This window comes from Sinocyclocheilus grahami, unplaced genomic scaffold, assembly GCF_001515645.1.
Source record: "Sinocyclocheilus grahami isolate Dianchi unplaced genomic scaffold, SAMN03320097.WGS_v1.1 scaffold810.1, whole genome shotgun sequence".
Classification (NCBI taxonomy): Eukaryota; Metazoa; Chordata; class Actinopteri; order Cypriniformes; family Cyprinidae; genus Sinocyclocheilus; species Sinocyclocheilus grahami.
In genome coordinates this window covers 185,376-257,464 of record NW_015505989.1, presented here as the reverse complement: position 1 = coordinate 257,464, position 72,089 = coordinate 185,376, and the positions used below count along the sequence as shown (strand labels likewise).

General features: G+C 37.3%; 5 protein-coding genes across 6 annotated transcripts in view; 2 read left to right on the top strand and 3 right to left on the bottom strand.

The window, feature by feature from the left end:
• LOC107562169 (cysteine protease ATG4A-like) overlaps positions 1-10,453 on the top strand; it is an 11,470-nt gene extending 1,017 nt beyond the window's left edge. The window contains exons 3-13 of one of the 2 annotated variants that reach the window (XM_016246755.1): positions 1,210-1,281; positions 1,387-1,485; positions 1,716-1,817; positions 2,781-2,853; positions 4,150-4,229; positions 6,468-6,679; positions 6,783-6,861; positions 7,041-7,186; positions 8,345-8,401; positions 8,502-8,613; positions 9,726-10,453. In XM_016246755.1, the coding sequence (XP_016102241.1) occupies positions 1,210-1,281; positions 1,387-1,485; positions 1,716-1,817; positions 2,781-2,853; positions 4,150-4,229; positions 6,468-6,679; positions 6,783-6,861; positions 7,041-7,186; positions 8,345-8,401; positions 8,502-8,613; positions 9,726-9,790 (1,097 nt within the window). In that variant the 3' untranslated portion in view covers positions 9,791-10,453. Of the gene's footprint in view, positions 1-1,209; positions 1,282-1,386; positions 1,486-1,715; positions 1,818-2,140; positions 2,236-2,465; positions 2,568-2,780; positions 2,854-4,149; positions 4,230-6,467; positions 6,680-6,782; positions 6,862-7,040; positions 7,187-8,344; positions 8,402-8,501; positions 8,614-9,725 lie in introns of those variants that run through there. The other variant, XM_016246754.1, reaches the window with a different exon arrangement.
• A 2,958-nt stretch (positions 10,454-13,411) lies between these two features.
• On the bottom strand, positions 13,412-17,661 carry LOC107562168 (insulin receptor substrate 2-A-like). Its single transcript, XM_016246753.1, has one exon. It carries the CDS (start codon positions 17,381-17,383, stop codon positions 14,162-14,164), a length of 3,222 nt encoding a protein of 1,073 aa, XP_016102239.1. The 5' UTR covers positions 17,384-17,661; the 3' UTR covers positions 13,412-14,161.
• Positions 17,662-26,864: 9,203 nt separating this feature from the next.
• Positions 26,865-31,569, bottom strand: LOC107562167 (NHS-like protein 2). Its single transcript, XM_016246752.1, has 4 exons — positions 31,477-31,569; positions 27,893-29,854; positions 27,639-27,777; positions 26,865-27,569 (listed from the first exon to the last, which is right to left on the bottom strand). Exons 2-4 carry the CDS (start codon positions 29,781-29,783, stop codon positions 27,302-27,304), a joined length of 2,298 nt encoding a protein of 765 aa, XP_016102238.1. The 5' UTR covers positions 29,784-29,854; positions 31,477-31,569; the 3' UTR covers positions 26,865-27,301.
• A 6,277-nt stretch (positions 31,570-37,846) lies between these two features.
• Positions 37,847-39,804, top strand: LOC107562164 (G-protein coupled receptor 12-like). Its single transcript, XM_016246748.1, has 2 exons — positions 37,847-38,079; positions 38,791-39,804. Exon 2 carries the CDS (start codon positions 38,814-38,816, stop codon positions 39,792-39,794), a length of 981 nt encoding a protein of 326 aa, XP_016102234.1. The 5' UTR covers positions 37,847-38,079; positions 38,791-38,813; the 3' UTR covers positions 39,795-39,804.
• A 10,133-nt stretch (positions 39,805-49,937) lies between these two features.
• Positions 49,938-69,442, bottom strand: LOC107562158 (wiskott-Aldrich syndrome protein family member 3-like). The gene is made up of 10 exons (XM_016246743.1): positions 69,292-69,442; positions 66,865-67,018; positions 64,449-64,566; positions 62,118-62,293; positions 60,101-60,355; positions 59,164-59,281; positions 56,833-57,008; positions 54,816-55,070; positions 52,177-52,556; positions 49,938-50,893 (listed from the first exon to the last, which is right to left on the bottom strand). Exons 1-10 carry the CDS (start codon positions 69,440-69,442, stop codon positions 50,736-50,738), a joined length of 1,941 nt encoding a protein of 646 aa, XP_016102229.1. The 3' UTR covers positions 49,938-50,735.
• Between the last annotated feature and the right edge of the window lie 2,647 nt (positions 69,443-72,089).

Sequence of the window (72,089 nt, the reverse complement as noted above, 5' to 3'; positions counted from 1 at the left end):
TCTAATGCCATGGAGAAAGTTTGAGCAAAACAGGCTAACTGTTCTGTGTTTGTCTGCACAGACGAGCACAGAACACTGTTTAGAGTCCCAGCCTCAGAGGAGACACGAGAGCAGTGCATTTATTGATTTATTTACTGTATATTGCTGCTGCCACACAGATCTAAAATAAACATATGATTTATTTCCCAGCTGTTTACCTTCACAGACATAACCCACTGTTTTAGTAACTCATGTGTGCTTTTAACGTAAACTTGTGTGTGACTGAGAACTTAGTTTAGTGCTCACATGCTGTGACAGCTGCTTTCTGTGCGTGTGCTTCGGATGTGTGCGCTCAGAAAACCGTATATCTGAAGTTTAAACTCGTATGGTTTAAAATGCATGATTTCAGTGCGATAAACATGATAATCAGAACCACAACAGATGTTTTTAGCAGGTCCGAGCTGTAATGGCTCAGCTCTATTCTGGAAAAGGGGGCGGGGAGCAGCAGCTCATTTGCATTTAAAGACACAGGCCAAAAAACAGCGTGTTTCTGCTTCCACTCAAAATAGGCATTTTCAAAATTATATAATGTAGTATTTTGAGCTGAAACTTCACAGACACATTCTGGGGACACCAGAGACTTGTATTACATATTGTAAAAAGGGGCATAATATGTCACCTTTAAAACAAGTAAGACAGGCCACATATCCATAATGTAGTGGCATTTTGCTTTCAGAATTAATTAGCTATATCAACACATTCACTCTTATTAAATTGCATTTTGCCTAATTACATCTGTATCGGCATCAGCCATCAAACGCCTTATCAGTTAACCACTTAAGATATTAAATCTGGGTTTCACTCATCCTTGTTACAGTGTAATTATACAATTATATACAAGTACTATTAATGAACAAAATATAGTTACCATAGGGTTCGGATTAGTTGCTTCTAACTATGCATCATTTACTGTTATAACACTTTCTTCTGCTCACCAAGGCTGCATTTATTTGATCAAAATACAGTAAATACATGTGAAATATTTTTACAATTTGAAAACAATCATTTTCTGTTTGAATATACTGTATGATATATATTCCTGTGATCAAAGCTGAATTTTCAGCATCATTACTCCAGTCTTCAGTGTCACATGATCTTCAGAAATCATCCTAATATGCTGATTTGCTGCTCAAGAAACATTACTGATTATTATCAACGATCATCTTCCAGAGAAATCGGAGCTGCTCTCGGATGTGCGGTCACGACTGTGGTTCACATATAGGAAAAAGTTTTCTCCCATAGGTAAGTGGCAGGGAAACTAGTCTAACTAAATGGAGTGGAGCTGACTTCTGTCTTGATTAGAGGATGCTTAGTGTGCTGAGGAGGGTGTGTGTCTGTGGTTTGCAGGAGGAACAGGCCCTTCATCAGACGCGGGCTGGGGCTGCATGCTCCGCTGTGGACAGATGATCCTCGCGCAGGCTTTGGTCTGCAGGCACCTCGGTCGAGGTAAGCAAACGTGGAAGCTTCTTACCGATAACAAGTGTGTAGAATAGATGCTACCATACTACTCATACTATACTACACTGAATTCACAGTATTTCTGTATTTTTGCTAAATGTACCAGTGTGATTTTTGATCTAGAAATTATATCTAAACCAAGGAGTAGGGTGAAAACTAGAGTCCAGTGAATTTGGACTGCAGACCTTTAAAGTGCTCTACTTTACTCTGTGTTCTAGATTGGAGATGGGATCCAGAGAAGTGTCAGCCCAAAGAGTATCATCGCATCTTGCACTGCTTTTTAGACAAGAAGGATAGCTGCTACTCTATCCATCAGATGGGTAAGGCATATAATGTGTATTTGTGTGTGTGTGACCGTTATTATTGGCCCAGCCCTCTCAATGTTCATTGCATATGTTTTGTTTTTTAAAAACCATTAGTTCACAGCAAGTGCACGTCATTGCATTGTCTATCTGAAAGTCTCTGTGTGTGTGTGGGTACTGTACATCGCAGTGGTACTGCAGTCACGAGTATTGTGTGCCCTGTTTGTGTAGCTCAGATGGCAGGGAAACTAGTCTAACTAAATGGAGTGGAGCTGACTTCTGTCTTGATTAGAGGATGCTTAGTGTGCTGAGGAGGGTGTGTGTCTGTGGTTTGCAGGAGGAACAGGCCCTTCATCAGACGCGGGCTGGGGCTGCATGCTCCGCTGTGGACAGATGATCCTCGCGCAGGCTTTGGTCTGCAGGCACCTCGGTCGAGGTAAGCAAACGTGGAAGCTTCTTACCGATAACAAGTGTGTAGAATAGATGCTACCATACTACTCATACTATACTACACTGAATTCACAGTATTTCTGTATTTTTGCTAAATGTACCAGTGTGATTTTTGATCTAGAAATTATATCTAAACCAAGGAGTAGGGTGAAAACTAGAGTCCAGTGAATTTGGACTGCAGACCTTTAAAGTGCTCTACTTTACTGTGTGTTCTAGATTGGAGATGGGATCCAGAGAAGTGTCAGCCCAAAGAGTATCATCGCATCTTGCACTGCTTTTTAGACAAGAAGGATAGCTGCTACTCTATCCATCAGATGGGTAAGGCATATAATGTGTATTTGTGTGTGTGTGACCGTTATTATTGGCCCAGCCCTCTCAATGTTCATTGCATATGTTTTGTTTTTTAAAAACCATTAGTTCACAGCAAGTGCACGTCATTGCATTGTCTATCTGAAAGTCTCTGTGTGTGTGTGGGTACTGTACATCGCAGTGGTACTGCAGTCACGAGTATTGTGTGCCCTGTTTGTGTAGCTCAGATGGGCGTTGGAGAGGGCAAGTCTGTTGGCGAATGGTATGGACCGAACACAGTGGCGCAAGTACTCAAGCAAGTGTCATTTTTCTTTAAGATTGATATCTTTAAAATAATATTTTGTTGTTGGACACATTTGTCTCTTGTAGTTGTTTTAAAAATTCCACCCTTTCAAATCTGATGGTCTGTCTTAAAAAAAACAACAAAAAAAACAGGAGTATACAATATGCTAAAAGTTTTATTTTAAATTAATTCAATTTTCTGCAGTTTCTTTTCAGCTTTATTTTTTAAAGGAATAGTTCACCCAAAAATGAAATTTGCTGAAAGTTTACTCACCCTCAGGCCATCCAAGATGTGAACAGATTTGGAGAAATGTAGCATTGCATCAGTGTCTCGGCAATGGATGCTCTGCAGTGAATGGGTGCCGTCAGAATGAGAGTCCAAACAGCTGATAAAAACACCACAATAATCCACAAGTAATCCACACCACTTGATGCGTCTTTTATCCATAATACTGCTGTCACTTGTTGTTGACTCACATCAAAATCTACCCACATATTTGTTTAGAGCTGTTTTAGACTGTTTTCACTTATAAACGGTGCTTGGTCGGTGCAAATTTATCTCCTGATTCAGACCAGACAACTTTTTAATGTATTTTATTTTAGCCCGAAGCAACAGTTTGATTTTTTAAACGTCTTAATGATATTTGTTTCTAACAAACACGCAGCTTTTGGCTTCACAAGATGTTAACTGATGGACTGGAGTGGTATGGATTACTTGTGGATTATTGTGATGTTTTTATCAGCTGTTTGGACTCTCATTCTGACGGCACCCATTCACTGCAGAGCATCCATTGCTGAGACACTGATGCAATGCTACATTTCTACAAATCTGTTCCCATGAAGAAACATTTGGATGGCCTGAGGGTTAGTAAATTTTTGGCTGAACTACTTCTTTAACAGAAAAAAGGATGAGAGGATGTTGATTGTAATTGTCAAGCTTGTGCCATAAAATAGTACATATAATTTGTGCTCTTTACACTCCAGTTCTTCTGAAGACAATCAAGAGCTTTGTGTGAGAAACAGAGAAATTTAAGTCAGTATTCTTTTGATTCTTTCACACCTTGAGAAGCGCCGTTTTAAATTAGTAGTTCCCAGAAAAGCGTTAATCTGTCATCGTTACTCACCCTCCGAACCATACAACTTGTGGAGCACAAAAGAAGATGTTTTGAAGAAGATCACACAGCTGTATTCCATATAATGAAAGCATGTAGTCACAAGGGGTTGTCAAGCCCAGAAACCACCAATTAAATCTCATAGTTTGAACACGACATTTTGGTTGAACTAACAGCAAATGTCCGTTGTCTTGCAGGAAACTTGCTCTGTTTGATGACTGGAATACTATGACTGTGTATGTGTCAATGGACAACACCGTTGTTATTGAAGACATCAGTAAGTGTCTTTTTCTGATTAGTCATTTCAAGTCACATTTATTTATATAGTGCTTTATACAATACTGATTGTTTCAAAGCAGCTTCACAGTAATAAAATTCATCAATTATGAAACAACTTCAGTTGAGCTATAAATAGGGTTTCTGCAGCTTTTATGATGGTAAACGTAATGTAGTAAATTTTGAGGAATAAATTGAGTTGAACACAATACGTCAATATGGTCTCAAAATGTAAATGTTTTGCTTTAGCAACTTCCAACAGATCTAACTTTTTAATTAATTTTACAAAGGCTTAAATAGCTCTACTCCAAAAATATGGAAATAACTTTTACTGTACCTGCTGGTTACACTGCAAAAAAGTGATTTTATTCCTTGTTTTTGTTTTGTTTTCATTGCCAATGTCTAAAGATTCTTCAATCAAGATACATTTACTTGAAAAGCAAAATGACTTAAGGCATAAGAACAAATTTCTGGCAATGGGCTCAGAAAAATCTTCTTAATTCAAAGGGAAAACGAGTTTTCATTCTGTATTGACAGATATTTGTTCTTGTTTTTTGCATAAACTCACTTAATTTTGCTAAAATTTTTAAGAAAACAAGACTTCGTATGTTCTATTTGCATCTCAAGTAAATGTATGTTGATTTAAGGATGTTAGATATTTGTATTGGAAAACAAAACAAAAATACTAAGGAAGATATTCATTTCTTTTTTAAGTGCATGCAACATTTAGTGGCATGACTTTATGAATGTAAGACTTTCTGCTTTAAATTAAGACTTTTTTAGGCCTTAATTTGTGGAAGGATGTATAGGACCCTGTATAAAGCAGCTCTACAATAGTGTCATTATTCATCTCAAGTCAGTTCAATGTTGATTCACTTTAGTTTAATAACAGAGTCAGTGTTGCGAAGTTTAGCAATTATGAAAAGAGTTCAAATAGTGTCACATTCAGTCCAACTTTTGTTCTTGTCCGATAGTGTCAGAGCAATTAAAGGGATAGTTCACCCAAAAATGAAAATGTGATGTTTATCTGCTTACCCGCAGGGCATCCAAGATGTAGGTGACTTTGTATCTTCAGTAGAACACAAACGAAGATTTTTAACTCAAACCGTTGCAGTCTGTCAGTCATATAATGGCAGTCAATGAGCTCCACGACTTTGAGAGTAAAAAAAACATACACAGACAAAACTAAATTAAACCCGGTGGCTCGTGACAATACATTGAGGTCTTAAGACACGAAACGATCGGTCTGTGCAAGAAACTGAACAGTATTTATATCATTTGTTACCTCTGATCCACCGCAATGTACAACTGTCCTGAGCGCGTTCAAAACATCCGGTGCGTGAGGTCAAATAAATACAGTCGGGCAAAAAAATCCACGTTGTCTGATGATATATCAAAATCATCTTCCATTGTGATGACCTGTAAATATCTTTAGATCATCGCAGTGCCAGTGAACACGTCCGCAATCTGCAGAGCACTGTGTAAATAAGTGACGTATACGCGCGACAGATCGCTTCTGCACATGCGTCTACTATCATAGATATGTATAGATGCCCTATTCGACCGCTCCAGATACGTTGACGCATCCGCCATTTTGGAAGTTATCGCGGCCCATAGAAATAGTCACTAATGAGGCATCTACGAACATATCTCGGCCCATAGAAACAGTCACTAATGCGGCATCTACTTGTATATATTTATGTCTACTATGCCAGAGCACGTACACGCGTTACGTGCCGGATGTTTTTGGACATTGCAGTGAATCGTGCAATGAATCATTTCTTGTCTTAAGACCTCAGTGTATCGTCACGAGCCGCAGGGTTTAATTTGGTTTTGTTTGTGTATGTTTTTTTACTCTCAAAAAGCCGTGGAGCCCATTCACTTCCATTATATGACTGACAGACTGCAACGGTTTGAGTTAAAAATCTTTGTTTGTGTTCTACTGAAGAAACAAAGTCACCTACATCTTGGATGCCCTGTGGGTAAGCAGATAAACATAACATTTTCATTTTTGGGTGAACTATCCCTTTAAGCCAATAATATTACTGAACATTAAGTGTCTTTTAAACCTCAACTAAGCAAGCCAAATGCAACAGTGGCAAGGAACACGTAAATGGAGAAAAAAACTCAAGTTCTCCTCTGTCCTGACTTCATTAGAGCTGAAGGAAGTTTAAACAGGATGAATATTATTTCTCACTTCCAACCTTCTTGATGTTCTCGCCTCTTTCCTCTGGACCAGAGAAACAGTGTAAGCAGCCAGGCCGGGAAAGCAGGTCCAGGGCTGGCCCCTGTGGCCGCGGAGAAGTGCCAGCGTCAGGCCAGAGCTGTTCAGAGGCTCAGGGAATGACACTTCAGTCCCAAAGGCCCTTGGACTGGAGGCCCCTGCTGCTGGTCATTCCTCTTCGAATGGGCATTAACAGCATCAACCCCGTGTACATTCAGGCCTTCAAAGTACGACACTTTTCTTTGACTGAAGAGTCTATTATCTTTCTTACTTAGGTAGTTTTTCATGTATCATACACACACACACATACGTTTCATCTTCTTTTACTAGGAGTGTTTTAAGATGCCTCAGTCATGTGGTGTTTTGGGAGGAAAGCCCAACCTGGCCTATTATTTCATTGGATTTATCGGTGAGTTTTCTCAGTCTAATTTGTTGGCGCTTACAGAGTTTGGGGTAATAAAATGACATGCTCAATACATATGCATGATCCAACATGTTCCCCACTGAAAATGAATTGATCGAAGGAATCAGCGCAATGCTTTATCCTGGAAATGTGTTCTCAAGGCATTCTCATTTTTGCTTTTTCAGATGATGAGTTGATCTATTTGGACCCTCACACTACGCAGCAGGCCGTGGACACTGAATCAGGCAGTGCTGTGGACGACCAGAGCTATCACTGTCAGAGGACCCCACACCGCATGAAAATCACTAGCCTGGATCCGTCTGTTGCACTGGTGAGAGCTCAAACCACGTCACTGCCAAAAGAGAAGTTCATTCGGCACTGGCGCGCTATTTTAAATCACTTGACAGCACTAGAATATACACTGCCTAGCCAAAAAAAAAGTCACCATCTGGATTTAAATAAGCAAATATTTTTGCTTAAGGTTTTAGGATTGAATCATTATTGCAGTTATTAATATGTCCATGAAACAATTTTTTTAAAGGGGTGGTTCATTGCGATTTCACTTTTTTAACGTTAGAACGTTAGTTAGTGTCTAATGTTGCTGTTTGAGCATAAACAATATCTGCAAAGTTACGAAGCTGAAAGTTCAATGCAAACGGAGATATCGTCTTTTAAAATTCTGGCAGTTTAATGCCCACAAAAACGGCTGGTAGGAATACAACGAGGTACTTCCCGGGTTCGTGACATCACAAACCCAGATAAACCCCGCCCTCGGGAAAAGGCAGCAAAGGGGGCGAGGCCATGCTGCGCTGCTTTAGAGAAGAGGAAGAGAAAACTAGAAGTGCACGTAAAAATCTATTCATATATGAATCGCGATTCTGTCTTCTAACGATTCTAATGGATTCACAAGTTTCAAAATCAGAGGTGAGGGGCGGGACGATTAGACGTGCACTAGAGGCGGATCAGCCAATCACAACACACTGGGCTAGCTAACCAATCAGAGCCCATCGCCTATTTCTGAGGGAGGGGCTTCATAAAAGAAGGAAATGGTCAGCGTGTTTCTGAGAGAAGGGACAGAGCGGTGTGGAATAAAAGTTAGACTGCACCCCATAAACACAATCAAGCCTAGAAAACAACCACTGAACCACCCCTTTAACTCTAAGGGGCTGTTCACACAGAATGCGTTTTTTTTCCCATTCCAGTGCGCTACTTTTCCATTGTTTTTCTATGTAAACACGCACTAGATGAATGTGTATGACCGTTGTGCTCATGTCTTTTGCAGCGTCTCACACATTAGCGCCGCGTTTTTAAGACAGTGTGTCAAGTTAAAAGAATTTTAACTTTTACACACAGTGCCGTTCATCAATGTCAGTTCCAAAACAGTGGACCAATCAGAAGAGCCCGGAGGCGGGGCAAGCGTTGCAAGCTTTTGTTTACAGTAACAAGGGTTTCATTTCATGGATCAGTAAAGGTGAATGTTTGTCCCTAGGGCTTTTTCTGCAAGAGTGAGGAGGACTTTGACAGCTGGTGTGATCTGGTTCAGCAGGTTAGACTCTGGCATGCATGCAGAACCGATCAAGAACGTGATTTACCAGCTTGCTTTCCTTAGTTTTAACTTGCTCTCATTATTTCGCTCTGACTTTAAGGAGCTCCTCAAGAAAAGAAATTTGCGGATGTTCGAGCTGGTAGAGAAACACCCCTCTCATTGGCCTCCGTTCGTTCCTCCCACCAAACCAGAGGTGCAGACCACAGGAGCAGGTACTGCAGGATAAGAGCCGTAGCGTTGAGTGCTAGAATTTTGAATAACACTTTCTATGAAGCCTGTATTTATAATGCATTATCTGGATATTCTTAATGCATGCATAATACCTTATTTAAAAAACCCTAATGATGTGTTGTATCATCTTATGAATAATCGCAAAGACAGTTATAACACATTACAATAAGAGTACAACGATGAACACATTATATACAAGTTACAATGGATTATAGTTCCCATAGTTATAATGTAGACAAGCCTCATATCTTGAAGTGTCACATCATTTTACCTTAAAGGAATAGTTCACCCAAAAATGAAGAATTGCTGAAAATGTGCTCACCCTGAGGCCATCCAAGACATAGATTTCATCAGATTTGTAGAAATGTAGCATTGCATCAGTGTCTCAGCAATGGATGCTCTGCAGTGAATGGGTGCCGTCAGAATGAGAGTCCAAACAGCTGATAAAAACATCACAATAATCCACAGCACTCCAGTCCATCAGTTAACATCTGGAGAAGACAAAAGCTGCCTGTTTGTAAGAAACAAATCCAGCATTAAGATGTTTTTAACTTCAAACCGTTGCTAAAATATGAGTCCATAATCCATAATAACATTTCCTCCAGTGAAAAAGTCCATCTCCTGTTTTGGCTTATAAAAGGTTCTCGATCTGTGCAGATTTCTCTCCTGATTCAGACCAAACTACTTTTTCACTGGCAGAAGCGTTATTATGGAGGGAGGACTCGTATTTTAGCAATGGTTTGACAACATCTTAATGATTCATTTGTTTCTTACAAACAGTTTTACAAGATGTTAATTGTTGGACTGGAGTGGTGTGGATTACTAGTGATAATTTACAAGAATATTGTATTCACTTTACACAGTAAAACACACTTGTGAAATGCAGTGAGATACTAATATGAGATTTATAATGTATCATAACTGTCATTACGATTATTCATGAGATGATACAACATATTATAAGGGATTTTCTAAGGCATCATGTGTGCATTATAGTGCATAATACATAACAAATACAGGCTAAGGTTACAAGATAACTGTATTTGTTTCATAACCTAAAAATCCTTTCTACCTTCTGTGCTCGTTCTTCTAGAGTTCATCGAGTCCCCAGACAAACTTTTTGAGTCAGAAGAGGAGTTTGAGATCCTAAATGTGTGATCAGTCCACTGATGATGGGATGTCAGTAGCCTTCCTCTGCTCCACACTGCACAAGTGCCTCCGATCAACACCAAGCTCGTTCTGTGGTGAACAGGAAAATAACAAGCCAAGGATCCCGTAGCAACTTAGTGTGAGGCTTAGCCTCATTCAGAGGTCGTGTAAGAGACCGTGTTTTTAACTATGGAAACAAACCGAGAACTTGAGTTTGCATGAACTTCATCGTACTGTATCATGGAGAGGTGAAGGCTTTCATGAGGATGATATCTTTACAACCTCAACACGCTCTACCTCCTGACTGCAGGAGATGGATAGTATGCAGACATCTTTAATTCAGTGTTATTCAAGGGAAAAAAAGACAACCGTATTGGTTAAAAAAAAGTGCCTCTCTTTTTGACATATTTATGTTTCTGACTGGTAAAGGTGATGTTTCCTTTCCTTATTACAGTGGGTTAATTATTTCACCCACTCCTGCACATCTGTAAATATGGCTTCAAATGATATTTAAATAAGTTTAGCGCGTTTATGATTGGTCCTATCACTTTTTTAAAAAGAAATAAACTGTAAAGCTACCTAACTACAAGTTCCTATCATTTATTGGTGAATATGGTCCCTTTCATGTCTACACTGTCTTCGTTTGTTTATAAAAGATGACAAATCTGAACATGACTCTCCTTTGGTTTATGTGTGAAATTGTTATGTAATATTAATATGTAACTTATTCAAAGAAAAGATAAATTGCCTAAAAAAACAATCCAAAAAATTGAGTAACTAAAGAAATACAGATATATACACTGCCGTTCATAACTTTTGTGTCAGTAAGATTTTAGATTTTTTTTTTATTCAGCATGGATGCCTTAAATTTGGGGAAAAAAAAAAAAAGTTTATAATGTTACAAAAGATTTAGTTTCATCGAAGAATCCTGAAAAAAATGTATCACGGTTTCCACAAAAATATTGTGCAGCACAACTGTTTTCAACATTGATAATAATCAGAAATGTGGCTTGAGCAGCAAATCAGCATATTATACTGATTTCTGAAGATCATGTGACACTGAAGACTGGAGTTATGATGCTGAAAATACAGTTTTGATCACAGAAATAAATTACATTTGAACATATATTCAAATATAAAAGTTATTTTAATTTGTAATAATATTTTACAAAAATGCTACTGTATTTTTAATTAAATAAAGCTTTGGTGAGCATAAGAAACTTACCGACCTCAAACATTTGAACGGTAGTGCATCTTTGTGTTTTAGCTATCTAGCTTTTTTATTAATAATAATTTAGGAAATTAAACTCGATTTACTAATAGATTATATATAATATTTTTATGGACATGGTTTTTGAATAGGCGGGATGTACAGTATATATATCCCATCAATGGACAATTGTTACTTAACTGTAAATACACTCTTTTTGGCCAGCAGAGTGCAGCAGCTATCAACTAAGGTACAGGGCAAGTAAGTGGAAAAACTGGGGTCTTAACATGTCCACAGCAATGTTGCATCATACTAGACATGAGAAATCACAAGCACATGACTCGGTCAGGGATACCTTGGCACTTTTTTATTGCAATAGCTCTATTACAAGCAAAACCCAATCTAATAAATATACACGGAAAAAAAAAATATATATATAAAAATGTAGAAGTGACCAAATAATAACAAACAAAAAAATCTCAAACATCCTCATCCTTGAAACCAAGCGAGGTGCCGTGTAGCGTGTTGACGAGAGAAGGGATATCAAAAATTACAATATTTACAAAAGGAAGACGGCGCTGATAATGGTCTGCTTCAGTCATTATTATCAACATGTTTCAACCCAATCACAAGCTTTCAGCGTTAAGTGAGTACTGACCAAATGAACAGCAAGTTGTTGACACAGACTTTGCCCATCTCAGATACTTCTCTTTTTCTTTTTTTAGTCCAGCTCTTCCTTTCAGTCATTTTAAAAGGCAAACAACTCGACACAATTCCAAACAATATCAGTATCCCCAAAATATAACCTCAGTAGAGCCCCTAGTATAAAAAAAACACAAGTTTGATCATGGTAGTTGTCACGGTAGTTATTGTGTAGTAGAAAAATCCCCAAGAAACGGTATACTACTGTTTTTTCATTTCACATTTTACAGTAAAGCAACGCAATATCATGACACAATAGCATGACAAAAGCTAGTCAAAGAAAGAGAGCGGCCGCAAGCGGGCCGCTACCAAAACCAATGGGAAAAAGTCACCGAAGTATGGTTTCGTCTCAACATAATCTGGACTACTACTGTAAAGCGTACACATCTTACTACACAGCTTTCAACCACAACCTCAACCCAAAATCTCTTCATATAAAGCTTCCAGGTACAAGCAAAAAAAAAAGAGACTAGTAACTCTTAGTTAAAAAAGGCTCAAGAGATATGTGGGGAAAACAGGTTGTCTGAAGTTGTATATACACTGAACTCCCCCTCTCAGCAAGCACTATATTCGTATGAATACGCTCACCAGCAAACGGTGAACGCCACTACACTGGATTCAATAAATAAACACAGACGATCAATAAATTAACAAAAACAACAAACAGGATGTACCACGTGGGGAATGCAAAGTAGCACGACGTTATCCTTCAGTACTGTGGCAGTTTGTAAGACTAGTAGTGAAGTGCACATACATAACCACAAGAAGTAGTAAACATCGTCGTTTTGTGGCCAGTGGCTACATCGAGGCTCAAAATCACTCCCAGTCTATGTAAACAAGGCTATTTTAAATGAGGACAGAAAAGCCGTGGTCATGGAAATGATAGTGTTTTGCATCTCGAGTCGGAAATACTTGATATCACACTAATACAGGCGAGGCAGAAAGGATTTTGTGAGCGTTTTCCCAATGGCGTGAACAGGAGGTAGCATCCAGTTGACTCAAAAACACTGTCTCGGATAAAAGGTGCTCTCGTACTAGTTTTGAAGCATATCGTACTTTTGATTTTGCTCGATGTTGCATCATTTCTAAGATGCTCTCGCAGGGGGATGTTTTCATGCACCGAAAACACCAAGTGAGATGATTTCATGACTGTACACTAGCAAAAGTGTGTTCCTTACGAAAATTGCAATAATATGCTTTTTTGCTTCACAAATTTGTTCACAAATTAGTGTTCCTAAATTCTTAAATGCAAAAACCTGGGCTGTTATTGATGTTTATAGGTTATTTAATTCCAGCACATATATACCTCTCATCTCTTATGATATATAATCTCTTAACCATAACCATAACTCAAAAACATAACCTTTAACCTTTTCTTATATTCACTGCAAAAAATGATTTTCTTAGTATTTTTGTCGTTTTCTATAAAAGACGTCTAAACATTCTTAAATCAAGATAAATTTAATTGAAATTTAAAAGAAAATGACTTTTCAGAAAAAAATATTTAAATACTGTTCGTTTTTGCTTGAAACAAGAAAAAATATCTGCCAATGGGGCAAGAAAAATAATCTTGTTTTCCCTTTGAATTAAGATCATTTTTCTTACCCCACTGGTAGATGTTTTCTTGTTTTAGGCAAAAACAAACAACATTTTGATAAATCTTTCAGAAAACAAGACTAAAAATACCAAGTAAGAAAATAATTTTTTGTAGTGTTGGTATGGAATTCTATTTGTGGTTCATTATCAACAGAACATGCAATATAAGTGTGAGTGCGAGTCTCTTCATAGCTTTTATAAATACTGTAAGAAAAATAATTTAAGCTTGCATATATGACAAAGTTCTTATTGAAATCTATGTAGGTGAGCAAGAAAAAACTTTTGTAGGACTTCGAAAGCAAGAATGAATCTGTGATAGACCAGAAATCAGCATTCACAGAAACAAACAGCATTTTAAGTAATCTCGGTGAAAGGTTTTACTTGACTGTTAAAACTGTGAAAGCAAGGTTTTTTAGGCAGCATGCAAGTGGATTCCTTTAATATCATATTTGCACATCACAACTCTGTGTTTGCACAGTCACTCTGTGCACATGAAGTGCTCTTTTCCCAGTGCTATTCAAAGTGCAAAACCAAATTTCAAATCACGTTCAATCAGTTCAAAAAAATCAGTACGAAAAAAAGACAATTTTTGAAAAACATGTTTCATAGTTTCTCTTCTCACTATAACAACAGCATGCCAGTATCAAGTTGACAGGACAATTCTGCTCCGTCGTTTCTCCTCAGGACCGTGGGAAAGACTCATTTGATTAAAAAAACAGGTGCAATTCACAACTGCATCTTAACAAATAGGCTGTTTAAGTTACTTTACATCACATCACATAATCTGTTCAATAACCGTCTCAGTTGTTTGCATTTGTACACGACAAACAGAGAAATTAATGTTGACGCAGCATGCAGCTTTTAGAGGGCTACTAGCTGTCACTGATTTTGTTGCATAAGGGGAGACAGAGATGCAACCAACCTTTTGAGGCAGTGGCATGTCCTCCCGAAACGGAGAACTCTATACCAGCGTAAGCATCGCTCTCTTGGAGGTTACTATGAGCTGGGTGTGGCGGGGGAGTGTTGCGTGTGACCCTGGGCACTTCTCTCAGGTCCAGAGCGATGTAGTTGAGGTAGCTGGATGAGGTGTTCTGAGGCGTCCCTCCGCTAGCGGTGCTTGTCGCTAGGGCTGCCGAGTCGGGAGAGGCATCCGAGTGTGACCACATGCTATCGAAGGAGCTGGAGTTTTGCCATCTGCTAGCTTCGGGGAGATTCTGATTGGCTGAGGGCCTGATTCCGCAACCACCAACAAAAGAAGCAGGCGAGGGGGTGAACGTCTCTGAACTGTGTCGTCTCCTTCCCTGCGGGTCCGCCCTGATGACCTTGGGCTCTGTATGACCGAACGGCAGATGCTCGGAAATACAAAGGCGCTGCATTGTTCTCAACGGACCATCTCCGCATTCGTCGTGCATCTTTTCACGATCTAAATTAGTTGGCGCCTGCCCGTAAGAGCACCCTAAGGGACGGGCGTAGTTGGGCGGGTTCCACGGTGCTACGAGAGAGTGTCGAGGAGGGTGGTCCTTCAGGAGGCTGTCCATGTTTAGGCCCAAGTAGTCATGGTCTGGTGAGGAGCAACAGTGCCGATAGCAGGGCTGAGAAGGTGGCGGAGTGGAGGGCGAATTTACGGATGATGGAGAAGCAGCGACGTGAGAGGGACGGGACCCAAAGTTCATGTGAATGTACTCTCCGGGACTAGGTGGGCTTAAGGGCTCAGCTGGGGACATGGGAATGTATTCCATCTTTTCGCACTTTTCTCGTGACGGGGCTTTGTAGGAGCGCGGGAGTGAGAAGTAAGAGGTCTTTGGACCTTCAGGCGAGGCCTGCGAAAAGCCTTCAGCCACGGTAAGTTGGGACATGTCCATGTAGTCGTCATACTCCACCTGCTCTCTACCAGAGAGGCTGTCGCCTGGGAGCATCATCATGTAGCCATATCGGTCCGCTTGCTGCGAGGAACAGGGGTGAATGTCCAGGGTAGCAGGGTGGTTTGCTCGGGGTTGCATAGGGATGTAATCTGCATTCGGAGAGGGAGCAATGCTGTAGATCATGGGCATGTAGCCATCATCTTTTGGCAGTTTCTTTTGACACTCAGAGCTGAGCAAGGGAGGCTTGTTTGGGTGATGTAATTCAGAGTAAGACTTATAGGCTGACTTCAGCAGGCACGAGCAAACCTGGTGTCGTTTCGACTCCACCGGGCTCGATTCGTCTAAAGAAGATGAGGTTTGCGTAGCTTTCTGCTGTGTCATACTCAAACAGCCGCCAAGCTTTGGCTTGGACGAATGTGCTAGTTTGAGGAAAGTCCTTTCCATGTAACTGCTCTCCTCCTCGAAAGTCCTCGCCCCATCTCTGTGCCAATCCATGGTCATGTATTCAGTCAGCCGATAGTCCTCTCGAACGGGCGGAGTGCTGCCGTGGGATTCGGGTGTGGTACAACTTGCATGAAAGTACCTGAAGTCACACGGACTGGGACAGAACTCATCGGACGAGTTGAAGCCTCCGTCACTAGGGGAGCCACAAATGGAGGAGCTAGAGGGGCGAGTGTGCGTGTCTGAGGCTGAGCCGTGCCCGCTGCTGCTGGACACGCTGATGGGGCTGGTGGCAGACAGGAAATGAGACACGGGAAGCGAAGCAGACCGGGTGTGCTGGCTCGAACCTGGTGAGGCGTGGGCGCAGCAGCTGCCGCTTTCTTCTCTGCCCATGCTGAGAACGGGGGTATTTAGGTGCACCAGGCTGCCTGTCCCAGAGCTGAGGGGGCGGTCCTGAGTGCCTTCACCCTCACTGGAGGTCCGGTAGCGCTGGCCCCGCCCTCTATTTTTCCCTGTAGGTGGCGTGCCCGTCACTGAATCTGTTCTGGAGGGGCGCTGCAGCCCAGTTTGGCTTGGGGGAAGGTTGCCGAGATGTCGGCGAGTAGTGATAAACGGTATGGGATTCGAGCCGGAGGACTGGCTTTTGCTCCGTGGCCTAAAGTCAGGAAAGGCCTTTAAAGCCTTCATTGTGTCGAGAATGGTCTCGTGCATGTTCTGCGCCACCACCGAGTCCTCGACTTGCACCCAGATTTCACCGGGACCGATGGAAGAAGAGCGCCCCACCTCGATAAAGAAGAAGCTCTCAGAGTGGCCACAGCGGCGAATGCTCATTAGCGGCAGGTTGACGGCAGGCGTCTCCGAGTTCAGCTTCACCAGGTGAATAGTCTTGGAGGAAAGGCACAGACGGTAGACGCCCATTAAATTCCTAGTCTGACCCAAGCCTTTAGGTTTGACGTTCACCTGCCACACCTCCTTGAAAATAGTACCCGGCGAAATCGTCCCGTAACCATCATCAAGCTCATCGTTGTCTAGCTGCCCCTTTTTTCCCTCCGTCATAAGTTCGGTGAGGGCCAAGTACCACTCCTCTTGCTCCTGTTCGCTCTCCGCCACCACTGCAAAATACTCATCTTTAGTATAAAGGGCAATGAGGTATTTGTTCTTAGCATCAGCCCTCTTGTTCACCGTAAAACACAGGGACAGATAAATCACCCTCTTGGCAGGGCACGCAACACCGGAGGCAGCAGCTTTGAGGGCGTTTCGAAATTTCTTCTCGCTGTCGTAATACTCCAACCGACTGGGCCCGAGGTTGCTGGGGCCCCTCAGTACGAAGAACCTCTTGTGGCCGTGCTTCAGTTTTCTGAGATAGCCACATTTCCATATGTCCCTGTCCACACCGCCGGAGCAGGCGGCGGCGGCGGCCAGGGCAGCAGCAGTGGTGTCGGCGCCGAGTACGCGGCAGAAGGCAGAGTCGTGCACTTTATACTGGAGGGGTGGCAGGTTCTTCCTCAATACAGCATCCTGAGGTTTCTCATCCGGGAACAGATGATGCACTTTAAAGTGGTAAGGCGGATGGTACCTCCTCTGAGGCTGAGAATGAGAGGAGGCCTTTAAGTGCATGGGCAAACGGGAGCCGCTGTTATTGATTGAGGTGGAGGAGGAGGAGGATGGAGGCTCCCCGGCAGCACAAGAGACGTGGCTGTTGGTCGCGGACGTTTTCATGACAGCGCGACGCGGTTGTGCCTCCAGTGTCAACATGACGCCGTGATTCGGTAAACGCGGTCGATCTTCCATGGGACAATGCGATGAAAGGTCACTTTACCTCCGCTTTACACTGATGCACGGCCCATTTTGTTGGCTGCGGGTTCGTAGCTCAGATACAATTACGCGTTCGAGTAATCCGTGCTGCTTTCCGATGTGTCCCCCTGGTGATTATTCAGCACGACGAGACGTTGCATCTTCGCAGAGCCTCCATCATCGCTCGCTGCCATTATAAATCTTTATTTGCCCGCTTCACTCATGGTGGCTACACATCACTACAGCCCAGCGAAAACATCACGTGACGAGCACGTCAGCGCACTGCGCGGGGTGAACGGGGTCAGCAGACGCCTCTCATTGGTCCGCTCGCGAAAAAAAGCTGTGATGGACAGTCCTCTAAACCAATCAGAGCCGTCAATCCAGCAACGGCGTCTTTCGATTGGAGGGGAGATCTGCCGTCTGCTGCCTCTGTGTGCAGACTCTGCTGCTGTAGTAAATATCTTTGTAATGAGAATAAGGATGAGCACCACAAACGGTTCATTTTACGTAAAAATATAGTGTTACATCTTTTTAATATCGAAATGGATATTAACGACAGTGCCTCGCGATAATCCATCAGTCAAAAGTTTGGTGACTCCTACTCCTTCTTTATAATTTATCTTATTATAACGCAATTCACATCATTTTAGAATAATAGCAAAGTGAATGATAATAGCATACAAGTACAGAAACCATGATAAACTAATAATATAAATATAAAACGTAAAAACATGGTTTCACACTTTCAGAGCATAACAGCCAGTGTTGTTCAGGTAAAGTGGGCCACATTAAACCTTCAATAATTCTACTCACATTTATTAAATAAACAGGGATTTGCTGATTATTTTATAATTGACATGCATAACTGACTTTTTAGAAATGAGTGTGCAATCAGGAGATTCAAGTCAGAGATGGAAGAAAGCCGAGAGAGAGAGCAGAGAATAAAGCTTAAAATATGGCCACAGTTATAGTTCATTTAAAGTGTTTAGAGAAAACAGACAGAAAAAAGGGTTACAGTATTACAGTTTAAAAGTCCCTCCTGCTCAGTTTTTTGTTAGCCTATTAGTTGTTGCATGTGTTATAGTCACATTTTAATATGTTGTAGAGTTCAATATTCTGTTCAATTTAATCAAATTGAATGCATGTTCTATCAGTTGTTTTGAGTAATCCTATGAATTGTACTCATAGCCTCAGCTATAGGCTCTGCTTTTGGGTTTGTTAATTATGTTGTTGAATATGTCTGTTTGATAATATGTTAATAAACATAAATAAATAGATACATGTGTTTTTATCATTTCTAATTAAGATACAGGATACTTTTTCATAAATCAGTTGACCCACTTTACCTGCTAAAATACATTTATCTGGAGTGCATGATCTCAAATCATGCTTAATGGTATATACCTTCCAAATAACATATATGAACTGGATTCAGCTGAAAATATTACAGCTGGACCTTAAAGATAGCAAAGGCAATAAAGAAAAGAAAAACATCTGGGTATCTAAATTGCAAGTTTAACAAAAAGTGGCCAACTTGATTTATAATCTCAGTATTATTTTGATTTACACTGTTTTTATGCATAAGGAACATGTTTATTGAATCACAAATTGAAGCTCTTGTTTCATCTTTGTGAGGATGAAGAAAGTCGTTTCTGTCCTTCGTTTAGTTTGTAATGTTTCTATACCATGTCTGACAATATGATTTCAAATGATCAATATCTCTCCATGCAATATTTCAATATCTCTCCATGCATGTTTCCACTTTTTTTGTCCTAATAATAAATATTAATCCTACATGTTGTATCTGAATTTGCTGCCTCTGTCGTCAGGAATGTTAGATCCAGCTGTGCTGCCACTCTCTCTTCATCAAATTGTGGGTCTTGATAAGAAATCAAAATAGTCAACACCTTGTTAATTCTTCTATCAGCCCAAGAAGCAGGGGAAGATGCAGGAGACGAATTAAGGGTAAAAATTAGCAGGGTTTATTGAATAATCTTTTTTGCATTGTTATCAACATTGCACATAATAATCAGACTACAGTTACTTTTTTATTAATATCATGATTGCTTAATATTCATAAAATGGCAGAAAATTATTCACAAAAATATTGTTTCTCCCTAATTCTTTTTTTAAAATCTTTTAAATGATCCTTTAAAAAAAAAAAAAAGCCTATTTATGCTTTTTAAGTCCACCAGTTTTGTGGAATTGCACATACAGAGCGGCCGCTAGTCAGATGGCTATGATTTTTGTAAATTTTATTTTACAATGATTTCTTTCTTTCAATGAAACATTTTAATTAAAAGAAAGTTCCTTCACAAACCCTGATGAAATGCGATGTTTAATGCACTTCATGTTGTTGATAACAAAGAAAGGAATACATTTTCTTTGAATTTTTATTTCAGTATGGTACAAAATTGCTCTATTCAAATCACTGATAAATGAGTTAAGTCAAAAGTAACCTAAAAACGAATAAAAGATTATTCCGTTTATATTACCCAAAACGTGTAATGTAAAAGATTATGTTACTAACTACACTTTTCATAATGTAATATGCATTCAGTAATGGACTACAATTTGTAAGTTTGGAGAAGCCTATAGAGGAAAAAGGTGGACAGCCAGGAAGATTATTTAATTTTTTTCTCTTTCAAAAACAGTAGCTTTCCAAAAAACTGTTTAGCATTTTATGTAATTTCTATGATTTTTTTAATCATTTATAGAACAGTTCAGTGCAACACAAAAATGCAGACAAAAATGGGTTTTGGTTTGGTTTTTTAATTGGGGCTAAAAATGAATTTCAAATACATTGTCATCGCACAACACTACCTCTTCTTGTCTAGCTGTACCTCTTTCTTCCGCGTGCATGTGCATCTGCACATAACCAAAAAAAGGTAGAATCTGTGTTTTCATTGTTATACTGTAGGGGGCGCTAGTACACATTTTCTGTACATAATTTCCAAAAAACACAAGTGAAGAAGAAACCGAAACAACAGATGCTTCCACATGTATTCTAACACAATCATCAGACATAAAACAGCATCAAAACTGTGTAACGTTATGGAATAAAATGTCGACCAATGAAGTGGTACTAATGACTGTTAAGCTTTGGGGTGCTGATCGACTCCATCTACGTTTTGATTATATCATTCTGAATCCAATTCATAGTCTTTTTTTCAGGTTTTTGTTCAAATTGTTGTTCATTTCTTTATGTTTTATGAAACTTACCACATTCAAGTGTTTAAAAAAGAATGCATGAAGCTAGAATAAAATGTTTTTGTTTACAAGCAGATACCCTGTTCTTTCTTTTGATGTTTTGTATGTTTAGATATTCATAACAAAATATATTCAAATTAATACCTAAATAGGGACATAGTAGTATACTTAAAGTATGATGTAAAGTGCACTTAAAGAAAACTTACGAGTATACTTGCAGTATAAAACTACTAAACTAGTAGTTTACTGAGACTATACTTTAAAGTGTACTACAGGTATTTAATTAGTAAACTATCAGTATACCTATAAGTTCACTTTTAGTATAGTTGCAGTACAAGCTAAAAACATTGATGTAAACTAGTTGTGTACTCAAAGTTTACTACTGTTATACTTAAAGTATACTTAAAAGTATACTTTTATATACTAGAAAGTGGGCCAATTTAGTCCCAAGGAGTATTGAAATAGTACACTTACAAGTATACTACTAGTACACTGATATTTGTATACTTACTACATAAAGTATACTTAAAAATATACTTGAACTTTACTTAAGTATAAGTAATAAAATACACTTTTATTATTAGGGTTCACAGTCCTGTCACTAACAGTAAAAAATGAAGACGAATTCTGCACAGCTCTGAAAACAACAAAAAAGCACCATAAAAGTAGTCCATGAAATGTAAGACTGAAATGTAAGTGTTATTTGCTGAAAATCTTCCTCTCCATTAAAACTCATTCAAGCGTTTGCATCTATTGCCCACAGAAATGCTAAACAGCATTTGTTCCCAAGTCTCTTACAAACAAATGCAATAAATGTAATTTGAACATGGAGTACATGACATTTGCAATCTAGGTCAGAGGAGGCGATTTTCTGTAAAACATCTTAATGACATTAAGCTATAGTATTCTTTAAAATGATGACAGAATTGTCTTTTTGGGTGAACTATCCTTTTAAATAACTTCTCAAATTATACAACCAAACACATTTGCAGTTGTAGATAATTGTAAAATACATTTTGAATCATAAGAATCATACCGTCTTCACCTAAAGCTCAGTTTTTCCACAAAGTTCGGCCTTATAGCCCTCTTTCAGCTCCAGAAGTATCTTAACAGTGCTGTCACTGCCATGTATTCGATACGCTGTGGACAGCAGAGGACACACAGTATGAAAATGCACCGCAAATGAACAAAGAACAACAGCAATTAAACTAATTTAACAGTGTACACATTGCTTGCAAAAGCTGTGTAGAGCAGTTCATTTTTCAAAAATGTTTGATGCAGCCAATACATACACACTATGATGTAATATTTTCCAGTACGCTGGTTGTGGTTGCAGTTATGTCAAATATCAATGACTTGGGTTTAATTGGTTATGAAGCTATAACGTATTATAAGAGGTATTGTATCTGCTGGACAAAATTTGACAATGCATTAACATTACAAATGTATTTTCAGGATTAGCTCACTACTTCCACTTCATGCATCAATGGTTGTCACCACAAAGGGGCCTTACAATTTGCATGTCAGCAAACTTTAGGGGGCAGATTATATACATTAAAAAAATACTTTTATTCAGCAAGGATGCATTAAATTGTTTCAAAGTGACAGCTAAGACATCTATACATTTCAGTTGATTTCTATTTCAAATAAATGAGCTTTCTATACATCAAAGAATCCTGAAAGAATCCTTTCATGGTTTCCACAAAAATATGAAGCAGCACAACTGTTTTCAACATCGATAATAATAAATCTTGAGCAGCAAATCAACATATTAGAATGATTTCTGAAGATCACGTGACACTGAAGACTGGAGTAATGATGCTGAAAATTCAGCTTTGATCACAGAAATAAATTACATTTTACAATATATTACCATAGAAAACATAATATTTCACTGTTTTTACTGTATTTTTGCTATAAAAAAAATGCAGCCTTGCTGAGTAGAAGAAACTTCTTTAAAACATTTAAAAAATCTTAATGACTTCAAATGTTTGAATGGTAGAGTATATTTATAATTTAGGTTTTATTGGAATTTAATCAATTAGGCCTTACTTATATGGCCCTATATATATTAAATATACTATTAAAAGAATTCAGATTTAAGCCTAATCTGAAATATTTAAAAGAAAATGTTAATATTGAGACATTTGGCTAGAAATTAAAGGCAGGGTAAGTGACTTGATTCAAAAACATTATGCTGGTCGAAAGTCTCTTCAAGTCTCATCCTGATAGCAATTATCACTAAATGTATTTATATGTATTTATGTCGTCTGTGGAAGGCGTAGGACCATAAAATGTTTGTCCAAACATATTCTTCGGTCCGAGGGCTACGATAGGCTGTCCTACCTGCCTGTCAGTGTATGTATTTGCATACATCATCAGCAAGTTCCGTTACTCTACTGCAGAGCGAGCGAGAATGGAAGGCGTTATTATTGTCATATTATGCGCTTTGTACTGTAATGTTTTGAGACATGAGGTAATCTGACAGCGTTGCATTCAATCCTCCACCAACGCCGTCTCTCATCGTGTCGCTGGTTAGCCTCTGATCTGCCTGTGTTTTGGAGGAGGCGTGGCTTTGGAGAGTGATTTGCAGGGAGGGTGAGATCTTATGCTTTCAAAGCTAGCGTGCTAGTGCTAACCTCTCCGAAATCACCTACCCTACCTTTAATAATATATACACAGAAATAGCATTTAGCTGTATGGTTATTAGTGCTATTCCACGTATTACAAAAACGATTACCACAGAATACAAAACAAAAATAAATCAACTGCCAGTTAAAAAAACAAGAGCACAGAAGACAGGAACACAGATAGATAGATAGATAGATAGATAGATAGACACCAGTGTTTTTCCTGTTTTGTTTTGTTTTTGCCGCATACTGTAATTACAGTGTGTGAATCAGTTTAGAAAATGTTGGTGTATTGGGGCAATTTTTGGTAATTTTCCGGGTTGAAAAGTTTATCATTATCACTGAATTACTGAACAAAGCTGTGTAATTGCCGGTGTTGTGCCCAATTTTGACCCCCTGCCAAATTATTACCCCCCTCGTTCAAGTCGCTACCTGATTGCCTAATCCTAACCCCACCCCCAAACCTACCAATATTTAGGGGTAATAATCTGGCGGGGGGTTAGAATTGGGCACAACACCGGTATGCACATGAACAAGGTCAAAAGAAGTCTGCTTTGGACTAATTATGAAGTTCAGGCGGAAATGACGCAATTACTCCGCATACTAATAGGGATGACGTTGTTTTTTTTAGGTTAATCTGGAAGTTAGCATCACCTTGGTTCCCTCGACAAAAACCCAACAGGATTTTTATATTGGCTTTTTATTGCAGAAAATAACCAATGACCAAAAGTTTATATTCTTACATGATGATATTCTTCACCAAAAAACAAAACAAAACAAAAAACTATTTTTATGAATTTTGATGTTTACTGCCCTCTAAGAAATAGCCCAATTAAACAAAACAAACAAACAAACAAAAAAACACATTGACTTAAGTACAAGAGAACCCACTCCTACAACTATTGCTATTAGCAGATCTTTACTAAATATACCCTAAAAGAGAGGAGGCTCTAGAACACTTTTTACTTTGCAGTTCAGAACTTTTCAGGACAGTTTAGAAATATTTTTTCTTTTTACAATTAAGTTCCACTATTAAAACATTATCTACAATAACAGTGATCTATAATCCCTACATTTGCCCAGTGAAAGTGATGGGAAATGGCGAGCAGAGGAGAAGGCATGGTGCCGGTGAAGGTAAGGTAGTCCCATGTGTTCTCTAGCTCATGGTTTATGCAAGCCCAGGAGAACAGAGCCTTATTCCAGTTCTCGCTAAGCAAGGACACAGCGTCACAGTATCTGGGGTTCAACTGACCTAAAAACGCTGAAGCTTGGGTGAAGTAACCCATAAAGCCCTTCAAGGCCATGGAGGTTTGGCAGTCTTCATCCAAAATGACATAGTTGAAAGTGGTACCCAGCGACAGTGAGGGGTCTCGGTTGACCCTCTCCACTGCTAACTGAGCTGCAAGTCTGGGCATGGACTTTGCAAAAGGGGGGTTGTAAGACCAAGGCCCTACCACCCTGACCCTGAAGACAGAGGCCCTAGACATGCATGGCAGACTGAGGGTGAGCAGAAGAAACCAGAGGAGCCAGGTTCCATGTGGCAAACTAGGTGTCAGGAAAATCATGCCATTGGCCAATTGCAAACACGGTGGATGAAAGTGGCATTTGCTGTTCCACCATTTGAAGAATCAAAGTGACTTTACCCTTGTTCAGTTGTCCTGTGGAATAGAGCCAAGTGCGTGCTCACTGGATTTATTCTAAAGATCACATTATTTCTAGTCCCATTAGAGAATATTGGACAAAATCTTCAGTTCAGCTTAATTTCAGTTTAAACCTCAGAACCACCTGTGATACAAGATGATGGTTTAACAAGTAACACTTTCCCAACTTAAAAAAAGAAAAGAAAATGTATGCATTAGGAGTTGGAAAGGTGCTTGAATGAACATGCATTCAAAAGCTATATGGTATGTTTCTGAGAGGACAACAAAGGCCAATGAATGAAAAGACATGGTAACACTTTACAGTAAGGTCCCATTAATTAATGCATTAACTAACATTATATAATACATTTGTTACAGTATTTTGCAATCTTTGTTTATATCTTATTTTGTTCATGTTAGTTAATCAAAATGCAACTGTTCATTGTTAGCTGATTTTAGCTAAGGTCTATTTAATACTTTAAACTTTTGATTTTAATAACGCAATAGTAAATATTGAAATCAACATTAAGATTAAGAAATGCATTAGAAGTATTTTACATCTTTAGTTTATGTTAACTAATGTAGTTAACTAATGTTAACAAATGGAACCTTATTGTAAAGTGTTGTCAAGTATACCACTTCATATAATTTGAATATGTGTATTAATATGTGTATGGTCTCATATAGTACATTCAGCTGTATGTGTCTATTGTTATTATTATAGTTAATACATTCAGCTGTATGTCTGTCTATATACTGAGGTTAAGAGCACAGCATTTTGTGACATCGTTATGCAAGCAGCATCTTTTGTTCAGCATGGGTTGCCTAACAGAAGTACCAAGTTACAATATCAACTAGTGCTGGCAAATCAATTAATCGCGATTAATCGCATCGGTCACACTTTATTTTAAGGTCCAATTCTCCCTGTTAACAAACCATTAACTATGAAGTCCTAATTTGCTGCTTATTAATAGTTGTTAAGTTTAGGTATTGGGTAGATGTAGAATATTAGTTAACAGCCAATATGTTATAGGCATGCTAATAAGCAACTAGTTAATAGTGAGAATTGGTCCCTAAACTAAAATGTTACAATCGCATCCAAAATAAAAGTTTGTCTTGTGATATGTGTGTGTGTACTGTGTATATTTATATGTATATATAAATATACACACATACATGTATATATTTAAGAAATATTTAAATGTGTTTATATATTCATTTTTACATATGATTTATGTTATATATAAATATAAATATATATTGCATATATTTCTTAAATATATACATGTATGTGTGAGTGTATTTATAAATACATATAAATATACACAGTGCACACACATATATTATGGAAAGACAAACTTTTATTTTGGATGCGATTAATCGCGATTCACTAATATCAACACAACATCATTATGAATTAAAACGGAATTGATTGCTTGAGCAGAACTTCATAATGCAATATCAAATGCTTGCATGCTATATATTATTACTAGTTTATTAAACTTACCATATATCAAATGTGAACGTTGTGATAGGAGAAATGTAATGCAGCAAAAGTCCAATTTTCAAGCAGTAATCTATTTATGATAATAATAATAAAGCTACAAGAGAAAGTTCATGTTTTTTCTCACAAATAAGGAAAAAGAACCAAGTGCTGATACAAGTCTTTGTCTCTCACAGGTTGACACATAAATAATCCTTTCAAAGTCAAGCTGCAGCAGGTGTGTGATGGCATTGCAGATTTACGTATATGCAACCTGAAGATTATATTAATTCATATGGAATTATTCGTTGCCAGCTCTTCCTCACACATCCCACATATCTAATGGTACTTTGATATATAGAGATACATGATAAACTATATGCATAAATAATAAAAATGCCTTTCTGTGAACATAAAACAAATGAAATGCATGCAAAGGGTGACTATACTGTAGAATGTTCTGAGAAACTCAAAAATAATCAAGAGTCACTTCCGAAAAGTAATTTAATATACTGAACATGTGCAAATCTACAGCAGAACATCTTTAAAACAGTCATTGATATACAATAGTCTGCTATTTTTATGGAAGGCAGGAAGTCCAAACACAACAAATTATTTATGTTTTAATATTCAGTAACAATGTAACTACAACTGTAATATTTTCTCAGGATAGCATCTAAACTCTTAAAACATTTACATTTACATTAACACATAAAGCTTTATTTGAATTTACAAATGAGAATCATTCTGTTATCATTCACAACAACATCCGTGTTTCAGGAAGATATACGTTTTAACTTCTTAAAGCTCTACTTTAGATCTTATTCACAACAAAAAAGCGAATATTTACAAGCCAATTTCTTGATACTTCGATATTATTTCAGAAATTTTAACAAGGCATTTGTCACAAAGTAGTTTAGATATAAAACATGACTGCGAACAAAGAGATGCTTTATGGACCATGTGACTGTTCATAGCTATTTTTGCAGTGGGTAATGTTTTCTGCAATGGTAGCTGTGGTCTTGGAGCTTCTGAGGAGCTCTGTGGCTGAGATTCGTTCACTGCAACTACCCTTGGCACTTCTTGTTCTTCTCAGAAAAGCCATGAAGTTGTCATTTTGAGAACTGATTTTGGAAGCTCCACTGCCAAGTGTCTGAGTGCCAGGGTCACCCTGCTTATTTTCGAAGGAGTCTTTACGACCCAGGAGCTTTCTTTTAGACCTGCAAAATGGGAAAACAATATGAAGAAGAACAGAAGACTGGAGCTGTACTGGAAACTACAGTATTTACCTGTGAATTATGGTGAATAGGTCCTCTGTTGTTTGAGATTGGGACTTGTAAAGAAACACATCGTCTTCCTCTCCTACCAGTTGTAGAGGTCCAAGGTCGGGCGTTCGGTCCCTCTTCTCTACATCATAAGTTGGATGATCTGTTGACATTAAGAATTGGATATTATGAGCCTTGGAGACAGTAATTATTGATTATGGTATATAGCAGTTTCACAAACCAAAAGATAAAATTCTTGCCCATTACAGTTCTCTTACCTGGTGCATTTGAGTGCTGTTGCTCAATGACCATAGGGTAAGATGGAATGACACCATATAGGGTCACATGATACTGACTTGCAGAGATTGGAGACTTCGGAGACTTGCAGAGTTTATTTGGAGACTGGGCATCGTCTGAGCTTTTCTGAGCAGCTGAGTTATAATAAAGTGAATTGTCCACAGCTGGTGTCTTTGTCAGAGGCGGTGGTGGGGCTCTTCTCTTCTTATGAAGTTCATATTGGTTAGAACAGGTGGTTGTGTTGAAGGGGAGCACATTTGGATTCTGTGGTTCAAAAGTGCATGGGGGTTGTGGCAGACGGGACCCGCTCATCGGCTGTGGAGAATGTCCTTCCAAAAAGCAGCAGTCCTTCCGCTGCCTCTGATGATGTGCTCGTTCAGTACTTTGTGATGGTACAGTCACTGTGGGTTTTGCTTTGTTAATCATTGCGTAAATGTCTTCTGGTCTCTCACTGGCTGTGACCGTTGGCGGTTCTGGATCAGAAGCCGTTCCAAAACGTGGCTGTACCATGGCATTGGGTGGCCATTTACTTCTCTGGGGCTTGGGAGCCACTGGAGGTTTGGCTTTTTGTTTGTTTGTGGGGCTTAAAGAGCTTCCACACCTTTCAGTCTCCTCCTCGATAACGTCCGTTGTAGTTTCCTGTGCTTTCTCAAGATCGGAGCTGCTGACCGAGCGCAAATGCACGTTGTTCAGGTCCTCCTGAGTAATCACGGGCATGATCAACAAACTGTTACTCATCCTTTGCTTGGGTCTGGTGGCTTCGGTGCTGTCCGAGTAGCGGCGGTTTGCTTTTGGCTGAACCGGTTCTGGATCAGGAGTGTGCTGCTGAAGTTCAGGAAGCTGAAGAGATAGCCTTGCATTGCGGTTTCTTGCCCTTTGGCCAGGAATAACACTGGAAGGCTTATGGCGCATTCTGCAGCTCAGTTGAGAAGGTCCCGCGGTAACTGAAGACAGGACTGATTGAGTGGGTGTTTCGCATTGGCTTGCATAGCCACTCGATGGAGAGTTCGACCCGAAGCGTTTGGAAGGAGAAGAGATGGAAGGCTGGGAGGGCGAAGAGTGGGAAGAAGACGGGGATGTGTTTATTTCAGAATTACCTTCGTTTATCGGAGTTGCTGCAGAGGGGCCCATGCCCGACTTGCATGGTTCACTGGATCGAAGCTCATTTAGTGCTCGGTGAGAAGAGACAGATGTCTTCAGTGCCACTAAGCCAGGTGCTTCAGCTGTGGGAGTTGGTTTCTTGCACTTAGCAACTTCTTGCTTTGAGGTTGGAATGAGATCTGGCAGTATCATCATACTTTGGGCGTCTTTTTTCAGATGAAGCCCCTGTAATTTGTGTTCTGAATTCTTCTCCGCCGCGAGCCTTTGCAATGACACTGTTCGCACAGGTGGAGCCGGTTTCCTTTTGGCCTTCTTGAGGACAATGCTTCGGGACCTAGATCGCGGCACTGCATCCGGGAGTCGATCTCCCCTCCTGACAGAGGTGCTGTCGCTGCCGCTGTCCTCTGAGCTGCTGCTGGGATATGAAAGTGCATAGCTTTCGCACCGGCGCCGGGCCACACCTGGGTTGGTATTGACAGTGGTGGAAAGTGACAAGGAGCGTCTGTGGAGCTCTATGTTACTGGTTGGTCTACTCCTACGCTCATTCCTCATGGAGCTCACGCAATCTTTATCTCGTCTTATCACGGCAGCGGAGTTAGTGGGTGATGCCTGGCTCGGCTCCTCTGGATCCTGGAACTGTGGAGGGGGTTTGATCACATCAGGTGCCATCAGAAAGGAGTTCACGTTATCATCCCACTTGGATGAAAAGGTGGAAACGTTCGGGCCGCACCAGCTGCCTTGGGCAGAACAAACCAAGGTTGTGTTTTCCATCTTTGATTTTAGTTCAGCACTTTCCCATGAATCTGTTGCAGAGATATTCCATTAGCTCCTTCAAGCTGTTCCTGTGGCAACAGAAAGAATAATTCATTGCAGGGCTGTGATGTTACAACATAAAGGCAAATACTCAATTTGCCTTTTCCACTCATGGGTGACGTCACTGTCCAAAGGCTTTAAACAGAGTGGACTAAAAAGTGTGGAAGAGAAAATCTGCCCATCTTGGTCTTTGTTTGGCACATGAGTGGGTGTTTGCCATGGCAACAGTTACCTGTTAATCCATATAGAGACAGAAAGCAGACTCAAGAGGAATCTCGACTGTATTTCCACATGCATTTATCACGAGTGACAGTGAACAACAGAATGCTATTCAAAATGAGAAGCATGATTGATTTGATGAAGTTACTATATACCAAAGGTAGTACAACAGCTAACTTTTTTATATAATACATACTCTAGGGATACACCATGTTATTTTATTGAACAGTAGGGGCCATTAATGCTCAGATGAGGGTTAAAAGGCCAAAACTTCTTTAGAGTGATCAGAAACAGGCTGGCCTTTACGATTTCTGTTGTAAGTAAAAGAAAAGAAAATCTGTGCTTTGCCAGTCTTGGAAATAAAACTGGGCATTTAAAGTTGAGTGATTTTGTGACTTCCATTTGTTTGATATCTTCTCCTCAATCTTGTGCAGCCCAAGGGCCTTGGACAAAAAGAACATACTCATTATTAACATAATATTAATTAAGTGATGATGTCACGCTACACCACACCTAACAAAAACAGAATGATCGCACAGAATATTTGCACTCCGCTCATACCTTTCAAAATAAACTGACATGGTTATTCAAAACTGCAGCCCATTTATCCGTTTACATTTTTTTCAAATTGTGTCACAGACAGCCGAATGCAGCATATGCATCATGCAAGTACTATGTGAATGCATTCATTATATTCACTTAAAACAGAGTCAGGACAATACTAACTATATTTAAAAATGCAAAGACATCTTTAAAATGTCTCAGATACAGTATATCTAAGAGAAGTATCTGTAAGAAATAGGAATAGAAAATACAAAGAATGAATCTAAAATCGAAGCATATTGCTATTCCAACCTATATTTATGATGGTTTTGCAATTAAATGAGACATGTAGAGTGTCCCAAGCTTCTTGCTGAGAAGGACGCCATCAACCTGATGCTCGCTCTGAAAATGATACCAAATGTTTACACCTGCTTTTCTATTACTCAGACCTCAACAACCTGCCGCTCTGCGTTTATAATAAATGACCAGTGGTTGACATGAAAGTTGTCATGAGTGCTATTACCAAAGGAATCTTTCAGATCAACAAAACACTGAAGAAGCACACATCTTGCTACTCACATGCTCTTGCGTGTGCATTGTGACGTTGCTGCTTACGGCCAGAAATATGTATGTTTTGTAACCATATTGATGTGAATGACACCCATGACAGGTTGGAAAAAATGAACCCGTTTTAGAAACTGCAAAGTTGCACGACCTAAGTCAGGGGTCACTTTGCCAAAATACACAATATTGCTGCAGAGGACAAACGTCACAGACAAAGGCATGACATCAACAAACCTTTAAATGCAGTAAAGGACATTTCCCAGTGATCTGAGGATGTCAAACCCAATCGTCCTCAAAATATCCAATTTTTTCCCCTTCGTCTTACCTTTCATTTGCTCTGGAGACCGAGCCGTGCAGTGTGATGCTGTTTCCACTCTATCGCTGTCTCTCTCTAGCTCACTGCTCTGGCTCAACGCATTCACATGCTGTTACCATGACGATAGGAAGTGGGCTGCTTGCTTCCTCTCCGAGTTCAAGTTCGTTGAATGCTGAGTGAGGAGAGAGAGAGAGAGAGAGAGAGAGAGAGAGAGACACATTATATAAACACCAAATCCTCAGAGACACTGGAAAATTCACTGTGCTGCTTGTCAAAAAACATACCCAGCCATAAGTCAGAATCCACAATGCAAGCAGATTCTCATCCCAAATGGAATTTCAATAAAATCCACTGTAACCTATATTAGATCATTGATCATACTGTATGTTAGCTATGCCTGTATGGATTAGCAATTACTCTGATAATCAGATGGGGTGCATTAACATAGAAACAGTGATCTCATAGTTGATATTAAGAATAATGTTATGTAACATTGAGTCTAAGCAAACGAATAGGATCAATGCACCAATTGTTTCGATAAAACCGATTGTCCTCACTTTGTGCAGCATTGCAGTATGGTATGAAAACAACTCAAAAAGATTGCAGTCACAGTGATGCTTCTCATGCATATCACTGCAGGTGTAGTTGTCACAACTGAGCGAGTGAGATTTGAAGTCAGATCCACCCATTTCCAGGAACACTGCGAAACAGGCATTAACCATTGTTCTGCATTTTCCACATTTCAACAACAGAGGTGGTGTGAGTGCATGTTTGAAGAGGTGTGAAATATATAATCATTTCGTATTACACAACTCGGTTGCATAACAAGCCGGTTTGATCGTAAAACTTCATGAGATAATACTCAGTGTAGCCTTGCACTCAACAGCATGAGTGAACTTAGACCAGGAGTGCTTGAGGATGTTTTACTATTAGTACGGAGGGTCAAACGGGGTGATGTATAATCATAGAGGGTAACCGTTGCTGTAATCACCGATGCCTCATCCAGTTAGATTTATAAAATCATGCAAGGAGATCCTAGAAAAGAATTCAGATGCAGCCGATTGAACTGCAAGCTTAGTTCTTAAGTGTTGAGTGATGAGGTGCACGTGTGTCTTTTGTTTCAATTCTTGCAAATGCTGTAGCCAAATACTGTTTATTCTCTGTGCAGTCCATCCTAAGACTGAGATGAAGCCGGCAGTGGTCAGTTTGTGCCTGATGGAGAAGTCCGTCATAAGGCTGAGGTGTAGGCGAGTGAAGTCCATCGTGGAAGGTGCAAACATTGATTGTTTATGGGAAGTAATGCATTACTCCATAAAAAGTAACTAATTTGCGTTACTTAGTTACTTTTTATGGAAAGTAATGCGCTACGTATTTTTGCGTTACTTTTTCTCATCTGGGCTGGGCTTGTTTGTTTTTAATATAAAAAAGTTCTATTTGTGGCATATATGTAAAAGCCCTTTCACACCAAAAGTGAAAGGAAATGTTTTTTTCCCCTCCAGCAGTTCAGTTTCAGTGCATGTCCTCACTCATGGGTGCTGTCCCATAGTTGACATCATTTTTCTAAAAATTGTCACCAAAGCCACAAACAAAACAAGAGACACTCCCTTCAAATAGAGGAAGCACATTTGCTCAAGCGGACAGTGAAAGGAAACTCAAAGCTTGGTTTCTAGATTGCGCGAAGATTGAGTTAAACTAATGACCAAAGTCAAGAAGGCACCTGGGGAGGATCCGAAACCACACAATATAAGGACTACACCCAAAAACATGCAGCTCCGTTATTCAGAATGAGATTTTTTAGCTTACACTAAAGGAATACAACCTGAATGATTTTCAGATGATCTGTGCTAATTACAAAATTTCAGTTCCCAAAGCCACAAACAAAACAAGAGACACTCCCTTCAAATAGAGGAAGCACATTTGCTCAAGCGAACAGTGAAAGGAAACTCAAAGCTTGGTTTCTAGATTGCGCGACGATTGAGTTAAACTAATGACCAAAGTCAAGAAGGCACCTGGGGAGGATCCGAAACCACACAATATAAGGACTACACCCAAAAACATGCAGCTCCGTTATTCAGAATGAGATTTTTTTAGCTTACACTAAAGGAATACAACCTGAATGATTTTCAGATGATCTGTGCTAATTACAAAATTTCAGTTAGATAAAAAGTTCAAAATGCAACAGACATTTCGAAGAAAGCATTTAAAATTACATTCAGAACTAAATTTGGACATTTCCATAGCCATGCAATTAAAAAAAAAAAGTTTTGTTACGCCACTACAGAATCAACTCAAGTATTTAAGCGTTATTTTATCGGTTGTTCCATATTCAGTGATTGTTGTAAAATCTATATATATATTTTTTTGCAGATATCCATGTAATATTCTCAGCACAGGAAATTGTTTAATCATATAAATATATTTTAAAGATCGTTTTAAGAGATGTTATGCTACATTGCTGTATGCAATACTATCTGTATGGATATAAAAGAACTACAACTAATACAGCTATGTTATCTCTACACAGTAACTTGTTTGACGGGTAACATAGTTGACAATTTCTTAATTTTGACTTTTTGCAATTTCAGTGGAGAGAATTTTCTTGATTAGTTTAACCTCAAATTTCAATACATATTTAAATTAAAATCATAAAAATATTGCGATCCATGAGTATGTAAGATCATGACAATGGGTTATTGTAGATAAAATAGTGCATGGTTGCATGGTGTTGTGAGAAACTATTTTTTATTTGTTTGGTCAATAACATAGTTGACAGAACTCCGCATGTACATTTTTGTAAATTTTTCTTAATTGAAATCTAATCTCATCTAAAAAAAAATATATTTTTCTGACACATTTATAATTCAAAAATACATTTAATAAAGATAATATTATTATTTTGGTCTCCAGAACAATTCACTTCAAAAAAGGACACTGCAAAAATAATTTAAGGGACTTCAAGGCAACTTCAAGCAAACTGAAACATAGCGTGCACAAACAATTTGTGTGAGATTATACTATGCTGTCCCTTAATGTATAAAATATGATATTTCTGAAGTAGACTGTTAGAAAATATATAATCATCATCAAGGGACCTGTGCCCTAAACTGAATTACTTTTCTACGTCTTTACAGTGTTTTTGTTTTTTATTTATTTATTTTTTGCCATGACACCAAAGTGTTATTAATGTGGTTGTTAGGGTGTTAGAAGTGTTTGCTTACTAGTCAAAGTTAAATGTCAGCCTCCAAGTGTCTATGACGTTCTGGGCTAGGAAACTCTTGAAGATGGTTTTGATTGCAAGTTTTTATAGTTATAGTTGTTTGCTTATAAACACTTATTGTTCAGACAAGTGGGCAAAACATGTCTGTTTTAATACAATTTATTTTAATATTCAGTGTACTCACATATGCATTAAAATTCCTGCTGTAGATGTGAGTCAGTAACTGGGACACATTTGGTATCTATTAGTTTTGTGATAAATCTGGAACAGATAGCCAGTCACGGATGAGCCATAGAGATGCCTGCTTTCAGACTTTCATTATTTAATGTAACAAACTGAAAGGAATATTTTCACAAAAAAATGAACATTTGCTGAAAATGTACTGACCCTTAGGCCATCAAAAAATTTAGTTTTGTTTCTTCATGGGAACAGATTTTGGAGAAATGAAGCATTGCATCAGTGTCTCAGCAATGGATGCTCTGCAGTGAAGGGGTGCCGTCAGAATGAGAGTCCAAACAGCTGATTACATAATCCACAAGTAATCCACACCACTCCAGTCCATCAGTTAACGTCTTGAGAACCCAAAAGCTGCGTGTTTGTAAGAAATAAATCCACAATTTTAAAATTGAAACGGTTGTCCTCTCACATCAAAATCCACCCACATATTTGTTTTTGGTCTGTTTTCACTTGTAAATGGTGTTTGTTCTATGCATATTTCTCTCCTGATTCAGACAAGATGACTTTTCCAATGGAGAAAGCAATGTTATGGATTATAGATATGTTGGACTGGAAGTAACAGCTTGAAGTTAAAACATCTTTATGATGGATTTGTTTCTTACAAACACACACACAGCTTTTGGCTTGGTGGTGTTGATCACTTGTGATGTTTTTATCAGCTGTTTGGACTCTCATTCTGACGGCACCCATTCACTGGATGGTCTGAGGGTGAGGGCATTTTCAGCAAATGTTCATTTTTGAGTGAACTGCTCCTTTAAAACAATGCCAGAAATGGTGAGGATTCAGGCTGAAATATCAGTGACAGTAAGATTACTTAAGTTTTTCTTTAAGACGCGAGAGAGTGATTCAGCAGCCAGTGGGAAATCTATGGCAATATCAGATATAATAAACTCAGTGACTAAAAGACAAACATTATTTTTTACTTGGGTCGGGAGACTGGCGTGTGATCGCCTTGAATTGTAGGATATTCTCAGCTGGATTAATTCTGCTCCCAATTTCCTCTATGGGAAATGTGAAATCTATTAATATCTATAAAAGGAATACTAAAAATATTCATTTGATACTCCAAATGAATGCTTGAGATGATATATCATGACAAAACTGACGATGTAGATAACGTGAAACGAGGGCAAAATTGCATCAGTGTGCAGTTGATGTTGTTTTTATTTATTCATTTTTAAAAACATTTTTAAACAATTTTAATGTCCTATAATGTGACCAGCCAAAAGGATAATAAAGGCTTTTAACCCTTTGTAGAAGGGTTTCAGTTTCTAATGTTTAAAGTGTGAAGCTACTTTGCCTTGAAGGTGTACATGTTCATGCCTTCCCTGGAAGTCAAAGTCATATCTTCTTCAAAAAGTCTGTTGATTGTGCCATTATCTACTGTTTGGGCTACAGGAACGCTTTCCTGTTGTAATTGATTGATCATGACGATGTATAATATACTACAGTAGATGAATTCAGTCTAAATGTCGCTGACAAATAAAAAGAAACCACTAGGATCATATTTGCATCATCAGAGGGCCCTTGTTATTGTTGAATGTGAGTTTGCTTCCATCTGGCGTCAACTCCATCAACTACAATCAGCACCATGGCCAGCACCACCAGCACATGAAAGAAAGCTTTTGAGCAAACATCTATTATTTTAAATATAATTTCAGGATTAATAAATAATACTTATTGGCCTGCCTTACGCGGAGCAGCTTTTAGATTGTTGTCCATTTATTTATAAAAAATGCTAATGTTCTATGTCTATGGAAAGATTCTGTAGTAGCTCCACTAGCTAATGTTTTTACAGTGGTGTGATCAGTCTATTAATGTTCTCAAAACAAAACAGATGTCCATTGATTTCACCTTTTTCTGGGGGAAAAAAGGAGATTTTAAATATATGGTAAATGTGTGTTCATAGACAGTGAAGCTCTTTGACATATATTAAAATTTTTTTAAATATTTAGTTTCAACCTTCACATACCAAAATATATTTCAAAATGTATTTCAGGGGCAAGAAAATACATTTCCAGTCTTATAGAAGCCTACATTTAGGCTACACGCAAATGTGGATGGAATAGCCAAGAGATAAAATCTTGATTCATAATGATATAATAATAAAAATAATATACACTATATATTTTTTTTACATTGTGAAGTATGTTCCTGGCTGATTTTTTTATTCAAATGTGTTATATGTTCACACGTATTATGGATTACAGACAACAACAACAACAACAAAAACAACAACAAACCAAATAAATAAATAAATGAAAAGGCCAAAAGTTAAATGGGTAGAAAATTTATTCACATACATATATTTTGGCCATATATATTTGAGAAAAAAATCTTCAATGCATGTTTCACTTGGGGACACTTTGTAGTTGCAGTATGGATGTCTGCTGTCTAAAAAGGGTTTTATAAATGTTTGTTTTGCTGAATTTGTGTTAACTTTTCGGAATAAGTTGGGAATTGATTTGACTAATATGACGCAAATGCATGTGTCAAGAGTGACTAGGAAAACTAGTTAGTCCTTTAGACCTTAGTCACTGAGTTTTGGTGGAGAACTTCCTCAGTGTAAAACCAATAGATATAATAACTCTTTATTCCTGTAGCAATTACAGTTAAACCACTGAAATACAGATGCAGATTGATTATTCCTGGTTGATACACTGATGTGCATGTTTCTGAGTAATACATACTGAAGAATGAAATGCAGCCTATTTAAAGCAACAGCAGTTCAATTTATTTCCATTTCAATTTTACTTTCTTTCACATTTGAATCATAAGATGGGTGCTGTTGTGGCTGTGAAGCAAGGGCTGTGCTGTTCTTCAACACCACATGCTCTGAGTCTGAATGTCTTGACGTCAGCTGTGCTCAGCCACCAATCAGATGCGAACAAGCAGGCGCCGCTGTCTGTGAACTGAGCGGAATGACAAGCCAAGGCTGAACGCTGCCCAGGTAGGAAACCTTGATGCCAATGAACGGAGAAAAAAAGGGCAAATAAACAAAAACAACAACAACAGACGCAAGAAGATATATTCTTTTTCACCCATGTCTTCTTTTTCATCTTAAAAAGATGCGCTTGACATGGGATGCTTTCCTGAGCCTCATCTGTTCTTCATCTTCACCTGATGGAAGAGGGATGGAGAAACGAGCTCGTTCTGTGGTTGGTACCGGTCTTTGTTTCACAATGATTTACAACAATGAAATGAAAAAATATTTAATTAAGAGGCTTGATTATCACCTCAGAAGTGGTGGAAATGTCTGAATGAAGTACAGCTCCTCATTTTCTCCATGCAGCAGAGGGCTAAAAATGGAACTTGTCTAAAAATAGCTTTTGAATATGCTTTGAAACATGTTAACAGATCTGTGACGGATGTTCAGAAGCATGTTTGCTTTTGTTGCGAAGTATATTTTTGGTCAATTTGAAGTCACATAGCACTTTATACAATATAAATGGTTTCACATTAGTAAACAGATAAATAACTGTTAATGTTGTCAAATTAATCGATTATGAAACTAATTCGATTTCAGCTATAAAACAGCTTTACAGCGAACAATAGTGTTAATATTCAGCTTTAGTCTCATTATTCAGCAAAATGTTGATTTGACTCAGTTCAATAACAGTTGCAAAGTTAGTGTTATTAATCTAAATTCAGATCAATTTTTGTTCACGTCTGATATGACAGTGCAGTTAAACTGATAAAATGACTGAATATTAAGTGTCTTTTAAACCCCACCTGATGGAATCAAATGTGACAGCAGTGGTAAGAAACTAAAACTCCACTGAATGATTCAATTGACAAGGAATCGATCAATCGTTCTAGTCTATCTATTTATTTATCGCATGCACTCTTGTCTGACTCTCCATTTTCAGTGATTCACCCTCCTGCTTTAGCGATGAGTAACCTGCTCCAAAACACTTCTCTTTTGAATTGGGATGTATTAGAGGGAAGAAACACGTCGTCTGCCCCGTCCTGGGAGCTGGAGCCGGTGCCCATAATCGTCAACCCGTGGGACGTTCTGCTGTGCGTGACGGGCACGCTCATGTCCTGCGAGAACGCAGTGGTGATCGCTCTGATCGCCTACACGCCCTCCTTGAGAGCACCTATGTTCGTCCTCATCGGGAGTCTAGCGTTTGCTGACCTCCTGGCCGGCCTGGGCCTGATCCTCAATTTCATGGTAACTTACATAATCGATTCAGGATTTGTCACGCTACTGTCGGCGGGGCTCCTCATTACAGCCTTCTCGGCCTCTGTGCTCAGCATCCTGGCAATCACCGTGGACCGTTACCTGTCGCTGTACACCGCGTTGACGTACCACACCGAGCGCACGGTGACGTTCACCTACATCACACTCATCCTGATGTGGGTCATCAGCACCGCGCTCGGCTCGCTCCCCGTCCTGGGCTGGAACTGCTTGGAGGACGAGAGCACCTGTAGCATCTGTCCACCGGTGAACAAAAACAACGCCGCGGCGCTCGCCGTGTCCTTCCTCCTGATCTTCGCTCTCATTCTTCAGCTGTACCTTCAGATCTGCAAGATCGCTTTCCGGCACGCTCAGCAAATCGCCGTTCAGCGTCAGTTTATGACTACCTCGCATTCGTCTTCCACCACGAAAGGGGTCTCCACCCTCACCACCATCCTGGGCACTTTCGCGTTCTGTTGGATCCCCCTCGCCATGTACTCGCTGGTGGCAGACACCAGAACCCCTGTGATCTACACCTACGCTACAGCTCTTCCGGCCATCTGCCACTCCATCATAAACCCCATGATATATGCGTTCAGGAACCCTGAAATTCTCCGATCTTTGAGGATTGCTTGTTGCTGGTGCATGCCTTACAGATTCACCATGCGACCCAGGACACCGAGCGATGTGTAGCATCTTCAGTTTAAAGCACAATGTTGGCGGTGGCCTCACATGTTGCATATAATCCACATATTGTAATCCAGTGGAGTGAGGAATTTTTATTTTGCCAATTTGGTAGCACTTCATATCATTGTGTCCATGTTACACAGACAGTATGACATGTTACTATAATTAATTGGTAATCAGAATAATTTTATATAGGCCTAATATCTACTTTAACTTCCTTATGATAAAGGACATGGTGATGGGTAAAAAAAGAGAGAAATTTTGGTGCTTTTGCATTCACTCAACTTTGTTTGCTCGCAAAACCTTTGTATCAGAAATAATATGAGGTGGGAGGAAAAACTATATTTGAATGTTTTTGCATTCTCTCGCAAGACTCTCACAAGAAGTTTTGCATTCACTCAAAACTTTTGTGTTGCCCCAAGAAACTTTGCGTTTGCTCGTGAAACGTTTGTGATAGAAATAATTTGATTTGGGAGGAATAATAGAAATAGTATGAGGTGGGAAGAAAGATTATATTTCAATGTTTTTGCATTCTCTTGCAAGACTTTCACATTCTCTGCTGAGCATGCCGGAAACTTTGCATTCACTTGCAAAACGTTTGTATTCCCTCAAGAAACGTTGCGCTATTTGCACTATATACAGTAACTGTATTTCAATGTTTTTGCGTTCTGTCGCAAAGCTGTCGTGTTCCCCCAATAAATTTTGCATTTGCACTCAAACGTTTTGCATATACACGAGAAATTTTGCATTCACTCGCAAAAATGTTGTGTTGCCCCAAGAAACTTTGCTTTTGCTCGTGAAATGACTATGATAGAAATAATATGATTTGGGAGGAAAAATTGCATTTCAGTGCTCTTGTGAGTGAATGGAAAGCTTTTCATGGAAATGCAATAGTTTTGCGAGATAATGCAAACGTTTTGCAAGAAAACGGCAAATTTCTCGGGGGAACGCAATGGTTTTGTCTGTGTACACAAAATCATCAAAATATAATTTTTCCTCCCATCACATATTTTTTTCCATCACCGTGTCCCCTTAGGGGCTCCGTACTGACTGGCAACAAATAACCTGCAAGCTGCTTCAAACCACTGTACAATTGTACTGTTAAAAAAAGATCTATAATGGTTTAAGACATACTGTACAATGACTTACTGTACTGGGCAAATAAATCGTAGTTGTCCAGGGTGTTTCCTAGCCACTGAGTCGAGATATGGCATATGTTCCAGCACTTCCCTGTGACCAAAGAAAACACAGAAAATGGAAGGATGAATGTACAATTAATTGATTGTTGTTTGTATGGCAGATATACAGGATGCCTACAGTATTGTAAAATGAACCGCAGTAAGCATAGCCATAGCATAACTACAATCTGATGCTGGTTAATAATAATAATTATGAAATATTGTGGCTAAATAATACAATATTTTTAGCTAAATATTATAATAACAGCCAGGACACGAAGTGATTTCCAAACCAACGATATCCAGTCAAACTACTGAAATACCTCATTAATTCACAGAAAAGCCACACAAATTGACAACAGAACACTAGAAACCACAGAAAAACACCATTGCACTTCAGTTCAGTGCTGTCAAAATACAGCATACAAGCTGCTCCGCGAAACAATTACACATTAAGTACATGTTGTTCATTATACTGAGCACACAGTTAACACGAAGCCTGTAATGTAAAGATTGATCTGCAATTTCTGTAGTGAAGTTTTGGGGGCATTGATATAAATGGATGTTTCTGTATGCATTTAGACAGGATTTCAATATTGCATTTCAACACAGATAATCAAATAGTAATGTGGTGTCCAAATACAAATAACATCATCATCATCAAAAGGGTATATAGACCTATAATTATCCAAATATAGCATACACATTGAATTGTTGTCTGTAAGCGCTGTGGTATGCTTGCATTCTTTAAAATTTTCCCTTAAGATGTTGACAGGTTTCTCAATTATTCCAAAAAACGTATTTCCACAGCTTATGTCAATACTCATTTTTGCCATCAAACTAACCACTGTACACATATTCCATTGGCGTGCCATTCCGTTGCTGGTTGTTCATGTTCAGGAACCTGAACAGTGATTCGTTTAGGATAGCAGAACATGCATTAAATTAGAAAACTATTCAATTATTAATGCATCATGTTTCGGTTTGAAATTCTCTACATTATTTATTTCTAATATGCTGATATATGTTGATGTGAACTTCCAGGTGTATTGTCACAACGCTACTCACTTACAAACAGACTAATCGTTCGACTATTGATTGCTTTCGCATTTCATTGATGCTGACATCAGTCGAATGACCTAAACGGTGTTGTGTGAATGTGTGGTTCAGTATGCCTTATCTGCACTTGCTTTAATGTGTTGCAAACTGTTTCGCAATCATTTTATATTTGTAAATGCAACAGAAAATAGAGAAAACACCAGCATCATCTACTAAAAGGGCGTCATACCGTGTAGTTCTGGGTTTGTTCAATGTCATCAGTTCACCTGAGACAAAATCTGCTAGTAGAGGCAGCCAAAGTGCCAAATTTGATACGTTGGATTTACTGAACTTGAATTAAACTACTGTGTTATTTTAAATATTATAGCCAGTATAAAATATCTACATGTCTGAATGTACTGTGCGTTGACAAAATTTGATTTGAGCAGCTTTGATTGTGTCAGACTTTAATTTTGTAAGACAGTTTAACATAAGATGTTGGTCTTTATACATGACAATGTCACATTACAATTATTTTCTGTGTAGCGTTTATATAGAAGTATATTTTTGTACTTGCTTAGAAAGTTGCACTCCTCATGTGTTGAGACGGGTCCCATAAATAAGATGTCACAGTGTCACTGATCTCTGTCAGCATTCACTCCAGAAACATGGCTGTTTTTTTTCATGTTTGGAATTTAATACTAGCCTACTGCACAATGTTCTAGTGGTTCTCAACCTTTTGACTTCAAGGCCCCCCTTTGTCCAAGACGTTATTCAAAGGCCCTTTTAACTAAGCTGATGTGTATCTCTAATACTTCAGTTGTAATGATAATAAATGCATTTAAAAATGATGTCAGTGTGGCTTGCAGACCTTTGCCGATCCCGCCCCCCTCTCTCTCCCACTTTGCTTCCTGTCCACTTACTGTTCTATCTAAATAAAGACATAAAATGTCAAAAATAAATTTTTATTAAAAAAATGTCAGTGTAATGTTATACGTGTTTTACAATTTTAATTAAAGCTACTTTTTTCACCTTGAAATATCAGTTTCAAAACCATTCTGATGGTACACTGACTTCTAATAAGGCAAATGTTTCTTTCCCATGCATCGATACTCACTATGCTCCCTTACTGGAAATTACGTCACATTTCTTCTTTATTCAATAAACTCGATGACATGCGATAGAAGATTTGAAAAGACAAACTGAGTTTTCTTTTAAGTGTATTTCAGCATAAACACATTGCCAGACAGGTAGTGAACACATCTAGATAACATTTATAATTAATATTCGGCTGAAATGTTGTAAGGACATATAGCAGAACAATGTATTTAAACAGCATAAAAAATAATATTAAAATTATGTAGGTCCTATCAGTTGTTGATTAATACCAGCAGTGATGTTACACAATGACATACGGGCGAATTCCAAACTGTTTTTAGCATCCCTATGCCCTACTTCCTTCGAAGGGCAGAGTCCTTGGAGTGTGTTCTTTGAAGGGTGTAGGGCATTACTGTCTCCTATAAGCATTTGGAACTCCATTGGCGAAGGAAATGACCAAATGTTTCCTTGACAACGCTGCACATGCATGCAGCATTCAGCACTCTTATCAGTTGTTGCAAATAAATATTTCTTTTTCTTATTCTTAGTTTATTCAAATATTGTCTAATTGTGTTTTATTTACAATTAAATGTTTTCAAACTAAACTCGCGTACACTACCATCACATGTTCCCTTCACTAATAGACTTCTAGAAGGGCCCTTCGTAAAGGGATTTAGTTGTTCACTTTCGTTTGGTACGTTCCTACAAATGGCATCCCCTTCCAGAAGTGCCCTTCCATTTGGAATTCGCCCAACTTGTATGTAGTCATATCGCCGGAAATTGAGTAATCACTATGCCAATAAAAAAAACAAAAAACTTTCACTGTCCCAATATGTAGTGAGCTAGGGTCTTTACCAGTGCCCAGATTCGTGTACACGATATACAGATTCACCAGTTTGGGCGCTAAATGAGACGCATCCTCTGTCAGAGTTGTGCGACTGTTTTGGATAAATCAGAAGTGCTGTAAACTGAAGCCTACCTGTCGCAAAATTGCCTGTGTCTTTTCCAAACTCCACACTCACAAAAATACACAAAACTAGTGGTTCTCTAACTTCTTTACTTCCATGATCGGTACTATTAGAGATAAAATTATAACCATGCAGCCGTCAACCACAGTATCGCATCAGTTAGTGCACTATAGATACCCTGAGGAACTATTCCACTCATTCTCTGCTATAGGTCAGGAAGAATTGTATAAACTTGTCAAATCATCAAAACTTACAAAATGTATGTCATACCCTAGCTTTTTTTTTATTAGCACACAAGTCAAAATGAAAGCAAAGTAACATCTCAATTCAACATCATCCAGCCCTCCCTTCCTAATCCTCTTCTGAATATTATTAATTCATCAATTCATCATTTAGAATATGTCCCTAAATTAAGCCTCTCATTAAAAAACCACAACTTGATCCTAGAAAATAAGTTAATTACAGACCGATCTCAAATCTCCCTTTTCCTTCAAAAATACTAGAAAAGGCAGTATCCTCTCAGCTATGTTCCTTCTTGAAGAGAAATGGTATCTCTGAGGATTTCCAGTCAGGATTTAGTTCATATCATAGTACTGAGACTGCTCTCATCAGAGTTACAAATGACCTGCTGTTATCATCCGATCGTGGTTGTATTTCCCTGTTAGTGCTACTGGATCTTAGCGCAGCATATCGACCACAACATCCTTTTGAGTAGACTACAAAATTATGTTGCATCAGTGGAATTGCATTGTCATGTTTCAAATCTTACTTATTTGACCGTCATCAATCCGTAGCAGTGAATGATGAGATATCATATCGATCACAAGTACAGTATGGAGTGCCACAAGGCTCAGTTCTAGGACCACTGCTTTTCACACTTTACATGCTACCCTTGGGAGATATCATCATGAAACATGGTGTTAGCTTTCACTGTTATGCTGATGATACTCAGCTCTATATTTCTTTGCGGCTTGATGAAACATACAAATTTGCAAAACTAATGTAATGCATAGTTGATATAAAAAACTGGATGACTAGTAATTTCCTACTGCTAAATTGTGAAGGTTTTAATTATTGGACCAAAAACCTCCACATGTAATAACCTAAAACACTGTCTAACACTTGGCTGCTCTGTTAATTCCTCGTCATCAGTTAGGAACCTAGGTGTGCTATTTGATAGCAATATGTCCTTTGAAAACCATGTTTCTAGCATTTGTGAAACTGCATTTTTCCATCTTAAAAATATATCTAAATTATGACCTATACTCTCAATGTCAAATGCAGAAATGTTAATTCATGCGTTCATGACCTCAAGGTTAGATTATTGTAATGCTTAATGATTATTGAGGAGAACTGGTCCCCCGACTGGGCCTGGTTTCTCCCAAGGTTTTTTCTCCATTTTTGTCACCGATGGAGTTTTGGTTCCTTGCCACTGTCGCCTTTGGCTTACTTAGTTGGGGATGCTTGACTGATTGCACAGACACTATTGGAAGAGAGCTGAACTGGATGATAACATCACTGAACCATCAATGAACTGACTTTAGCTGAAAAATTACTCTGTTATTGTCTTATTGCATCATTGACAAACTATTTTCCTGTTTGACTTTGTAAAGCTGCTTTGACACAACCAGTATTGCATAAAGCACTATACAAATAAAGGTGACTTGACAGAGTTTACATACAGAGAATGTATGTAAAACTGATAACTTAAAGATCAGATGTTTGTACACAGCAGATACTTTCCAGATTAAGCAATCTTTAACATATATCTTGCAGACGTACATGTGCTATCTGGGATACTGTTTACTTTTTTTTTTGTTTTGTTAAAGTATGTGAAACAGTACAGATTATACAAGACACTGGTATGCCACAAGGATCACATTATCTTATTACACTGCATGTTTGTTCAATCACACAATGAGTCAAATTGGATATTGCTTCCAGTTCATTAGTCACGTAAAAAATTCTCGAGGAAGTTATTCTTCTAGCTTCAGCACACATACCTAAATGGAAACATCAGTGCTGTAAAAAAGGTACATATAAATGCGCCAGAGAGTGAATGGCCCTATGGGACTCATTGACGTCGGGTAAACAGGTAGTGTGCATCTGTTTGTCATGGGTCTCCTCTCAGCATCCACTCTGCTCCGCAATGAGTCACTGGAGAGCTTGCGGAGATATAAGGGACAGATGGAGCCTCGCTGATGGAAAGGGACAGTGACGTCATAGCCTAGGAGGGAAGCTGGAGATATAAACAAGATCCTGCCTGTCCCACCCTCTCTCTCATCTGATTGTTAATTTAGCATACTGCTGATAAAAATACATGGGGTCACTTTAAAGACAATGCATTCGATGTTGTCTGCCCCCCCCCCCTCCCTTTTTTTCCAGACGTTGTCTATCCTGTCTTATTGAAAGCAAAGGTATCCATATCTGGGATGATCTGTGGCATGATATAAGTGCAAGATTTCATGATGTCAAGACTTGTCAGACCAAAGTAGTTTTGCAATCTATAAATTTGCCAAAGCATGTGTTTTAGGAGCGGCCTTTCATGTGCAGGTTAACGAAGATGGAATGATTTGTCACATGAAAATTTGCTTTGTCAAAGCACAGCTGACATCATGCTGTGAGGCACCAGATGGCCGTATAACTGTGGTGTCTTGGCTACCATAGGAGCAAAATATTACTTTAGAAAAACTGAATTCAGAATTACGCTCATCATGTTCGAAGAAGCAAGCATTTTCAGCAGAGAGAAGGGTGATTTCTTTTGTGTTCTCTTGGCATTAAAGGTCCTTTTCCTAACATACAACATAGATTGCAACAGGCATATGCAACTGTCGGATATAGATCAAACTGTAAAACTATTGATTAAGTGTTTATATGGTCCATACACAAGCTGAGGTGCATGTAGATCAGCAGCGGGGAACTCTGGCCCTCAAAGTCCTGCACAGTTTAAATTAAAATCTTTAGGATTACCTGAAAATGACTTGGAAATTGACTGACAATACAGGTTGCGGTCTTGACTCTTTAGTGTCTTTGTTAGTGTGCCCGCCTCCCATGCAAGTTGACATTGGTTTAAATGCCACTTGGGGCAGTGCGAGTAGGACCAGACATAATGATGCCGGATGGGAGTAAGTGTAATGAGGGCTAGCTAGTAAGAGCTAAACCTCAAACCACACACTAACAACTTAACAAACGTTAGAGGCTGCTGTCTTTAGCACCTTTGTTAGCACACCCACTTTTAATGCCAGTTGACACCGGTTCAAATCATAAAGTTAAAAAGAACAGTGTTTATTTAAAATAGAATTTTTTTCTAACAATATAAGTCTTTATTATCACTTTTTTTCAGTTTAACACCTCCTTGCTGAATAAACACATTAATTTCTTTCAAATAAAGAAACGAAAAAAGAAAAAATACTGACCGCAAACTTTTGAACGGTAGTGTATATTGTTGAATTTTGAATAACTGCTGTTCTTTTGAACATTTTATTCATCAAAGAATCCTGAAAAAAAGTGTCACAGGCTCCAAAAAAATATGAAGCAGCAAAATCTATCTAGGCACACACTTGTTGCATTTTCAGCTTTATTCCATGCCCACATCCTGTCTCTCCCTAGAACCAGCAGTGCTCCATTTTCTATATCACTAATGCATTCCTCGCATTTGATCCATTTCCATTTCCATCCTGTCCATGTCTGATCACCTGTTCTTTGAGTCATTAGTATCTTGGGATCCTTTACTCTGCATTCCTCGCAGACAACACACAGAGCTCCTTTTATGGCTCCTGGATGCTGACTGTACTGATTACTCTTAATTTTAGGTTCTTCTAATCTTTGGTTTCCTTCAGATCTTTCTTGCACTTAGGTTTATCTTTAGCTGGACCATCCCACCATATATATTCTCCAAAACTTCCACAAATTGCAGTTTCCTCCACCAAATAGCCTGTTACATTTCAAGCAAACAGGATTTCCTATTTTGCCATTTTGCCTGTCCTTTTCATGCTGGATATCAGTAACTGTAAAGTTTGTTCTGCTTTTCGTTACTAATCGTGTCTCTATTCTAATGATTCCTCTCTGACTATTTATTTCAATCATTCTTCTAAGCTTCACTTCCTCTTTTTTGTGTACATCCTGTTTTCGTCATCTTTGACCAAAGATCTTCTAAACCAGATGACATTTTCTGTTGGTCTACTATTTGTGTTATTATGTCTTTCTGTTATTAGGTTCTTAAAGGGCTTGTTTTTGTTCTTGTACAATTCTCTAATTGTATCCAAATGGTATCTCCTACCTTACACAAATCTTCTAGTTCTATTTTTCTGTCCTTCTTTCTTTCTTCTTCTGGAATCATTTGTTCCCATTTTCATTGGGGATATAGCTATTTTAACTATACTACTATACTAATTTTATATATATATATTTTTTTATAATTACCTTTTGACCCCACTTTTTCTCGAATTGTCTGCCCCTTCCTCTGCTGCTAGGGTTTTGGTCCTTTACTCCTTTAATGCTATAAGTTCAGACCAGCTCTCTTCTTCAGATAGTTCTTTGCTACAGTTCATTACAGTTTGTGCTATACTATTCCATTCTGGAGAACCTCTAGAAAGTCTTACTGTTCCCTCTTGTTGAGTACCTAATCTGAACCTCACGTCATCTCCTTAAGGGTCTTTTTCCATAAACATCTCAAAACTGCTCCAGATGTTCCTGATCCTTTAATCATCTGAGGATTTCCATTCACTACCACCATACCTCTTGAGGTATTCTCTATCCAACCTTCATAAATTCGGATCATTACCCGCTCTAATTGTATTTCTGTAAGTGTAGACCTAGGTGGGTGTGGGTCTGCTATTATGAAAACATAATAAGTCTGTCATTGCCTCTTTGTATATCCTAAACTTTTCCATATTTGGAGTTTCACCCTGAGACTTCTTCAGGTTTTTCCCGATTCATAGTCTACAGTTTTATTTTGCCCATGTTCTTTTTGATGCACTGTGCTCTTAATTCCCTCTGAGGGTTTACACTGAATAACTACTTCCTATTTCTAGGGCTCATTATGACTGCTATAGGCCAACTTCTGACTCTTGAAAGTCTCCTCTTTGCAGCCCATCCCTACTTAGTAACCATAAAAGTATCTGACCTGGCTCTGTTTCTGTGGTTTATACCCTTAAGGCTCTTCTCTCCCAGGCTTTTACCCGGTGATTTTCTCTGGGATATAGAGTTGATAAACCAGAACCTACTTCATGTTTTTTAAGTCTATAGCCCCTCTAGACCTTTCTCTAGGTCTCACATGTAGCGACCCCGATTCTTGGGCCTTCATTCCTTTCTCTGCACTGGAATATATAACGTTTAGTGTATAACCTCTTGTTAACCTTTGTGGTTTATTACAAAACATCAAACTCATGAGCCAAACTTTCACAATTGCTGCTTATTCATCCTAACAAAGCAAATATTGCAAGTGCAAGCATTTCCATATCAAAACATATATGGCATTAACCTAAAAACAAGCAAATAATATAACATTGAAGCAGGTAAATAGCAATATCATTATCTATTTCCAAAACAATTATATATATAACTTAACTGATGATACGGCTGGGGGAGATCCTTAAATGCAAAATGCAAAATTCAATAAATGGAAAAATTAAGTAGATTATTTGAATTTGATTTATTATTCATACATGCACATTATAGGCTATATTATTACCACATGATAGCTTAAACATAAGGTTGCCTTTTACATCTTTTCAGCATTGTTACAAAAATCTATACAACAATAAATTGTAAAACACATTAATGATACAATACTTGTAAATTACAGCGTATTGTTACAAATTGTAGTAATCTAAAATAGCGGATGACACCGTCTTGCACTCCATCACCTTTAGGCACACAACACACAAACACACACACGATTAGTAAACTGCGAGCAGTAATAAATTATTGGCCACATCTGTTCCTTAAGAAATAAAAAAAAAGCAAACAATGAAAGCATCAAGAAATTTGCTCACTGCTTAATTGGAGTATGAATATTCATCACAACACTGTCCACAAGTGAACAAAGTGACAAATTTTGGATAATGGAGAGTTGTGATATTGAAGGAGAAATGTACTTTGATACTATAGCGATGATCTGATTGTCCATACTGTACTCAGGGCATCTCACGTGAAGCAAGCCAGAGATACCACAACAAATTTGTTTGTGTAACCATACTGTGGCAGTGATTTGTAACATAAAATTAATAATACAAGTGCTAATACCACTGTTGACCATCATTTTCGTGTACCACAAAAGATAGATAAGTATTTCTCTATATTCTCTGGACAGCTACCAAAAATATATAATCAAAATCCCAGAACGCCTTTTTTTCAATAAGTATTTTCTTGGTGACTCTTAAAGAAATGCTAGCATGTTGAATTTACATTACAATAATGAGACAAACTGTATTCTAACAGTTCCTGTGCTTACCTCACCAAACTCTCTTTTGTCATCTGTCTATTTTTGCACCTGCCCTGTGTCCTTCACCTTGCATCGCACAAATTCTGTTTCCTTCCTTCTCTGTCTGTCATGATCTCCTCGGTAGCCCCATCTGAGGTCCTTCTGACCGCATGAGGAGTGTGTAGTATGTGCAGGAATGGAAAATAGCAGCATTATGGTCGCAGATCTCTCCTCCCAAGCCTCAATCGGACCACTCGTTCTCCTCCGGCTCAGAGTCCTCATCTGATTCACTGTATTCCACAGCGATGCGTCGGGACAGGATTGTGGCCACGTCGTTACCCACTGGCTCTTTCTTGGCTTCCTGCTCTCTCTGCTCTTGCACCTTACGAAGCTGGATACCTGGAGGAGGAGCCAATAGTTCAATATTTTTAGTGTTTTTAAAGAAGCCTTTTCTGCTCCTCAAGGCTGCATTTAATATACTTTAAAATATCATTTATTTCTGTGATCAAAGTTGAATTTTCAGCATTATTACTGCAGTTTTCAGTGTCACATGATCCTTCAGATTTATTATCAATGCTGGAAACAGTTGTGCTGCTTAATATTTTTTTGGAATCTGTAATATTTTTTACAGGATTCTTTGATGAATAAAACATTAAAAAGAACTGCATTTATTTACAATATATTTTTTAACAATATACACTACCGTTCAAAAGTTTGGGGTCAGTCATTTTTTTCTTCCTTTTTAAAAAAAAAGAAATTAATACTTCTATTTAGCAAGGATGTATTAAATTGATTAAAAGTGATAGTCAAGACTTAAATTTCGAATAAGTGCTGTTCTTTTGAACTTTTAATCATCAAAGAATCCTGAAAAACGTTCCAAAAAATATTAAGCAGCACAACTGTTTCCAACACTGATAATAAATCAGCATATTAGAATGATTTTTTGAAGGATCATGTGATCCTATGAGTTGTGCTACTTCACATTTCTGTGGAAACTGTGACATTTTTTCAGGATTCCTTGATGATTTGTAGCAATAAAATGTCTTTACTGTCACTTTTGATCAATTTAATGCATCCTTGCTAAATAAAAGCATTAATTTATTTTTTTTAATTCATTAAAAAAGTACTTATCCAAAATTTTTGAATGGTATAGCGTATCAGTTTCCACAAAAATATGAAGCAGCAAAAATATAATAGTAAATGTTTTATGAGCAGCAAATCAGCATATTAGACTGATTTCTGAAGATCATGTGACACTGAAGACTGGAGTAATGATGCTGAAAATACAGCTTTGATCATAGCAATAAATTACATTTTACAATATATTTAAATAGCAAACAGCTATTTTAAATTGTAATAATATATTTCCCATTATTTCAGTTTTTACTGTATTTTTGATCAAATAAACACAACCTTGGTGAATAGAAAATACTCTTTTAAAAAAAACCTTTATGATTTCAAACTTTTGACCGGGAGTGTCTATATATATATATATATATATATATATATATATATATATATATAATTGTTTTTTTTTTGGGATACATGTGTAAAGGGCCTATTTTAAGGCCATTTTTTGAATCTTCAGTTGTCTAATTAATAAAAAAAAGCACATGGAACACGCAACATGCTTCATTCAACACAATATGCTGAACACTGAATTCTTTTCTCTGCACACTGACCTCTGCGGATGGCAGCCAGCAGGTCGCTCCGGGCATCGCTCATGGGGATGAGAGACACCTGGCCCTTCCTGGGAAGAGTAGACTCTCCAGACAGGTGTGTTATTCGGGATGGGGATGGGGTGTGTGTGGGGGGTCCTGGAGGGGGAGGAGGCGGGGCCACTGGTGGGCCCCCCATTACAGCATGTGAAGGCGAAGCGGCGTAGGCTGAGAGAGGAGCTGCAGGAGGAGACGGGCTGTAGGGCCGTGAGAGGGAGACCACTGTCCCCGGAGCCAGTGACTGAGGTCCAGACGTGCTGTCAAAGGCGGTCTGGGAGGAAGGAATGAGGGGAGGAGGTGGAGGAGGGGCAGGCGGGATGAAATGTTCCAGGATTTGATGGCCGCTAAGAAGTGATTACAAAGAAGAAATGTTTAAGGAACGATTTTGCACTGAAAAAGTATTCGTCAAAAATTAAAAAAAAAAGTACTTGTATGTACTTTTTCATATTATAACATAAAATTAAGCAATATCACAAGAGCAAGAGAGCTGTTTTCACAAATATGAGCACGACTGCAAAATATGATATTGATTTTGTGCAAACGTTCAATAAACAAGAAGTTAATATTAAGTAAATTACATTTTAGAAACAATTGTAATTTTTTTGTTTGTTTATTTTTTACTATTTCGGCAGCAAAAATAGTTCCAGACAAATCCATAGCAGAACTGTTGTGTGTTTCCGAGCAACAGGTGATTCGTTACTGAATGAATCAGCTGCTTTGAAGGATATGCTTGAATAAATGATTCTGTGACTCACTCATTAAGTGATTTGCCACCACCTAGCCTACTGGCGGTTTTAGTTTATATTCATATTTATTTTTATTCATATTTCTATATTCAAAACTTTCTTTTTAAAACATTAATCTCAATAATATTTATACAGCTGTAATTGTACCAATTCAGATGCAGTTTCTGTGCCACCTCTGCAGGGCAAAGATTAATTTTGTTAAATTTTATTTGATTGGTAACCACTTTATATCATGTCTTATTATTCTAATTGTATTTATTGATTAAATTTCAGATATTTTTCAGACAGTAAATGTGGATCTTTCAGATAAATTTCAGGAGTGCTGGTTTGGCCTTGGTCTCTTGACTCTTGGTCTCAAAACACTCTGGTCTCGGTTTAGGTGGTCTTGACTACAACACTATATGGCACTATCCTGACTAAGGTTTACACTACTTATCTGACAGTATTAAGACAGAAAAGAAGGCAGTTTTCAAAAAGCAGATTATGCAACATACCTGGTTAATTTAGAGATAAATAAACAGATAACCTCAGCTTCCAAAAGATTCCAAAAACTGAGGTAACCGAGGTATTTAAGTTGCTCTGTATATATCATATATATATATATATATATATATTATAAAGCACTATTATAACATGAAGCAATGTTATTTATTTTATTGCTATCTCACACATCTGCATTCAAAAGATAGTTTTTTGCAACTTTTCCCCTCTTTTTCAATACAATGCATTTCTATAATAAAAATACGGTAACACTTTAGTATAGGGACCAATTCTCACTAAATAACTAGTTGCTTATTAGCATGCCTATTATTCACATTTTGGCTGTTTATTAGTACTTATAAAGCACATATTCTGCATGACCATATTCTACATCCCTAATCCCCTTGTAAGGTTTGGGTTAATAAACTGAGGGACTTCACAATGTTACTTGAGATACACTACTGAAAGGAATAGTTCACCCAAAAATAAAACTTTGCTGAAAATGTACACACTCTCAGGCCATCCAAGATGTAGATGAGTTTGTTTCTTCATGGGAACAGATTTAGAGAAATGTAGCATTGCATCACTGTCTCAGCAATGGATGCTCTGCAGTGAATGGGTGCCGTCAGAATGAGAGTCCAAACAGCTGATAAAAACGTCACAATAATCCACAAGTAATCCACAGCACTCCAGTCCAACAGTTAATGTCTTGTGAAGCGAAAAACTGTGTTTGTAAGAAACACATCCACCATTAAGATGTTTTTAACTTCAAACTGTTGCTTCTAGCTAAAATATGAGTCCATAATCCATAACATTTCCACCAGTGAAAAAAAACCATCCCTTGTTGTCCTCTCACATCAAAATTTACCAACATAGTTGTTTTGAACTGTAGTAAACGGTGCTTGATCTGTGCATATTTCACTCCTGATTCAGAGCAGATGACTTTTTCACTGGAGAAAGCAATATTATCGACTTGAATTTTATACTGAAGCAATGCTTTAAAGTTAAAATGTCTAAATGAGGGATTTGTTTCTTACAAACACGCAGTTTTTCACTTCACAAGATGTTAACTGATGGACTGGAATGCTGTGGATTACTTGTGGATTATTGTGGTGTTTTTATCAGCTGTTTGGACTTTCATTCTGACGGCACCCATTCACTGCAGAGCATCCATTGCTGAGACACTGATGCAATGCTACATTTCTCCAAATCTGATGAAGAAACAAACTCATCTATGTCTTGGATGGCCTGCAGGGTGAAGACATTTTTAGCAAATTTAAATTTTTGGATGAACTATTCCTATATATAATTGTATATATACAGTATACATACATACAGTATACATATACTTAAACTTTAGAGAGGTAAGTGACATGCCTGTAATCTTTGGCAGCTGTTGGCCAGGGGCCGTTGAGGGACGAGTCTGCCTGTGGGGGTCCGTGGTGGGTCTGAACGCGTCCTAGAGAGTGCTGTCGGGCTGCAGCGGCGGTGGAGGAGGCTGGGGGCCGGTACACTCGGTCCAGGGACTGAGTCTGTGTGGGGCCAGCGTCTTTCCCATCAGCTCCTGCCCCAGCTGCTTCCAGTGGGTGGCTGGGACTCGCTGGGTACGAGTGTTCATCTGACATGCCAGATCTGGGTTAAAGCAAAGAACAATGTACAGACACACAGCATGCACAATATAGTTATAATGAGTTATACATTTGCGTATGATCAAATTCTTAAATTATTTACTTGAACTGAACATAAACGTACTTTGTTTTTTCTTTTAGAAGAAAACCATATAGTATAGGTCATTTTCATCCTATGCATTCATGTACATTTTGTAGTCATGCATTAAAATGAGTAATGTAGATCCGCACATGAGAAATAGGCCAACAAAGCTCATATGAATTTATTATCCAGAGGCCACAAATGAGTGCGCAAAACGTTTTCGGGATCAACCCTTTCATCAGTGCCGTGTTTCCAAGCCTCTGCTTTTGATCTTTGAGCTATTTATGGATTTACGCACCGCCAGAATTGTATGTATTTTGATGAGTTAGTGTCTTGTGTCTGGCACCAAGCTTCTCCAGTCTTTCCATTTAAAATGAGTAATGAACATAATTTCATTAAACCTGCTTATCTGTTTTACTGAACCTTGCCAGGTAAAATAATAATAGTTCATGATGACAAAAAGCTCATGTTCACAAAACAACAAAAACAAAATATAATGCTTTTTACTAGTTAAAAATCCTGCATTACTAAAACCATTTCCTAATATGTTTTAAGGTAAGTAATTTAAAACAGTGTTTTACAATACTTAACAAATGAATATGCATGTTCATCTTCAATCTCTCTCAAGCTCTCTCCAACTTGTTCACTAGTTACATGATGTTTTTCATCTCACTTTAATGACACAATTAATTTTAATGAAGGCATCTCTATTTATAGTGTTGTTTCAATATAAGGATTTAAAGCTGATTGTTGGTTATTTTTAAGGGTGTGTTAAATAGAACAACAGGCTATGAATCATAGACAGTCTATATTTTTTTCTTTATTTTTTTACTACTGTATATACCCATGAACTTACAAAATGAGCCGTTCTATGGCAATTTCTGTTGAATTTGAGTTAGGATTCACTATAACCGCTTTTTAAGCTTACTTAATTACTGACAAACAGATGGCAACTTTAATTCCTGTGTGAAAATGAAGTGATAATTGTGAAAAGAGTTAATTGTGCTCACTGAATGTGCACTTGTAGTGTCCTTTAAATCTTAAAAAGTATATTTTTAAAAATCTGTACTTGCAGCTAAAGAAAGTACACTTTCATGACTATGTTTCTTAAAACACTTAAAATAAAAAGTTAAATAAAAAGTTCTACCCGATTTAACCTATAAAAATGAATATTGTTGGTATAATATATTTAGGTTGAATCAGTGATGCTGAATAATAAATTAGTTAATTTAGATGTTACCATTTTGGGGTAACTATTTTTTTTCAGTGTACTAAAGGACATGTAAAGTACTTGATATTAATTTGAACTCTATTGCATTATTTGATATTATATTGAAGTTAATAGAGTATATTTTAAATGTAGTAAATTGCAACTTCATCATGACAAGTGTGTAAGAACTGTACAAATATATTTAATACTTGACATACAAATTTCAATGGAAATTACATTATAGTATATTTTAATTTACCACTTACAGACAATCAACACTTTAAATCGCTTTATTGAAACAACACTATACAGACATGTTAATAATGAAGCACTGCGTCAACCAATGCAGAGTCAAATAAAACAAGTGACAAGCAAATAAATAGCTTCGTAGCACAGTAAGTATGAGAGGTGTCAAAGCACAGCTCATTTACTTTAAGAGGTTTGACTGAACAGTATAGAGATCACATGACTCACCTATCTGGAGACAGAGATCCCTCAGAGGACATGTTATGGTAAGGAGACGGTGTTAGTCGCGTGTCCGGACGGAATTCCTTATCGTAGGCCATCATGTTCCACTCCTGACGCCGGTTACGAGCTTTACGCACTTTCTTTACCTCGCGAGCGGGATCCTCCGTGTGTTTTTGCTCTTGCTAAGGCAGAAAAAAAAGGAAATGTTTCTATAAGTTTGAGTAATAATATTGAACTACGCAGAAAGAACAGGAAAAGTCTGTAAATGAATACTGACCTGATGGTTACAAATTAAAAAAAAATCTTTTTGGAGCAAATTTTCACAAGCAAATTGTGCATTTTCAAAACGCTTAGTACTTATCGCACAACAGATCATCAAAAATCAATCATGTTTTCTGTATCATTCAGTATAGAATTACACACTCGCTAATGCCAACAGTTCTGTTGTATTTTGAATCAATTCTCTCTACATTATCTCTCATCAGGAATTTTGTTTTAGCAGCCAATTTTTAATTTCACTAATTTACCATGTTTTACCAGAACATGCAATGTTCCCAATGCCTTCACTAGGGAATATTCTGAGCTGCGATGTTAAATGCAGCACACAGTGAGAAAAATAATAAATCCATTTCATACTTTTAATAGCCCTCCAAATCTGATTGGTCGATGGCACAACATCTAGTGTAATATGATTGATATATAATGGAAGCCCATTTCCGCCACTGAATAAAAACATAAAAAAGGTAATTGCGACTTTTTATCTCGCAATTCTGATATACTGTATATATATTATATCTGAGATATAAAAAAGTCAGAACTGCAGGATTCAAACTCGCAATTCTGAGAAATAAAGACAGAATTGTGAAGAAAAAAATCAGAAAAAAGTCAGAATTGTGCGATATAAACTTGTGAGAAAAAAAGTCAGAACTATATATATATATATATATATATATATATATATATCTGAGTTATAAAGTCAAATTCTGAGGAAAATCAGAATTGCGAGATTTAAACTCAAAATTGCAAGAAAATTGTCAGAATCGTGAGAAATTAAGGCAGAATAACGAAAAAAATATACATATAAACCGAGTTATAAAGTCCAATTCTGAGGAAAACTCGCAATTCTGACTTTATTTTTTTTTAAATTGCGAGATCTAAACTGAATTTTTTTATTTCTCAGAACTGCAACTTCATGTATATCATACTTTATTTCTCAGAATTACGAATTTATACCACGCAATTTTTTTTTAGACTTTGTAACTCTCAACTGCGTGTTTACCCTCATGAAAAATAAATATACTAAAATGTATTTGAAATACGTTTATGTCATGCTAAGTATACTACAAATACATTTACATATTTATGTACTTAATAAAAATACCCTGCAATTGTATTTTTGTATAATAAACTAGTCTGCTAAACTGAAACAACACATTTTGTACTTAATGCACTTTAATTGTGAGGAAGTAGTGCTGAAGTTCAACTAAAGATATACTGAAGCATATTTGATTGTGCTAAGTTTAATTAGAATTTTTATATCAGTAAGTCTTGAGCAATATGTCATTAAATATGTTAATAGATTTGAACTATACTTAGTCAAATATGTGACCCTGGAGCACAAAAGCAGTGTTAAGTCGCTGGGGGATATTTGTAGCAATAGCTGAAAATTCATTGTATGGGTCACAATTATCCATTTTTCTTTTATGCCAAAAATCATTAGGATATTAAGTAAAGATCATGTTCCATGAAGATATTTTTTTAATTTCCTACTGTAACTATATCAAAACTTAATTTTTGATTAGTGATATGCATTGCTAAGAACTTTAAAGGCGATTTTCTCAATATTTAGATTTTTTTTGTACCCCCAGATTTTCAAATAGTTGTATCTCGGCCAAATATTGTCCTATCCTAACAAACCATACATCAATGGAAAGAATATTTATTCAGCTTTCAGATGATGTATAAATCTCAATTTCGAAAAATTTACCCTTATGACTGGTTTTGTGGTCCAGGGTCACATATATGCCTACGTTTGAATGGCCATCAGTGGAGAAAGATACTGTAATGTATTTTATTGTCTTTTGTTGTTTGCACTTTTAGTTTGAAGTTCTGTTTTCTACCTTGTCATTCTTGTTTCCGGTTTCCTCTTTTCTGCCAGCTTTTGTGTATTTAAACCTTCATGTTAGAGGATAGCTCTTGTCTTTGATAATGTGTCTGTGTTTTATTACGGTCACAGTAACGCAAGAATGCACTTGAAATGTATTTGATAAGCAGTCAGGACTGCATTTGTGTACATACATAAAGCATGTTTCTGACCATATACACACACATACACACCTTCTGCCGTCGTTTCTCCTTCCTCTTGTTTTCTGTGGCTTGCAGCATCTTTTCCTTCCAAAGGATAAAAAAGTAGGATGGATCGGTATAGAATTTGAGCCCGTCTTTTTTGTCATCCCTGTAAGACAACACAACACTGTGCTTAGAAATGAAGTCGTTTTGCTTAATATTATTAATATTTCCCGTCAGAATGAGAGTCCAAACAGCTGATAAAAACATCACAATAATCCACAAGTAATCCACAGCACTCCAGTCCAACAGTTAATGTCTTGTGAAGCGAAAAACTGTGTTTGTAAGAAACACATCCACCATTAAGATGTTTTTAACTTCAAACTGTTGCTTCTAGCTAAAATATGAGTCCATAATCCATAACATTTCCACCAGTGAAAAAAAACCATCCCTTGTTGTCCTCTCACATCAAAATTTACCAACATAGTTGTTTTGAACTGTAGTAAACGGTGCTTGATCTGTGCATATTTCACTCCTGATTCAGAGCAGATGACTTTTTCACTGGAGAAAGCAATATTATCGACTTGAATTTTATACTGAAGCAATGCTTTAAAGTTAAAATGTCTAAATGAGGGATTTGTTTCTTACAAACACGCAGTTTTTCACTTCACAAGATGTTAACTGATGGACTGGAATGCTGTGGATTACTTGTGGATTATTGTGGTGTTTTTATCAGCTGTTTGGACTTTCATTCTGACGGCACCCATTCACTGCAGAGCATCCATTGCTGAGACACTGATGCAATGCTACATTTCTCCAAATCTGATGAAGAAACAAACTCATCTATGTCTTGGATGGCCTGCAGGGTGAAGACATTTTTAGCAAATTTAAATTTTTGGATGAACTATTCCTATATATAATTGTATATATACAGTATACATACATACAGTATACATATACTTAAACTTTAGAGAGGTAAGTGACATGCCTGTAATCTTTGGCAGCTGTTGGCCAGGGGCCGTTGAGGGACGAGTCTGCCTGTGGGGGTCCGTGGTGGGTCTGAACGCGTCCTAGAGAGTGCTGTCGGGCTGCAGCGGCGGTGGAGGAGGCTGGGGGCCGGTACACTCGGTCCAGGGACTGAGTCTGTGTGGGGCCAGCGTCTTTCCCATCAGCTCCTGCCCCAGCTGCTTCCAGTGGGTGGCTGGGACTCGCTGGGTACGAGTGTTCATCTGACATGCCAGATCTGGGTTAAAGCAAAGAACAATGTACAGACACACAGCATGCACAATATAGTTATAATGAGTTATACATTTGCGTATGATCAAATTCTTAAATTATTTACTTGAACTGAACATAAACGTACTTTGTTTTTTCTTTTAGAAGAAAACCATATAGTATAGGTCATTTTCATCCTATGCATTCATGTACATTTTGTAGTCATGCATTAAAATGAGTAATGTAGATCCGCACATGAGAAATAGGCCAACAAAGCTCATATGAATTTATTATCCAGAGGCCACAAATGAGTGCGCAAAACGTTTTCGGGATCAACCCTTTCATCAGTGCCGTGTTTCCAAGCCTCTGCTTTTGATCTTTGAGCTATTTATGGATTTACGCACCGCCAGAATTGTATGTATTTTGATGAGTTAGTGTCTTGTGTCTGGCACCAAGCTTCTCCAGTCTTTCCATTTAAAATGAGTAATGAACATAATTTCATTAAACCTGCTTATCTGTTTTACTGAACCTTGCCAGGTAAAATAATAATAGTTCATGATGACAAAAAGCTCATGTTCACAAAACAACAAAAACAAAATATAATGCTTTTTACTAGTTAAAAATCCTGCATTACTAAAACCATTTCCTAATATGTTTTAAGGTAAGTAATTTAAAACAGTGTTTTACAATACTTAACAAATGAATATGCATGTTCATCTTCAATCTCTCTCAAGCTCTCTCCAACTTGTTCACTAGTTACATGATGTTTTTCATCTCACTTTAATGACACAATTAATTTTAATGAAGGCATCTCTATTTATAGTGTTGTTTCAATATAAGGATTTAAAGCTGATTGTTGGTTATTTTTAAGGGTGTGTTAAATAGAACAACAGGCTATGAATCATAGACAGTCTATATTTTTTTCTTTATTTTTTTACTACTGTATATACCCATGAACTTACAAAATGAGCCGTTCTATGGCAATTTCTGTTGAATTTGAGTTAGGATTCACTATAACCGCTTTTTAAGCTTACTTAATTACTGACAAACAGATGGCAACTTTAATTCCTGTGTGAAAATGAAGTGATAATTGTGAAAAGAGTTAATTGTGCTCACTGAATGTGCACTTGTAGTGTCCTTTAAATCTTAAAAAGTATATTTTTAAAAATCTGTACTTGCAGCTAAAGAAAGTACACTTTCATGACTATGTTTCTTAAAACACTTAAAATAAAAAGTTAAATAAAAAGTTCTACCCGATTTAACCTATAAAAATGAATATTGTTGGTATAATATATTTAGGTTGAATCAGTGATGCTGAATAATAAATTAGTTAATTTAGATGTTACCATTTTGGGGTAACTATTTTTTTTCAGTGTACTAAAGGACATGTAAAGTACTTGATATTAATTTGAACTCTATTGCATTATTTGATATTATATTGAAGTTAATAGAGTATATTTTAAATGTAGTAAATTGCAACTTCATCATGACAAGTGTGTAAGAACTGTACAAATATATTTAATACTTGACATACAAATTTCAATGGAAATTACATTATAGTATATTTTAATTTACCACTTACAGACAATCAACACTTTAAATCGCTTTATTGAAACAACACTATACAGACATGTTAATAATGAAGCACTGCGTCAACCAATGCAGAGTCAAATAAAACAAGTGACAAGCAAATAAATAGCTTCGTAGCACAGTAAGTATGAGAGGTGTCAAAGCACAGCTCATTTACTTTAAGAGGTTTGACTGAACAGTATAGAGATCACATGACTCACCTATCTGGAGACAGAGATCCCTCAGAGGACATGTTATGGTAAGGAGACGGTGTTAGTCGCGTGTCCGGACGGAATTCCTTATCGTAGGCCATCATGTTCCACTCCTGACGCCGGTTACGAGCTTTACGCACTTTCTTTACCTCGCGAGCGGGATCCTCCGTGTGTTTTTGCTCTTGCTAAGGCAGAAAAAAAAGGAAATGTTTCTATAAGTTTGAGTAATAATATTGAACTACGCAGAAAGAACAGGAAAAGTCTGTAAATGAATACTGACCTGATGGTTACAAATTAAAAAAAAATCTTTTTGGAGCAAATTTTCACAAGCAAATTGTACATTTTCAAAACGCTTAGTACTTATCGCACAACAGATCATCAAAAATCAATCATGTTTTCTGTATCATTCAGTATAGAATTACACACTCGCTAATGCCAACAGTTCTGTTGTATTTTGAATCAATTCTCTCTACATTATCTCTCATCAGGAATTTTGTTTTAGCAGCCAATTTTTAATTTCACTAATTTACCATGTTTTACCAGAACATGCAATGTTCCCAATGCCTTCACTAGGGAATATTCTGAGCTGCGATGTTAAATGCAGCACACAGTGAGAAAAATAATAAATCCATTTCATACTTTTAATAGCCCTCCAAATCTGATTGGTCGATGGCACAACATCTAGTGTAATATGATTGATATATAATGGAAGCCCATTTCCGCCACTGAATAAAAACATAAAAAAGGTAATTGCGACTTTTTATCTCGCAATTCTGATATACTGTATATATATTATATCTGAGATATAAAAAAGTCAGAACTGCAGGATTCAAACTCGCAATTCTGAGAAATAAAGACAGAATTGTGAAGAAAAAAATCAGAAAAAAGTCAGAATTGTGCGATATAAACTTGTGAGAAAAAAAGTCAGAACTATATATATATATATATATATATATATATATATATCTGAGTTATAAAGTCAAATTCTGAGGAAAATCAGAATTGCGAGATTTAAACTCAAAATTGCAAGAAAATTGTCAGAATCGTGAGAAATTAAGGCAGAATCACGAAAAAAATATACATATAAACCGAGTTATAAAGTCCAATTCTGAGGAAAACTCGCAATTCTGACTTTATTTTTTTTTAAATTGCGAGATCTAAACTGAATTTTTTTATTTCTCAGAACTGCAACTTCATGTATATCATACTTTATTTCTCAGAATTACGAATTTATACCACGCAATTTTTTTTTAGACTTTGTAACTCTCAACTGCGTGTTTACCCTCATGAAAAATAAATATACTAAAATGTATTTGAAATACGTTTATGTCATGCTAAGTATACTACAAATACATTTACATATTTATGTACTTAATAAAAATACCCTGCAATTGTATTTTTGTATAATAAACTAGTCTGCTAAACTGAAACAACACATTTTGTACTTAATGCACTTTAATTGTGAGGAAGTAGTGCTGAAGTTCAACTAAAGATATACTGAAGCATATTTGATTGTGCTAAGTTTAATTAGAATTTTTATATCAGTAAGTCTTGAGCAATATGTCATTAAATATGTTAATAGATTTGAACTATACTTAGTCAAATATGTGACCCTGGAGCACAAAAGCAGTGTTAAGTCGCTGGGGGATATTTGTAGCAATAGCCAACAATACATTGTATGGGTCACAATTATACATTTCTCTTTTATGCCAAACATCATTAGGATATTAAGTAAAGATCATGTTCCATGAAGATATTTTTTTAATTTCCTACTGTAACTATATCAAAACTTAATTTTTGATTAGTGATATGCATTGCTAAGAACTTTAAAGGCGATTTTCTCAATATTTAGATTTTTTTTGTACCCCCAGATTTTCAAATAGTTGTATCTCGGCCAAATATTGTCCTATCCTAACAAACCATACATCAATGGAAATAATATTTATTCAGCTTTCAGATGATGTATAAATCTCAATTTCGAAAAATTTACCCTTATGACTGGTTTTGTGGTCCAGGGTCACATATATGCCTACGTTTGAATGGCCATCAGTGGAGAAAGATACTGTAATGTATTTTATTGTCTTTTGTTGTTTGCACTTTTAGTTTGAAGTTCTGTTTTCTACCTTGTCATTCTTGTTTCCGGTTTCCTCTTTTCTGCCAGCTTTTGTGTATTTAAACCTTCATGTTAGAGGACAGCTCTTGTCTTTGATAATGTGTCTGTGTTTTATTACGGTCACAGTAACGCAAGAATGCACTTGAAATGTATTTGATAAGCAGTCGGGACTGCATTTGTGTACGTACATAAAGCATGTTTCTGACCATATACACACACATACACACCTTCTGCCGTCGTTTCTCCTTCCTCTTGTTTTCTGTGGCTTGCAGCATCTTTTCCTTCCAAAGGATAAAAAAGTAGGATGGATCGGTATAGAATTTGAGCCCGTCTTTTTTGTCATCCCTGTAAGACAACACAACACTGTGCTTAGAAATGAAGTCGTTTTGCTTAATATTATTAATATTTCATATTGCTTACATTTCATCCCCAAAGTTAAAATAAAAATACTTTATTCGAAAAAATTATTATTATTAATTATTATAATTTTGCATAAAGAAAATTAAGCCTATTTTAAGAGACATTTCTTGGATATGATAATAATGACAACTAAAAAGTGAACCTTAACCTAAATGTTTTCTGTACACCAAAATGCCACAGATAAAATTGAAAAATAATGATGCAAAGGAAGCATTTTGATTAGTAGTAGCCATCGTAATGAGTTTGGTTAGTAACTGTATTAATTGTTTGGGCACGTTTTATTCAAGACCAGAGCTGTAATTTGTGCATGAGATGTGAGAAACTTAATTTAATCATGTTTTTTTTCTGTGAGAGTGGTGGCTGGAACATGAGGAGGGGCATAGCGAAAGTAGCTACTGTATTTCTTCCATCTACATGTAAAAATACTGTAATCCTGACAGTACCTCCTAGTTCTGTCAGGACCACTATCGTCAAAGATGATTGACAATTAGCATACAGTTTGGATTGGCGGTATGGTTCTGTTCTGGGCAAGAACTCCCTGCGCATCCATGCAGCCTAGCATGGATGAGAGCGGCGAGAGCAGCGATAACCCCCCCAGGGTAAACAGAACAGAACCAACATAAATGTATTGCAGATATCGTTAAAGTTCAATAATGTTATGTACACATTTTAGAATTAGTCTGATTCAAAGAAGAATCAAAAGGCTGAATCCCGACTGACAGAGGAGGAGTTGGGGATGGAGGAGGGTAATTAGCTATTGAGCAATGTGAAAACTGCTGATAATACTGCGGGACCTTATATATGAATGCTTAGATAGGTGTCGTATTCCCATAGGTAGATAGTCAGCCGATGCGAGCTTGACTAACGTGACCTGGCAGAACTAACGCTACGCTAGATTTTTAGAAAATATTTTAGTAATCTGATAACATCTTTTTCAACCATACCTGTAACTGTAACACAGTTAATCTTTTTGTGTTCTGAATTTGTAATGACCTTGCATGTCATTTCTTCTAATTAAGGTTAAATGAAATTTAACATTCTCAAAAGAATATTAGGGTCTAAATTTAAGATGTATGTATTTGAATTGCAAAATTTACATCCATTTGGATTTCACAGTTTTAACAAACTAATAAACTTGGGATAGTTCACCCAGAAATTACATTTTGCTGTTAATTAGCACACACTCAGGCCGTCAAAGATGTAGGCGACTTTTTCTTCAGTAGAACAGTAAAGAAAATTTTGAGCTGAAACCGTAGTTTTTAAGAATAAAAAAAGCATATCAGGGAACATCAAATTAATACCTGTGGCTCCTGACGATATATTGAGGTCTTATGGAGTGAAACGATCAGTCTGTGCAAGAAACTGAACGTTATTTGCAACGTATTACCTGGTTATTTTGGACAGTCATTTCTGGTTCAAATAACTGATTCACTAGTTTACATAATCAAGCTATGACGTCATGTATACACATGTATTACACATTAAAGCACCCAATAATGACGTGAAACCTGGATGTTTTACATGTCTAAAGCATATAAAGTGAATAAACTAGTCTTCATCAGCTCACCTTTTTACATAAGCCATGAGAAACCATAAAAATGTTAATTTCACCCCTTCATCCATGTGTTTGTTCACACGTGCTCATATCAGCGGCTCATAGGTTTTCAGTCCGAGTCGAACTGTTTCCTCAGTTCAGTGACTGTTGGAGGAACTGGAGCACTGAATGATTCATTCATCAGAGGATCAGATACACAGGTATATCGGCTCATTAGTGACTGTCAGGTGTCTGAAAGTGAGTTTTGATTGAGTAACTCGAGCCACGAACTGTTTCAGACGCTTCAGTCCGATTCGGTGAACTGGTTCATCTGGTTCACTGAAAATAACCGGTTCAAAAGAATGATTCTTTCGCAAACCGGACCGTTTGTCTGAGGCTTTGGATTACAGGTAATAATGTTGTTAATAATGTTCAGTTTCTTGCACAGACCGATCGTTTCACTTCATAAGACCTCAATATATATTGTAAGGAGTCACAGGTGTTCATTTTGTGTTCCTTGATAAGCCTTGCATTTTATGAATCACCAAGGATCACGGTTTCAGCTCAAAATCTTCTTTGCTGTTCGACCCAAGAAAAAAAGTTAATATGATGCATATTTGTCAGTCATACATAACTAAAAGAGTTAATAAACAGGTCAGAGGAATTTTCTTGCTGAAGCATATACAGACCTGTATGGCGTGAGGATGTTGAGAGGAGGTGGTTTGTCACAGCGCTGGTACATCTTCATGACAGGGTTGGGGATGGAGTTTCTGGACACCACCTGCTGGTCCTGAATAGTGGAGCTCTTGAACGCTTTCCGCATGTTGATGTCCTGTAAGGACACTGCAGAACGAGCAGACAGACCCGGAAAACACTGTCAAACACTATCACAAACCTGAGACATTGTGTGCCAGATTTACAGATTGCGTCAGCGCAAACCCTCTTTCGGTGTTAAAAACTACTACGTGCAGTGAAGCATTAGTGATGTAAAGGTGTGAACAGTTATTTTTGCGGCTGAACTTATTGCATATGCATTTGTAGGACAAATGAACGAATGTGAGGAGAGTATTTAAATGAATCGTGCTAAGATTTGCAGTAGTCTGTTTACTGGTAATTGCGGCATTATTTAACGCTCAAAAAAGCTAATCTTAACCCATTTTACATCAGTGTTGTTAGTCGATTATACACACCTGATTTGAGACACCGCGCTAATTTGTTTTGATTGTTAGTAAATCACCCGCAGAACTTTACACTCACATCTGCGATTTTAAGGGGTCGTGCTTTCGTGCTAATTTACTTTATTTAGTGAATCTGGTCCTAAATCTCAGAAGCAAGGTTTCTAGTTTAAACCGGTTTTGTTCAGTTTGTCTAAAAGCAAATAACACTTGCATAGAAACACCTTAAATAGTATTTCGCTTGACACCAGAGTGCTAGCTTTACAGACTGCAAAAATTATTGTGGGTTTTTTATTCATCTTTCTGGTGTTCCTTTTTCTTTAGTCCATAGCAAAAAAGATGACGCATATTAAAAAAAACCAACAACTTCAAAATAAGGTCTTTCAAAGAGAATATTCTTGTCTTTATTTATAGTAAGTAAACTAAATAATGACAAAAAAATTATTTTAGTTTTATTTTAAGTAAAAACTCTACTTTCAAATTGTAGCTTTTGTTTACATAAAATATCACATTGACCTTCATATTAAGTAATATTATTGCTTATATCTAATATATATATACATATATATTAGTCTTTATTTTGTTTACTTTTATTTTTTACATTTATGTTTTTGTCTTTGTGAAAAGAATGTTTTTAATTAATATTAAATCAAAATTTAAGATTGGAATTTTTTTGTTTTTTGAGAAAAACTCAAACAAATGAAAGCATTTTAAAGCATTTTTTAAATATAATTTTTTTTCAGTGTAACAACCTGTGGGAAACTTTCTCTTTCTGTTCATATCAGTTAGAGACTCATGGTTCTGATTGTAATTACTCTGCAATTGTAAATGTTAACTGCGCAGTAAGTTTGCATGCATTTTATGCACTGAAGAGAGTCAGACAATTAAGCACATTATGGATGCACATTACATCACACAGCATTTACGTAGGAACTTCCCATAAGGACTTGAAGGCACCGCTCTATTAATTATGTTCCCTTGTCAACGGCCTCTTATTCAACCAGACTATTCCACTGTGCTCTTAAATAACTCAGCTAGTGTCTAGACATCAGTGGGACACGCAGCACTGCGTCTACGCTGCTAATTACTGCAGCTGCCTCATCTATGCCTCATCTGCTCAGCTCTAGTTATTATTCAGACTGCTCTGAAAATCACTTCATGATCATCGTCATATTATATACACAGAAACTTAAAGGTATTCACGGCAAAATAAAAGTTCTGTTGAACTTGAAACTTAAATTGTGACAGAAATATATAACTATTGTACAACAGAATATGCATCTTAATGTAATGTATACAGTTATTATTATTTTTGTAAAGAATAATAAAAAATTTTCCTGCATGTTTTAATTTGAACAGTAAACCTCATAGAATCATAGAGCCCTATTGTTAAATGAATGAATGAATACGTTTGTTTTTATGAATCCAATTAATTAGACGTGCATTTTAATTATTACAATTTAATTAAACCAATAAAATGGAATCCAAAATTTAAACGGAAAACAAAGAATTTTGTAAATATAAAATGTCATTTGAGAAAAAATACAACTTATTTCATAGGGCCCTAAACACTTTACTTTTTGTTACATTTTTTATAAACTGTTGTTAAATTGTATTAGTTTCATAATTTCAATTTATTAGACATGCTTTTTGATCTCTAAAATTTAATTTAACCATTAAAGTCGAGAAATATTAAAATGGAGAAAAAGAAAAAACAGAATCCAGAAAAATTCAGATGGAAAAAAAACTAAATTTGGAAAAAAATAAAATAGAATTTGGGAAAAAATACAACGGATTCCATAGGGTCCTAGACTTGCATTATACTGAGTCTGAGTGCCAGCGCCAATCCTCTCAGCAGCCCTGTGCTTGCATTCTGGTGTATTTCCAGGCTGTGTCACAAAAGATCAGGTCATTTGCTAATGCACACTCATTCTTACGCACCCTCCTCCACTGTGGAGTCCAGTTGTGTGACCTTCACCGCCAGCAGGTCGACGCGCTCTTGTAAACTGTTCATGCGCATGTAGAAGCTGTTGGCCTCGTTAAACAGCTCCCCGAAGACGTCCTCCGCATGTCGACCTGGATCAATAAACATCTACGATTAGACAAAAATTTTCATTTTTCAAATAGCTGTCATGTGCAACGTCATTTTTAATTAGATATGCCATGAAATAGGCTGATTCTTTCTTGTTTTAATGCACACTGAATACATGTTTTAGAAAGTGAGAAATTGCTAGTAAATTTCATATATGTGACCCTGGACCACAAAACCAGTCATAAGGGTCAATTTGTCGAAATTGAGATTTACACATCACCTGAAAGCTGAATACATAAGCTTTCAATTGATGTATGGTTTGTTAGGATAGGACGATATTTGGCCGAGATACTGAGAATCTGAGGGTGCAAAAAAATCAAAATGTTGAGAAAATCGCTTTTAAAGTTGTCCAAATGAAGTCCTTAGCAATGCATATTACTAATCAAAAATTAAGTTTTAATATATTTACGGTAGGAAATGTACAAAATATCTTCATGGAACATGATCTTTACTTAATATCCTAATGATTTTTGGCATAAAAGAAAAATCTATAATTTTCACAGTTTCTATGTTTTTTTGTCTATTGCTACAAATATACCCCAGCGACTTAAGACTGCTTTTGTGCTCCAGGGTCACACACACACACACACACACACACACATAAATAAATAATTACAAAGAAACTGCAAATAACACATTGAATTAATAGGGAACACATTCAGTATTAACTAATGAGTTTTCCCTCAATAAACTCCTAATCTGCTGCTTATTAATAGTTAGTAAGGTAGTTGTTAGTTTAGGTATGGGGTGGATTAAGGGATCTAAAATATGCTCATGCAGAATAAGACATTAATATGTGCTTTATAAGTACAAATAAACAGCCAATATGCTAGTAATACGCATGCTAATAAGCAACTAGTTAATCATGAGAATTGGTCCTTAAAAAAAGTGTAGAAAAACTAAAACAGTGTTTTCTTTTTAAAATGTTTTACAGTGTACTTCCTATTGAAAATTCTTCCAAAAAAGATAAAAAACTCAATACTTGAAATTAATTTGCTGTGTATCCAAAAAAGAATTAATGCCGAGATGCTAGGAATCACCTTTTTTTACAAGGTTTTTACAAAGTGCAAAAAATAAAGCACTCACTTTAAAATCTACAACAAAAGTTTCATTTCACATTCTTTTGAAACTTTGCATCTTAATATACGATTCCTCACATATCAACAAAAACTTCCTATATTGAAAAAATTTCAATATTTTTATCAAAATGATCAGTATGTTGGGGTGGGCTATTAAATTTTTTTAAGCTTTTAAGTTGCAAACATTATTTTGATGAGTTACGGTGACAATAATGTTGATCGTTGCTTAATATTGTGTGTAATTTAAACTCAAATTTCTTCATTTATTCATAAATTAATTAAATTAACACGTTAAAACAACAGCCATAATTATTTGAGTTATAATGAGTTTGTGTGTGTGTGTGTGTGTGTGAGAGAGAGAGGGGGGAACAGTTATGAAGAGTTATCAATGTTACTCACCCTGTGATTTGAGAGAGGCCCATGGAATAACTGGTAACCACATTTAAGTTAAAAAAGCAGTTTTTTGCTGTCCAAAGTGATTTTTGTATGTTGAAGGACTCAACAATCACAGACAAATCTGAAAAATATCACGCATGTGTTTGTGCTTTAGGAGGCTGAGTGTCTGTAAAATGTAGTAATATTTGTTTTAATTCATTGTTGTAGTAACCCCATTAATCATTGGTTCAGAAATCAAATGCCACTCTCTCATTATTAATTCACTTTAACGCACAGTCTTTTACTGAAGCGTAACACAAACAGGCTTGAAATCAACTGAGTCTACAGGATTATCTGTGCAGTTAAAACATGCTGTGCGATAAAGGAAAGAAAACAGTGCAAGGAATGTGTTTGGTCTGCTCTCAATGCTCTATATCATTAGGAGATATAGTTAGTGTTTGCTTTGTCCTTGCAGTAAAAACCATCTGACAGATGTCCTGGAGGTGCAGTTGCAAAAGAATTGTAGAGAGTGTTTCAGAATGCTCTTGCATCACGTCTTCCATTGGAGAGAAAAGAAACCGGATTGTTGTTTTTAGAGACAAATCTCATGAACAACAGAAGCCACACTGGTAATCTTCACAGTTTACAGGTGTTCCTCAATTGCAGGCACCCGCACTTTTAACTTCAGTGAGCAAGGCTTCCCGTTTCATCCGCTTTAGCTGTCCAAAACAGTCCGTTATGCTGCTCCATATTGCAAACTTGTATTTATTGTCATATCATTTGAATTTATTATCGTAGTCATAAACACACTGGTTTGTACAGCAAATAGTTTTACTGTTGACTGCACTTTATTATTAATAGCGGCTAATTAGAGCTGGGCAGATCTAGAACTAGATAGTTCTAGAATCTAGATTACTCATTTTAGGAAATAGATTCTGACTACTTTTTAGATTACTTTTGGATTGCTCCCCCCCAATTAAACATGCCATATTGATATAAAAAAGCAAAGAGATTTTGCTTTAATTTGTTTACCAGGATGTCAATGTGAGCGACATTGAACTGTAAACATGCGAATGCGTTTTTAAATTATTGAAATAAATTTTTTTTTAAATTTATTTACACAACATTTGTGAATATAATCAGAGCTAAGGAAAATTCAAAAGAGAAAAAAGAAGAACTAGAAATAAACAAAA

Coding starts and splice junctions, on each gene's coding strand:
- LOC107562158 (XM_016246743.1), bottom strand. CDS start 69,442: ATGTTTATTGATCCAGGTCGACATGCGGAGGACGTCTTCGGGGAGCTG. Junction 64,567..66,864: donor AACATCCTCACGCCATACAG/GTCTGTATATGC, acceptor GTTGTCTTACAG/GGATGACAAAAAAGACGGGC. Junction 57,009..59,163: donor AGGAGAAACGACGGCAGAAG/GTGTGTATGTGT, acceptor TTTCTGCCTTAG/CAAGAGCAAAAACACACGGA.
- LOC107562164 (XM_016246748.1), top strand. CDS start 38,814: ATGAGTAACCTGCTCCAAAACACTTCTCTTTTGAATTGGGATGTATTA.
- LOC107562167 (XM_016246752.1), bottom strand. CDS start 29,783: ATGGAAAACACAACCTTGGTTTGTTCTGCCCAAGGCAGCTGGTGCGGC. Junction 27,778..27,892: donor ACAGCACTCAAATGCACCAG/GTAAGAGAACTG, acceptor TAATGTCAACAG/ATCATCCAACTTATGATGTA. Junction 27,570..27,638: donor CTATTCACCATAATTCACAG/GTAAATACTGTA, acceptor CCCATTTTGCAG/GTCTAAAAGAAAGCTCCTGG.
- LOC107562168 (XM_016246753.1), bottom strand. CDS start 17,383: ATGGAAGATCGACCGCGTTTACCGAATCACGGCGTCATGTTGACACTG.